The 64,888-nt window shown below is 40.1% G+C and overlaps 2 protein-coding genes and 1 non-coding gene across 5 annotated transcripts; 1 reads left to right on the top strand and 2 right to left on the bottom strand.

Annotated features, from left to right (window-relative positions):
• Positions 1–11,445: 11,445 nt before the first annotated feature.
• On the bottom strand, positions 11,446–17,752 carry SSMEM1 (serine rich single-pass membrane protein 1). The gene is made up of 3 exons (XM_043462408.1): positions 17,525–17,752; positions 14,560–14,614; positions 11,446–12,289 (listed from the first exon to the last, which is right to left on the bottom strand). The coding sequence occupies exons 1-3, from the start codon at positions 17,705–17,707 to the stop codon at positions 11,793–11,795; spliced, it is 735 nt and encodes a 244-aa protein (XP_043318343.1). The 5' UTR covers positions 17,708–17,752; the 3' UTR covers positions 11,446–11,792.
• A 2,199-nt stretch (positions 17,753–19,951) lies between these two features.
• Positions 19,952–48,808, top strand: TMEM209 (transmembrane protein 209). Of its 3 annotated transcripts, none has more exons than XM_043463715.1 (15): positions 19,952–20,037; positions 20,995–21,131; positions 21,267–21,325; positions 22,132–22,263; positions 22,917–23,158; positions 24,262–24,463; positions 31,592–31,767; positions 32,579–32,650; positions 34,797–34,893; positions 37,557–37,682; positions 40,037–40,134; positions 41,114–41,228; positions 41,332–41,429; positions 43,223–43,296; positions 46,841–48,808. In XM_043463715.1, the coding sequence occupies exons 2-15, from the start codon at positions 20,995–20,997 to the stop codon at positions 46,893–46,895; spliced, it is 1,683 nt and encodes a 560-aa protein (XP_043319650.1). In that variant the 5' UTR covers positions 19,952–20,037; the 3' UTR covers positions 46,896–48,808. The 3 variants fall into 3 exon arrangements, with proteins under 3 accessions (XP_043319650.1, XP_043319649.1, XP_043319651.1); XM_043463714.1 differs by lacking the exon at positions 19,952–20,037 and adding an exon at positions 20,057–20,201; XM_043463716.1 differs by lacking the exons at positions 19,952–20,037; positions 43,223–43,296 and adding an exon at positions 20,057–20,201.
• A 15,313-nt stretch (positions 48,809–64,121) lies between these two features.
• Positions 64,122–64,228, bottom strand: LOC122438984. Its single transcript, XR_006268728.1, has one exon. It is a non-coding gene; the product is annotated as a U6 spliceosomal RNA (small nuclear RNA).
• Between the last annotated feature and the right edge of the window lie 660 nt (positions 64,229–64,888).

Raw genomic sequence — 64,888 nt, 5'->3', positions numbered from 1 at the left:
AAATGCTCATCAATAAGAAACTCATTCAGTAAATGATAGAGCTATGCAATAGAATGCTTCTCCTGTGGCTTAGTGATAAAGAATCTGCCTGTAATGCAGGAGACACAGGTTTGATCCCTGAGTGGGGAAGATTCCCTGGAGAAGGAAATGGCAACCCACTCCAGTATTCTAGCTTGGAGAATCCCGTGGACAGAGGAGACTGGTGGGGTACAGTCCACAAGGTCACAAAAGAGTCAGACACAACTGAGTGACTAAACAATGGACTGCTATGTGACCATTAAAAAGATATGAGATAGGTCTTTATGAACTTAGATGGAATGATGTCAAAAATATATTTATAAGCAAAAAAAAACAAAAAAGCAAGTTGTTGAATAGTATATATTAAAATTCAACTTTTGTGGAAAAAAAATCATACTTATCCCTGGCTATCCAAATTTATTTATTTCTGAATTCAGACAGCAAGAATTAAAGTTTGGTTAGTAAATTCAGATAGTGAAGGATATTAAGCTTTCTGAATGTATTCAGCCTGTAAGTTTGAGATAGCTCCCAAGAGTTGGGACTAGGAGAAATATATCTCAAAATATTTACCTGAATCCAATCTGTTTCTAAGTTTAGGGAAAGCAAGGGTTCAACTTATTACATGTGTTTATGTTCAAAAATGGCCTGGAAATAACATGTATGGAACTGTTAGCAGTTATCATCTTTAGGGTAGAATTTTCTTTCCATTTTAACAAAATTGCATTATTTGAATTTCATACAATGCACATGAGTACTTCTAATCAGAAAGCACATAATAAAAAATGTCATTTCTAAGAAGTAGATTTTGGGAATCTGGCAACCTAAGCAGGTATATAATACTTCAGTGAATATTCTTAAGTATGTATCTACATTTTTTTTTTGCACATCTGAAAGGATGTTACCAATTATTAATCATGGAACTGCTAGGTCACAGAGTATGATCACTTTTTATATTCCTAGGTTGTCCTCCAAACAAATTATACCAATTTTCTTTCCCACCAACATTGCTTTGAAAGGGCCTGCTTTCCACAGCTTCCCAATATTGGTATCATTACACATTAGACCTATGCAAATCTGAAATAAAAATATTTCACTGCTTTAGTTTTTATTTCTTTAGTTATTTGTGAGGTTGAACAACTTTTTGTGTACTTTTTTTTTGTCATTTGGCATTCCTCATTTATGAACTTTCTATTCATATACTTTGACCATTTTTCTACTAACTTGTTTGACTTTATCTTATTTTTAAAACTCTTTATATATTTGGGATATTAAGATCTGCCCTAATTTTCTTACAAAAATTTTCCCAGTTTGTCTTTTCATTTATTGAGGTTTTTTTTTTTCAATTCTCTCTCTACAAAAGTTTAAATAGTTTTATTCAGTCCAAGTATCCGTCTTCTGCCTTAAGGCTTCTAGACTTTGTATTTTGCTTGGAAAAGTCTTTCCTACTTGAGATTAGGAAACTTTTTATTAGTGTGTTTTCCTAGTACTTTTATAGTTTCCTTGTTTTATCTTTCAATTTTGTTCCATCTGGACTCAATTCTTATATAAGGAATTAGATCACATCACCTTTCAGATATATTCTTCAGGAATATATTTTCCAGCACTTTATACGTGTTCTTTAATTTTGATCTTTTTTTCCCACAAATAAGCAAAGTCAACAGGCTTGAGTCCAGGACCCCTGGACTGGACTAACTGATGCTAAAGTGTACTCCTTCAAGTGTGTCTAGTGATTTCCAGCTTTGTCTCATGAACTAAATTTATAAGATATACTCTTCTTATCACTAACATCAACACATTCATTTTTTTCATGTATAAATGTCAAGGAGTAACTATTCAAATAGGTGTACAAATTACCAGTGCACCAAGATATTGAAACCATTGAACCTAAACAATGCATTTGAAATGTTCATTCATGAGCTCAAGTACAAAAATCCAAGTTCTGGGGTTTAGGAGTATCAATGCATATTGTCCAAAAATTCCAGTTTTTGAACATCAAAGCTATGAGACGAAAGATTGGGGGTTCATGACAGCAAGATGGGCTATACATACATACATAGGGGTCTCAACTATTGGAACCCAACTTTCCTGGGAGATTCACAGGAAATGTTAGAGGAGTGAGCTTTGAGATTGGTCTTAAAATTGAGGAGCAGTTCAACATTTGAAGAGTCCAATATTTGAAGACTTGGTGACTGGTGTTTCAGGCAGAGTAATCAAGTGTGGGAAGGTGGCTAGGCTTGGAAGGATCTTCTTAAAAGTCCTGATACCGTCTTTCTCCATCCCTCCCAACTTTCTGTCTTCAAAAGGAGGGAAGGATCCGATGCCAGACTTACTGATTATTTGACCTCATTCACAATAAAGTCATTACTCCAACCTTACATATACATTTTACACCTTATCTTTAATTGTATAACAAAAGGCTTTTTCCTCTTTAAAGGAACTTCAGACAAAAGCAAAACAGGTCAGAAGATTTTACAGATTGTCAAATGACCTAATTTAGTCTTTTGTTGGAGTGGTGGTCTGGGGTACCGGGTAGCCTTGACTTTTCACCCCTAGGAGCCCTGTCCTCACTTGCAGAGGTGATTTTTCTCCTTTTTGTCAAGGCCTGGACTCTGCCCTTACCCAGGTCCCCTCTTCCACATCTTCCCAGCTACACTCCCAGCCTCTTCCCCTTCCTCAGTCCAAGCTCCCTACCTCCTGCCTAGTCCCAACACACTCAAATCATTACAATACTTTAAAAAGTATTTTTTTCAATATTTAAAGACTTAACCCTACTTCCTCTACTCCCTGAGTCCCAAGACTCTGCATATTTAAAATTAATGAAAAAATTTTAATACCAGAATTCCCAGCTTAGCAGCCTTTAGTATATATCCCTGAACCTCCTGTTTAACATGGATTCTCTGAAAAGCGTGCCCTGTGATGTATTCGGTAGGTAGTGGCATACTAGAGCCTTCTCAAACCGGCTCACCAGAGCCAAGGTGCTCATCTCTTCCCAACTCCACATTCAGTGATGTCTCTTCGGTAATTTGAAATAAGCAACAGTGGGAGTATTTATATCACAGAAATCAGCAAGTGCTACAAAATCGGGGCTTTTAACAAAGACACTTGTTAAACATTTACCAGCATACCACCGTTTTAAGGATTCTTTTAGTTTCTAGCAAAAGAAATTCACTCGAGTTAACATAAGCAAAAAGGGGAACTTATAAGATTCAGCTAGTGAAGTGTCATGATACCCATAAGTGGGCAAACAGACAAACCCTGGGAATTAACTGGAACCAGAGACTTGAAAACCATCAGAACTTTCCATTGCATCTCTCTGCCCTTCTCTGTGTCATTCTTTGTTCCTGTTGCCACCTGCTTTCCCTGGTATCCAATCTACATAAAGGGAAATGTGAAAACTTGCTCTAAATCCTAAAGAGACCGATCTCTTTCCTAGTCCCAATTCCAAATTCTCAGGAAGGAATTTCAATTGGAAGAAAGTTCTACTGAAATCAATGCCTGGATAAGATGAAGGGGTGGAAACAGGCAGGATCACACTGTAACAACATGCATGAGAATCAGGGGGGAAAAAAAACTGATGGAAAAGAAAAGGGATGAAATGGTCAACTCAAAAAACCCACTACATTTATAAAGACCTTTTTCTAGTAACAGCTCTCACCAGCACCACCACAGGCTCCATCAAAGGAATACATGTCTTATTTAGCATTTATTTAATGTCTGAGCACTTTATAATAGGCAAAAGGAGTTGTTCTAAAAGTTATAGAGGAAAAAGATGACTAAGACTCCATAACAGCTGCAAGAAAAGCCAACTTAAAATGTTTAAGGGAAAATTTCTTGCCCAACAAGAAGTCCAAAAGTAGGATGGTTCCAGAATGTAACTCAGCAGCTCAGGATCTAGGTTTTCCATAGTCTCACTCCAACATGTTTAGACTAATGTCCTTATGAACACAGGTAGATGTCACAGTTGAAGTCATCAATATCATCTGCTAAACAGAAAGGGACCATCTTGCCTTTTCTTTTTTAAGACCAAAGAAGCTTTTCCCAGAATGCCCCCACTAGCAACGTCCCTTTCCAGAATTAGATCACATGCCACTCGCTGACAAGGGGAATGGCACCACCTTGATTGACTTAGACCAGCTGGGACTTAAGTCCTATGAGGGAAGAGGAATAAAGGGACAAAATGGGAAGCTGCTAACAGAAGGAGAAGAACAGGAGAACAATCAGTGGAGGCTACCACAGACTCTTGCTGCATCTGAAGGGGTGCAATCAAAGAAAAGAGACAAAAGACTCTGGCCCTAAGTCGCATTTCTCTAAGCCCTTTTGTCTCATTCAACTCTCTGACCTGCCACGTCGGTCTTACTAACCCTGGCTGCAGCCCCTTCCACGGGGACCTGGTTTTTATCTCCCTGCTTCCCCCTTTTGATTTACACTAATTAGTAGCAGAGTTGGCTCCCTGCCTGATATTCTCACTGCTAAATCAAGATTTTGAACACACAAAAACTTCATGGTGACAGAGGGCCCTAATAAACAAAGACAATTACAGACAACAGGCCCCTGTAATCAGGCAGACAGAGGATCTGCCTGTGCAAGAGGCCAAGCTCAGAAGATAAAAGATAAGAAAACCGGATTGTTTGGGATTATAACATTTTTAAGTATTTCATGCATTTCCTTTTGTACACTAAGTGGAAATCTGCAGGGAGGAATAAGTTATACAAAAAAAGACAAGCATAATTTTTTTGTAATATGTGTTTTCTCTGCCAACTTCTCTTGAACCCCCTCTAATAACTGCCGGAATGCACACAAAAAGGTTTAGTTTTTTATTTCCATCTGTAGCTTTGTTAAATTTAGATATAAATTGCAACTCTTCTTTACACTATAAAGTGCCAACACTTCAGTTGGTATGTATTAGATACTTAAAAAAAAAAAAAAATACAGAGAGAGAGAAGGGGCCTTTTCTCCCTTTTGTCTCCTTTACTACCCCTGCATGTTTGTGCCTGATTTGTATTTCCTCTTACCCTCCAATGCACCTCTGTGACCACATGTTCCTGACAGATAGAGAATATCCAGGTGGCCTGGTACTTGGAAACTTGTCAGATGTTATTCAAAGCAATAAAGAACACATCATACAAGTCTTTGGTATATTGTTACAGGGAAAACCCTGTTTAGAATTCACTAATTGGGAATTTGTGATAATTTGAGGAAGGGCTGGCTGAAGTTAACCTTTGTACTATCTATGGAAAAAAAAAAGAGTTCACTGCAATTCTGAATAGTATAAACAAGATTGGAAAGGGAATAATTATCTACTTAAAAGAACCAGTTGTTTTGAAAAGCTTTAGAAGTATCCTTTTACATACAAACAGGGTAATTATGATTTAAACAAAGGCTGGCCTGTTTCTAAGGCTTCTTTGAAATGTCAATTACAAATTACTCGTGTTTATTCACCAAGGCAAAACCCACCCCAGTGTACCAAGCAACAGTTGGTTAGCTTGCTTTCACTTACTCTATTTGAAAATAATAAATCTCAAGTTCTTTCAAAGTTGTATAATTTAATTCAAGCTTTTCACTAATCTAGACAGTTGGTCCATCCTACAGGGTAAGTGAAGATTTACTAATTACTAGCATACAACAACCACGAATGCGTAGAGTGACACCTGCCTTCACTAACTTCGTGGAATAGCTGGCAGATACAGAAAATTGACAAAGAAAACTATTCCAAAAAAAAAGAAAACTATTCCAGAGCAGTGGCTTTTATTTTCTATCCTACCAGAGTAAGAAGCACATTTTACGGTGATTGCAACTTGGTACACACACTGAAACAAAAACAATACTTATCTTTATTTTGTGTGACACTTATTTTCTATTTATTTTTTAATAAATGTTAGTTACTACCCACTAAATTAATGTCATAATCTATTCAGGTCGCTGTTTTGGAAACACTAACCTAGAATCTGGTGGCGCTAGTGGAAAAGAACCCACATGCCAATGCAGGAGACATAAAAGACGCAGGTTCGATCCCTGGGTGGGGAAGATCCCCTGGAGATGCAAATGGCAACCGTCTCCAGTATTCTTGCTGGGGAAATCCCATGGACAGAGGAGCCTGGCGGGCTACGGTTCATAGAGTCGTAAAGAGTCAGATACGACCAAAGCGACTTAGGACGCTCGCATGCACCCTAGAATCTGTTGGGAGATAGTATTCTTTTGTGAGAGAACAGGGTAAGCGGTGATGTCACCAGAAAAGCCCATTAAAAATTCCTAGGAAATAAAAATAGAATCTTGGTAATAAAGTCTAACCTTTTTTTTTTTTTTTAATTTTTTTTCCTGTCTTTCCTTTCCTTTGTGCTTTACCTAGTTCCACTTGCTCATGGAGTGCTGCCTCGCATCCATCACTTCAGCCGAGAGTATGCAAAATGGCTGCTCGGACACCTCAGCTCAGCTGGCCCTGTGCGGAAGCTCTGTGCCCGACACTGCAATTCAAGATGGCGGCAGAGTGGGCCGTGTGCAGACACACTGCAGCCGGCACTACAACCCGGAGCAGCGCAGAGCAGCTGTACCCACCCTGCAAGATCTCTGCCCCATCACTGCTGACAAGATCCGCCTGTGCAGCCCTGCCCAGGGCCTCTCGGGAAGGGTTTGGACTCTAGAGGCACTAGTTGCCACCTCTCCATTCTTTGATGGCAGAGCACAGCGTTCCTTTACTTCTGAACCCAGCTCAGCCTCATTCTGTTGGTTCCAATGACACAAGGCAGGAGGAGGACCCTTTTGGGGACCTGAGATAGGAGGGTCAGTAATAATAGAAGGAACTGTAGCTATCTGATTTTCTCCCCTCATTCTTCTCACAAATCCTTGCCCATCAACCTCACTGCTCTTGTCACTACTGCCTCCTGTTTCTCAACATTCACTAAAAAAGCTCATTCCTTCCTTCATCTACACTTCCAGCTAAGTTTCCATTTCCCTTCTTTTTTCAAAAGCCTACGCCTGACCTACTGATAGTCATCCAGGCTCACCCACTGCAGGTGAGACAAGATGATGCTGTCAGGCCTCTCCACTCAACCGTGTGAGCCCTTCCCTGCTTCGCTTAATTGCTCCCGTCTCAGCTCAGTTTCTGCCTCTTGGCTCCGTTTTCCATGAACAGTCCTTGTTTAGTCTCTGGACTCAGTCTGGTATTTGGTGTCTGGTCTCTCAAGTTCTTATCTAATTGCTCTCCATTAAGAACATGGTGTGTTATCACCACCGTAAAAACAAAATCTTTGGGATCAGACAAAATCCAAGACACTCACACTCATATGATCTTGGGTGTATCCTTTGATTTCCCTGAGTCTTGGTTATATCATCCATAAAACTGGATGCAGGCTTCTGAAGGGTAAACTAATCCTTATAAAATGTTTACTTAATGCCTGGCATATAGCAAACACTCTCTAAATGTCGTCTATGATCAGTATTATTACTGTTGCTGTTATTTGTTTAACCTACTGGCTTGTCTCCCCTCCCACCAAAACCACAAGTACCTAGTGTAGCCATACATTCCAGTTCCCCTATTCTCCAACCTCTCTCCAAACACCTGTGTGTATACCATCATTTTTCACTATATCTATCCCAGTTAGAATCTTCAATGAATCCCATAGTTTCCTCCTTTACGGTTCCTGACAAGAGTTGTGATGCTTGATGTAGGTGGACATCCCTACAAAGGTCAGTTCTGATCATTTAGTTGCAATGATGGACCACAGATAGGAAGTAAGCCCAAGAATTCCATGCTTCCCCACAAGTAAGCCACCCAAACAGGTTACAACCTTCTACCATAAAAACCAGATGTGGCCAAATTTATCCCATTCAGCAAGGAAAGACTGAAGAAGGGACTATTGTGGAGCCCAAGGGACACCCTGACAGCTCACACAGGCTCTGCATACAATCAACACCAAGCCAAAACTAGTATTTGCAGCCTTAGTTTCATGAACTATCTCCCACTTCACATGTTCTGTACCTCACTCATTGATACATTTCCAGTGAGCCTGGCCATGCTTTTGCTCATCCTTCCATGTCCTTGCTGTTGCCTTATTCCTTTGATTCAGTGTATTTCTCTCCTTGGCTTTGGTTGTCCTTCCAGCTATTTTTGGTCTTTGCTTTGGGTTTAATGAAATTACAAACTACCCTAACTAACTCCTTCATATTTATACCCCCTGATTTAACTTGTCCATGAGTCCTTCTTCCAATATACAGCTATCACTCACCCCCAACTTTGACCTGTGTTAGCCCCATAGATGAGACCATAAAAAGTAGCAATCTTTGATATAAATGACTTTTTGGATAATAGTTCATCAGTTATATTTTTGGATCTACAAGCAAAATATCTGGGACATGGTCACTTGCTCTATCATCTGGAAAATTGTCATCATCCTCCTTTTCCTGATGAGATTATATCAGCTTGGATATGGGGCTTCCCTGGTGGCTCAGTGAAAGTGAAGTGAAAGTCTCTCAGTCGTGTCTGACTCCTTGAGACCCCATGGACTACACAGTCCATGGAATTCTCCAGACCAGAATACTGGAGTGGGTAGCCTTTCACTTCTCCAGGAGATCTTCCCAACCCAGGGATCGAACCCAGGTCTCGCATTGCAGGTGGATTCTTTACAAGCTGAGCCACAGGGAAGCCCAAGAATACTGGAGTGGGTAGCCTATCCCTTCTCTAGGGGATCTTCCCAACCCAGGAATCAAACCAGAGTCTCCTGCATTGCAAGTGGATTCTTTACCAACTGAGCTATCAGGGAAACTCAGACAGATTGGTAAAGAATCCACCTGCAATGCAGAAGATCTGGGTTCGATCCTTGGATTGGGAAGATACCCTGGAGAAGGGAATGACAACCCACTCCAGTATTCTTGCCTGGAGAAACCCATGGACAGAGGAGCCTGGCAGGCTACAGTCCATGGGTAGCTAAGAGTCAGACACAGCTGAGTGACTAACACTTTTTTTTTTTTTTTTAATTACTTATGGCTGTGTAGGAGGTGGTAATTGACTTACCTTGGAATCAGGATCTTCCAGCTTCAGGGAATAGTGGCTAAGACCACCGTAATTAAGAGCCCAAACTCCAAAGTCAGATGACTCAGATTTAAATTCCACTCCTGCAACTTACTACTATATTTTGAGTCTTTTCTTTTTTCTTTTTTTTTGGTACTTGGGGTTTGATTATTTGGGTGCTATTTAAATAAACAAAGTAACAAGCATCTTGATCATATCAAGTTAGAAATATCAGAATGATTCACTAAATTTTAGATGTTGGTTCCTCTGCTTTCTCTGCCTCTGCTTTCCTCAGTTTCTCCCTTTTGCATTCATGAATTCCTTTGCATATTGATTCAACTAAATTATTTATCTATCATGTTGTTTGGCACTGTGCAGGGTCAGAGAGATACAAAGATAAGACATGGACTATACCTTTAAAGTTGGATAATATATATATATATATGTAGTTATCTTCCCAACCCAGGGACATATATATAAATGACAGAGGGACTTGCAAATAAATACAGGCATTAAAATGCTAAGAGTGATGAACTTCCCTGGTGGTTCAGTGCTTAAGAATCCACCTACCAATGCAGGGGACACAGATTCGACCCCTGGTCCAGAAAGATACCGCATACCACAAGGCAACTAAGCCTGTAAGCCACAACTACTAAAGCCTGCATGCCTTAGAGACTGTGCTATGCAATAATAGAAGCCAACACGGGAAACCCAGGCACCACAACTAGAAAGTAGCCCCCACTCGCTGCAACTAGAGAAAAGCCCACACAGCAACAAAGAATCAGCACAGCCAAAAATAAATTTAAAAAATTTAAAAAACCTCATTACCTATGAGCCCCCAATTTCCCTTAAAAAAAAAAAATGTTACAGGTGCTAAGATAGAGAATGTTTCAAGGTACATTGGAGCATAATGGAGGGCACAAGTTACACCTGAGGGGACAAAGTAGAGGACGATATCAAGAAGTAAAGGAAGTCTTTGTGGAAAAGGTTGATGCCCAGGTCAAATCTTGAAGCTGTCCTGCTTTTCACTTGCAGCCTCAGACCAATTCAAACCCTGAGGAAATCTGATTAAGACAGTCTCTACAAAAAAGCTCAGAAATGTCACCCCATGTCCTGGATTCCAGGGGCCTAGTTCCAATGGGTGGGGCTCCCACATTGCCTCCCTGGTCTCCTTGTTGGCCTCAGTTAAGGAACTTGAAGTCATCAGGAGTAACCTCCAAGTCCACAGTCATAGCTCTGTTGTATCTCTCCCAATACCCCATAAAAGGCTCAGTTCTTAGTATTAAGTTGCAGTCTTTATCAATGTGGTATCCAAATCTTTCCCGAACACTTAAGCCCTTTTTAAGGAAGCAGAGCCCTTGTGGCTTGTCTTTGCCAGACTCTTCTCTGGGATCTGGGTCTTGTTTTGTATCCCACTTGGAGTTCTGCCATCCTCCCTGATGGCCAACTATCTACTCGATCTGTTTGAATTCCCGGCCCCACACTGGGACCCCCACCTAACTGGAAAACTTAGCCCCAGGTATATCTCGATTGAGACTAACTTTCAGTAAAGACTCTTTATTTGACAAATTCTAGTTAGTCTCCTCTGAGCCCTCTTCTTACCCTGATCTTACCCTTGGTGCCCATCCTGCCTTTGGCTGCCCAGACCAGTTTTTGCAAGAATTCTGCTAAGTAAGTTTAGTGTTTCCCACCCTTGATGTCTGATCACCCTTGACATCTGATCAAGTTCCTCATCCTCCACTTTCGATGTATAAGTGGAGGTCCTTGGTCCAAAGTCCTTGGTCTGCCCTTTGCAAGAATCATGCTAGGTCAATTTAGTACAAATTCTCCTACCTTTGGTGGCTCCTTGTAGGAATTTTCTATCCCATCCACTGATACCATTCCCTTGGCTACAAATCCCTACTTGAATTTGCTGTATTTGGAGTTGAGCTTGATTTCTCTCCCCAGTTGCAATAGATTGGACACCTATTACAAGTAGTCGTGATTAAAGTCTTTCTTACCATTTTAACACTGTCAGAATAATTTTTGTAACACTTGTCATGACTTTCGGACAATAACCATAGATAGCCCATGGCCCAGCTGTCCTTCTGGTCTACTGCAGGAATCAGGCCTCATTCCAGCTCCTTCTCACCAGCCCCAGGCTGACACATGTGTAACAATACAGCTCATGTGGGGAATTCCCTGGTGGTCCTGTGGTTAGGACTCCACAGTCAGGATGCCATGCTCTCATTGCTGAGGGCCCAGATTCAATCCCCAGTCGGGGAACTAAGATCTACAAGCTATGCAGCAAAAAAAATATACAACTCAGGTAGACTCACCTGTAAATATGGATCTGGGGAATGGGGGCCAATTCTATTCCAACCAACATTCCCTAATTCATTCAGTCAACTGGATAATCAAAACATATGAATAAATTTAAGTGGTTTCTAAACATAAATATATTTTCAAAGACCTTCCTTATTTGTATTACAGACATTAACAAAATACATACACTCAAGGCATAAAATATCTGTCTGGTGCTCTTTTGCATAAAAAAAAAAATCATAGTGGATGCAGATCTCTGATGCTTCAGTGGTGCCATAAACAAATTCACTGGCCTGTTTTTGGACAAAGAATTATCTGAAATTTTACCTCTTGGGTTCCAAGAATGTTTTTGTTGTTAGTAGAGAGACTCTATTGTAAAAGCCTCCTCATCTAGACCTCTGGTGATTTTTCATGTTTTATTCATCTCTTTCATTTGGCTTCAAGTGAGGTAAGGACTTGATGAAATTCAAAATTTACTGAATTTTGTCTTAATATCAGGTCCAGAATTTTCATCTTGAATATCTTCCTTCATTGAGCTTGTTACTGAAGCATTTTGAAGGAAATGGCGAGTTAGCCATTCATTGGTTCTCATGGCTTTGCAGTGGAGGCAGGGCCTTTCCCTGATTTGGTAACCTCCCATATTCCTTTGCCTCTGAGCTATTTTTCTCTTCTTAATACTGGCTGGTGATGGGTGGTGTTCACTTTCACTCTCCTTCCATGAGGAGGCTCCGGAGTTAGATTCTTCACTGTCACACTCAGTAGTATCACTGTCATGTTGGGTCAGATTCACTTGATTGAATCCAGAATAGCGCCTCGCTCGTCTTTGTTCAAGACAGGCATTGACCAAAGCCACTTCTGAGTCAGTTACAGGGGTAAGTTGGCTCTGCTTTGGTTTTTTCATCATTTGCAAAGAATCCCAGGCACCCTCTTTGTCTCGCCGCTTATTGGAAATATCTTTGCTTTCTAACAACAATGAGAGAAATCAACAAGTTAGGCACATTTTTGGTTACCATAACCTCATCTTACCTAAAAAGGAAGCCTACGGTGTGGCTCACTCTTTGCTGCCATTTGCCAAGCCACCACTTTTCCCCACTCATTTGCAAGTGTTGGCAGCTGACTTCATTTTCCAGTGCCATACCAAAAGGATCAAAACCAAAAGGATCAAATAGATGCTTGACATACTACTTTTGAAGTTTCATGGACCCTTGAAATAATATCAACAGAAAGGTCTCCAAACTTTTCTGAGGAGGACCCTTTTAACCTTTTCCTTGATTTTTAAAAAAAAATATTTATTTTTATTTACTTATTTGGCTGCACAGGGTCTTAGTTGTGGCATGTGGGATCTAGTTCCCCAACCAGGGATCAAACCCAGGACCCCAGCAATGAAAGACCAGAGTCCTAGACACTGGACCACCAGGCAAGTCCCTGCCTTGATGTTTTAAAGATTTAAGTGTATGTATGAATGTGATTTGGGTAGCAGAAAATGAAAAAGGATTTTCTCTGTATACACTGGTGTAGTGGAGTTGGCTTATATCAGCCAGCTCACAAGAAATGATAAACTTTCCGGAACTTTGCAAGACGGCTGTTAAATGTAGCCATTAGCAAAAATTAAATTATACATGCTTACCACTAAATCAATTTGCTACAAATAAATGTAATAAATACTCAAAACTCATCACTTCCTTAATTATTTTACTACATTTCATTATGAGGTTTGCTCTTAAAGCTACTATTTATGTCTGTTCTTTCTGGATATTAAAAATACTATGTAATGATGTACTGTTATACATCTCTTCCTAATTCCCATGTTCAGTGACATTATGTTGGTAACCTGAAAGTAGTTTTGATGGGATAAAAATCAACAAGCACTAAGAATCAGGTCTTCATTTACGGTTCTGTAGATTGTCTGGACAGACTTCCCAGGTGGCAGTGGCGGTAAAGAACCCGCCTACCAATGCAGGCGATATAAGAGACCTAGGTTCCATCCCTGGATTGGGAAGATCCCTTGGAGGAGGAAATGGCAACCCACTCTGGTATTCTTGCCTAGAGAATTCAATAGATAGAGGAGCCTAGTGGGCTACAGTCCATGGGGTCATAAAGAGTCAGATATGACTGAAGCAACTTAGCACACAGCCCAAAGTAGTGGAGAACAAGTTACTGATGCAGATAACATTTAAAGGTATCATGCCTATAGCCGCTATAATGTGAATAGCACCCAAAAATGAGGAAATATTCTTCCAGAGTATTCTAAAACTATTATCCAGCTCAGCAAAGAAGTCATTCACATCATTAACAACCAAGTTAAGTTCCAACATACCTCTTTCTGTTTCTTTTGTCCTATTCCTTAACTTAAAGGAAAGTAACAGTCATATTGGAACTAAACCCATTTATCTATTGTAACTATAGGTTGGCTAAGGCTGAAAGTGACCAAAATCAAAGAAGTACTTTGTGAGAATCAGTGGTCTATATGGAATTTACCATAAAGAATATTATATATTTTATTATTGTAAATTATCTGATATACATACTTTATACTAGTAAAATTTTAAATGATATATACTACACACATTTTTGGAGAGCCGGTTGTTAAAGACTCATCAGCACACCACTGCTTGTACGTGCTTAGTCACTCCAGTCATGTCCAACTCTCTGCGACCCCATGGACCATGGCCTGCCAGGCTCTTCTGTCCATGGGCTTCTCCAGGCAAGAATTCTGGAGTGGGTTGCCATTTCCTTCTCCAGTGAGAAAATATGAAGTGAGTGAAGTGAAGTCACTCGGTCATGTCCAACTCTTCACAACCCCATGGACTGTAGCCTACCAGGCTCCTCTGTCCATGGGATTTTCCAGGAGTACTGGAATGGGCTGCCATTTCCTTCACCACCACTGCATATAAGTTATTCAAAAAGATGTCATGTATAGCTCATAGTCTTGCAGAAACACTAGCAATAATTATGTGTGAAAGGCAAGCTGTGTGATGGGAGAATGCTGAGAAATGAAAAGACAGCTTGAGCTCTACCTACCAGTAATGTAGAGCCTCTAGCAGCTCTGCTGAAGTAGCTAAGCTGTCCTTCTGCACCAAAGCAAAGTGCTCATCCATGGGCCACCAGAGGTATGGGGAGGCTCTATAATGCTCTTGACTGTTTATCTCTGTTGTCTGCTTTCCACACCCAACACATATATATATATATTTTTTTTGGTCATAGTCCAATATCAAATAAGTACTGGCTCTTACCTTTGCTTGGTGAAGTACTTGTCCCATTGTCTTCATCCTTTTTCTTCTCAGACATCTATTTAAGAAATACAGATTAGAAATACAGATTAGTAATAGTGATCTCAGTTGGTTGTTCTTCACTCATATTTACTTTGATAGTGTCTATTTTAAGCAGTCAGTGCGGTCCAATAAATACTTACTGAGTTCCTATTATAGTGATCCCACTTCTGCAGACCATTAAGAAGACCATGCTTTGACAAAAGGATCTACCAAAATGTTTTGAACAGCAAAATGGAAAAAAAGATTGAGAGAAAATAAGACTGACGACAACCTATAAGTTATAAAGTTTTCCTGAACTCACTGACATTATAGAGAAATACTGTTTAAATGTCATTTAAAAATGACTCAGACCGTAAAGAATCTGCCTGCAATGTGGGAGACTTGGGTTCAGTATCTGGATTGGGAAGATCCCCTGGAGAAGGGAATGGCTACCCACTCCAGTATTCTTGCCTAGAGAATTCCATGGACAGAGGAGCCTGGAAGGCTACAGTCTATGGGGTTGTAAACAGTCAGACACAACTGAGCAACTAACACAAAACATAATCTTAAAAAGATGATAGTACTAGGATTAGTTTTAAATTACTTTTAAAAGGACATCTTATCAGGCCACATTATGATAATTCTTTAAGATCTTTATATGAATTCATATACTTACTATCTCCTAAATCCTTCAGACACATTCCTCCAAAATGCGACCATAATATATTACTTGTGAACTTGGCAATCAGAAGAAATTGATTTCTTTGAATAATTCCAATTTCAAATATTCTGCCCCAATACTCCATAAATATATTTGTCCCATTTTTCAGATCAATATTCCACTTTTTGATTCTAAAAATTGTTTTGCAAAAAAATACACATACAAAGCAACTCTTTCAGAATATATCAAGTAGTTTAGAAATACTCATAACACTTGACACATAATAATTTTGGGAATCTATCACTGAGAAATAAACTAGAAAAGAAAGTTTTGTGTACAGACATATTCTCCCAATGTAATTAGGATAATATAAATACAAAATTCAAAAGTAGACAATAATCATGATATATCATATATAGTTATAAAAATTATTATAATAAGGCTATGTCATAACATGAGGAAATAAATGTTATAATATTAATTTAAAAATCAAGATGCAAATTTGTATATGCAGTATCATCACAACTTAGCTAAAAATATGAAAAGAAGAAATACTAAGGAATGTTAGCACAAGAGTTAGCAATGTTTCACAAGAGTTAGCAACAGTGGCTTTGAGGGTTGTAACTAATTTTTTTCCATCTAATCCTTCAAACTGTTTACAATTAGGGGGAAAATGAATTTATGTAGAAAGCCAAACTACCTTTGGATTGAAAAGTACCATACTTGGGTATTTATAACCGCAGTCTGAATGATCTTTGAGATCATTCTTTTCTTAATACTCCATCTTCACAAGGCTTAGCAAGTTTCTCTAATGAGGTACCTCTTTGTTTTTTGGGTTACTGAAATAATTTTCTGAGAATTTTGAATGGAATCCTCTTTAAGGATACCTTTTGAAGAATGTTTTTGGGTGGCCTTATTTTAAATGTAAAATGTTTAGAGATGATTATGAAGATATTAGAAGTTTATGAACTTTAAAAAGTTAGGTTTATATTCTTTTCATGGAAAGCTTCCATATTTGATTTGACGTCAAATCAAAATACAATCACAAAATCAAAAGAAAGATTTTACATTAAGCTAAGTGGAATCATATGAACTATGGTTACCAAAAGTATTTTATTAAGTGTCTCTGGGTGTGATTCAGTTGAGTGAAAACAGAAGAGCCTGCCCCAAAGGGGAGGGTAGGACGGTGAGGAGCTCTGGGCTATGGCTCTGCCTTTCTGCCACTGGGATTTTACCAAGCCACTTAACCCCTTCTAAGCTCCACTTCCACATATGCAAAAAGAGGAGCTTGGACTGGGACTGGTACTGTTTGGAAAAATACCAACTAACTGTCTGAATAAACACTAAACATATAAACTAAATATAGCATATATAGTCTATGAAAGCAAAAAATGTGTCTTAAAAATGGCAAATCCAGAGGAGATCAGTGTGCTTTATGTTGGAGGATAATTATCACCACATTTCCATCACTCTTTTACCATTACTTCAAGGTTTGTAAATAAAGGTTCATAATTGAGCAGAGAAAATTAAGTTCAAAGTGAAGGAAAAATTTCATCCTTTTTGACTAGCTCGCATGTGGTTCTCAGATTTCAAATCTGGGACCCTTTAGAAGAAGCAGTTGAATGGATTATAGCTGCCATAAGGGTATAAAGTGAAAGACAAAACCTCTCAGATAATTAAGGTTTTAATCAGCACTTCAGTTCAGTTCAGTTCAATCACTCAGTCGTATCCGACTCTTTGCGACCCCATGGACTTTAATCAGCACTGAATAGATATAATTCAACATTTCAACTATGCTATGAAACAAACAAATGATATGGCAGGAAACCTGGGTCTGTTCTGTCATAACCACTCATGACATTGGACAAGTCACTTAATCTCTTTGGGCTTTATCAATGGGAAAAAAAAAACAAAGGAAAGATACTGATATCTTCCTTGCCTAAAAAGAAGAGGCTAAACCATATGCTCTTTTGAGATCCTTGAAGCTCATTGCTCTATGACTCCGGAAAGCTGGTACAAGTATGGGAGCAGAGAAATAGCTTAGACCTCTCAAATGGTCTTCATGATGAAATTGTCAAGAATCATTTTCAATTTTTTATTAATTTTCTAAAGTAGCTTTTCTTGCCAGTCTAGACAAGTTCAATGTACTTAGCTAGGGAGTCTAGGACCTGTATAAGTTATCAGTATTCTAAATATTCTTTTTTTTTTTATTCTAAATATTCTTTTGGCAAAATATCTACCTTAAGCATATAGACTTTAGATATAAAATGAAAAATTATATCCTACCCAGACAGAAGCCCGAGAGAAGAACATCAGGGCCAGTATAATGATGAAATACCAAAGTAGGAAGTTCCCTATTGCCCCACAAGAGTCATCCTTCCGGCATTCATAATCTTGATTTGGAATGGTAAAACTTATAGGAATGGCAGGAGGATCCACCTCCCAAAATAAAGAAAAAAGATCTCCCATGATGACTTCTTGCTTTGAAAATAAAACATGCTCATAGGGATGAAGATGACTGGGAAGTACTTGAGGTGTATGACAACTTCCTTGGCAACCTATTATGACATATACACTTCATTAATTGTGACAGGAACTGACAAACGTTTCTTGGATTGCTAAATTTTTGGAAGATCTGTGTAAGTCACATCTATGAAAGTTTAAGGTAATTCCCCATACCTCAATATGGTGCATTCTGCCTTAATCTTTTTGTGTGTGTGTCTTGAAACTTGTATACATGGTATTTTCTCTACGTAAATCTAAGTCTCTAAGGTATCCATTCATTTTTCAGTCTCTTTGATATATATCATACCATTGTAATTTAACATAGATAGTTCTAATGTGTTGTAGACTGAACTGTGGTCCCCAAAAAGCCTATGTTGAAACTTCAAGCCCCGATTTGACTATAATTGTAGATAGAGCCTAAAAAGAGGTAATTAAGGTTAAATGAAGTCATAAGGATGGGGGCCCTAGTCCAATATCACTGGTGTTCTTATGAGAAAAGGAAGAGACATCAAGAATGTGCAAGCACAGGAGGAAAAAAAGACAAGACTATGTGAGAACACAGAAGAGGGCCATCTGCAAGCCAAAGGACACAGGTTCAGGAGAAATCAATCCTGCTAGCACCTTGATCTTAGATTTCCAACCCCTACAACTGTGAAAAAAATAAATTCCTGTTGTTTAAACTATGCAGTCTGTGGTGTTTTCCTATGGCAACTCTGGAAAACTAATACATAATGCCAACAATGTATCTAAATTAGGTAGTAGTAGTGTTCCTTTCTAAGTCTTGAATAAATGCACAGTAATTCACAGATTACATTGAGGGAAAACATAGATGTATCTGTTGTGAGTTACATAAAACATGTACAATTTCTTTCAGCATGTGTTGGGGAGGAAACTGGTATTCTAATTTTGTGTGTGTGTTAGTTGCTCAGTCATGTTCGACTCTTCGCAATCCCATGGAGCCCACCAGGCTCCTCTGTCCCTGGGATTCTCTGGGCAAGAATACTGGAGTGGGTTGCCATTTCCTTCTCCATTCTAATTTTGTACATTTGAACAATTTTCAAGTTAGTTCATCCCTAAATCTAAAACTAGAGCAAACCATGGTTGCTGCTAAGGCAATCTAAAAATTATAAAAATTCCACTTTAAAAAAATCGCTTAGATCTTTAAGAGCATAGCATACCTACAGATTTTCATTAACATGCAATACCACAAGGAAACTTCATTTTCTAATGTTGGACCTTAGAAGCATATTAGGAAAATTTCTGGCCATTGGGACGTGCTGTGACAATCCACTAGCTTATCAGGACACAGTGTGATGTTTCTATTAGAGGCACCCTTCTCTGCATCCCCACAAGTAAGTCTCCAGACCTTGTGCATCCTGGACCTTGACTGTTTCAGGCCCGCGTCATCTCCTCCAGGAAGCTCGCGGGGATCTCGGGCTGGGCCCGCCACGCTTCCTCGGGGCTCACTGCACTCCACCTCACCTACCTTTCTAGTGCACCTTCCCGCCTCCCCATCCCACCTCAATCCCCTCTCTGAGCTACTCCAGGCAGAAACCAGAGAAAGTTTTACTTTCACATCATCCCGCGAGCGGTTCAGCGGCACATTGTAGGTATCTATATTTGTTAAATAAAAGCAACATGAACTCCCTGATGAACCTTTTCCTCAGGATTAGAAGTTCTTCCCAAAGAATATGCAGGAAAAGTAAAGACTGTTTCTTTTTAAAACCTCAAAACCACTAACAACTTTAACAAAACACAATTTGGTTTTTCTTGTTACTGCTGCAACCTCATTACACGGATATTTAAAAATTTACATGGGGCCAGGACACTTAATTTTTTTTAACACAGAGGTGTGAAAAATGCTTTCTCATTGCTGACGGTGTCTGGACACATTACCAAGCACTCTGTATCCTACAATTACCCACACTGCTTAATAAAATCTGCTCAAAAATATGAGTCCATAAACGCCCTAAGGAAGCTAAAATGATATTAATATATAGAAAATCAGCTTGTTATAGTTATTACTTTTTACTGTGGGTTCAGAACCTGGTCTGAATTTTTGCTGCTCAGCTTTCTCCCCGCACCAGAGTGGGAGCCACAGATCCGGAGGCTGTTTCCTTGGTAACGCTCCTAGCCTCCTTCCCCCGCCCCGCCTCCTCTTCCCGCGAGAAGAGACAGTCCCGTCCTTCCGGTAACTGTAGACGCACGAGCTGGTCGATTTCGCTGTGGAGCTTGGTTTCGCGCATGTGCAGTGGAGAGTGGCGCGAACCCGCCGCTTCCGGCCGAAGAACACGGTGCGTTTTCGGGGTCATCTTTGTGCTTCCTGGACAAGGAGTCCGCGCGGGCCTTAGGAGTTTAGCGCCTGCGGACCTGGCGAGGGTTCAGCCAAAGGGGAATGTGGCCAGACCACCCACTGCCCGTAGTGGAAGGGAGGAAGGAAACCATAGGAGTTGCTAAAGTTTGTACTGGGACAGCCAGGGAGGGAAGCTTTCTGCACTGAGGAATATTGACTCCGGGTCAGGGTGGCGGGAAGGGCACTGGTCTGTACTTAATGGGATACGACTCCATAGAGCAGGAACAGGCCTTAACACTTGAATGCAAGAGATTGGGCCTAGCGAAACAGAGGAAGTATAGATCCCAGTGTGGACCAAAACTGCTCACTGTCCCCACTCACCCTTACTCCCTTCACACCGCGAATACTCGCCCTTCTAAAACTTAAATCCTTATACTTTTATTAGCAACACAAAACGGAGATGGCGTGGTTGCAGAGTTGGTAAAGATCGTAGGCAGTTAATGATTTCTGCACAAACATGTAGCAGGAGAATAATGACATATTTTATTTGGAATATTTTCTCACCAAACTTGGTATATTGGCTTTCTTATAGCCCTGGCCTGGTCCTTGTTACATATTCCAAAAACACAATATAACGTAATTGTACAACACTAACCCTTGAATTGCAAAGTAAGACAGTTTTCTTTATTGGAAATGTTAAAGTACTCTCTGAAGGGACCACCCAGTTCTCTGTTGATTACACTGTGGTGCCAGTGAAGCTGTCATTTAGGGTTCCTTTTTCATATACTAATATTAAAGGGTAAAAACAATTTGGAAAAACATTTGAAAGATGAGGAAAAGTATGTGCAGTTTTAAGTTACCCACTGAGCGACTGAACAACAATAATAGACAAGTTTGATTTCTTAAATGGAGCAGTAGTTCCTTTTGATTAATTCCTATGCTTTTTGATTTTGAACAGATGCAAGGGGAGCCAAACCCAAGTGCTTCTCTTATTGACAGAACCATCAAGATGAGAAGAGAAACAGAAGCTAGGAAGGTGGTTTTAGCCTGGGGACTCCTAAATGTGTCTATGGCTGGAATGATATATACTGAAATGTAAGTTAATTAGCCCAAAAAAATGCGAAAAAATTAAAAATTTAAGAGGCCAACAGTTGGTTCCACAGGTTTTGTGTTTTGATTTTCGGTGTGTGTGTGTCTTAATATTAAAAAACCTTTCTGATTTTTTTTCAGGACTGGAAAATTGATTAGTTCTTATTATAATGTGACATATTGGCCCCTCTGGTATATAGGTAAGTAATTTTCACTGTGATTTAGAGTTACTCCCAATGAAAAACTGCACTCAAGTTAAATTCAACTTAGTATTCATCCCTTCATTCAACACATATTTGAATGCCTGCTATGTTCCCAAAACTGGGAATACACCAGGAAATCTGTACCCTCATGGAAGGAATACTCTAGTAGAAGAGACAATCAAATTAATAAACAGTACAATTCCAGATAATCATGAGTTCTGTGAAGAAAAATAAACTTTGGAGCTGGTAATATTTGTTATTCTCCCAGAATTACCTTTCCTTACTTCTCTACCTTTTCACCTTTCAAGACCAACCAGATTTTTCTCCCATTGATACCTTCCTCAGTTTCCTCATTTCTTCCTCTCTCTGCTCTTCAGTAATCTTTGTGCCCATTAAAATAAATTCCAAAGTCTAATACACACATTAAAGTCTGATAGGGAAGTGATGGGGCAAGTGGAAGAGCAAGAGTTTTGAAATCTGTATACCTGAGTTAGAATCATGGCTTCAGCAACTAGCTGTGTGCTATTGCAAAAGTCACCTGACTTCTTTACAACTGTTGGCAGAGCTTTAAAATGAAGGTGAAAGTGTTTATTCTAAAAGGTTGTAAGGATTAATGATAATATTTTGAAACTCACTGGTAAATGCCCTACACATAATAGACATTCATTAAATGTCAACTGTTATGAGGAATAAGAATACAGTTTTTAATTTTGTTGATGTTAATTTGCTGAAGTATGCATGGTTTTGTTTCCCCCATTTAAATGTTCCACTCCACTTTTAAAAAATAAATTGTTCTCTTCCAGAGCTTGCCCTTGCATCTCTCTTCAGTCTAAATGCCTTATTTGATTTTTGGAGGTATTTCAAATACACTGTGGCACCAACAAGTCTGGTTGTTAGCCCTGGACAGCAAACACTTTTAGGGTTGAAAACAGCTGGTAAGTGTTTTATACCTTTTGCAAAGGTGAGGGGAAAGTTTGCCAGTAAATCTCTCAATTTAATTTTCTCATAAACTCAGCTAGAAGGGACTTCTACGCCACCTGGTTCAACTGTATTAAACAGTTTTACAATAAATTGTCTTAAGATCAGTGATTATCATTCCTATTTATATAAATTAAATAACATTCATAGCCTCATGGAAGTTTGTTCCATTGTTTAATTACAGTTACAATTAAATGACTAATTTTTGCTGCATTAAAGCCAGTTTCTTATTTTGAAGTCGATGGAAAATGGCACACAACCACAACCACTTGTGTCCTTTGATAATACTTTATGTAAATTAACAACCAAGTCACACTTGCTGTTTCCCTGACCAAAAAAGATTCAGTTCATTTGTTTTCATAGAAATTTTATTTACCATATGTGTGCTCAGTTGCTCAGTCGTGATGGATTCTTTGCAACTCTTTGAAACTCACTGGTCAAACTTTTGATCTATGGACTGTGGCCCTGGGGGCTCCTCTGTCCGTGGAGTGGGTTGCCTTTTCCTCCCCCAGGGGATCTTCCCTACCCAGGGGTCGAACTCTTTGTCTGTTGTGTCTCCTGCATTGGCAGGCAGTATACTTACATTCAATTATTTGTTTGTTCCTTCTAGTTGTACAGACTACTCCTCCACGTGATCTGGCAGCAGCCCAAATCCCCCCCTCTCCACCTTCTCCTTCAATTCAGGGTCAGAGTGTGTTAAGTTATAGCCCATCTCGCTCACCCAGTACCAGCCCCAAGTTCACCACCAGCTGTATCACTGGATACAGCCCTCAGCTGCAAGGTCTGTCATCAGGTGGCAGTGGATCTTACAGCCCCGGAGTGACCTACTCCCCCATCAGTGGTTATAACAAGGTAGGACTCTTATCTCCTACTATTTTACTTACTGTTTCTCTTACTACTACTACTACTATTCTGATGACTATTTTAGCAGTGGGAGGTTTGAATTGAAAATCACCTGGTGAGTCAAAACTCCTTTTTTTTTAATCAATGAAGAAACCCAGAACCAGTGGGTAACTGACTTGCCCAAATTTGCCTATTTAAGAGCCAAAAATAGGGCTTCCCTGGTGGCTCAGTGGTGAAGAATCCGCCAGCCAGTACAGGAGACATGGGTCTGATCCCTAGTCTGGGAAGATTGCCATACAGCTAAACCTGTGCCCTGCAGTTACTGAGCCTGCCCTCCAGACGTGGGAGCCACAACTGCTGTGCCCACGTGCAGAAACTGCTTAAGCCCCTGCGCCCAGAGCCCATGCTCTGCAGTAAGAGAAACAACCGCAATGAGAAACCCACACAGTAGAGGGAAGCCCCCACTCTCCACAGCTAGAGAAAAACCTGCACGCACAGCAGTGAAGACCCAGCACAGCCAAAAATTTAAAAAAAGAGCCAAGAATAGAATCCAGATTTCCGGACACCAGTTAGAAGTTCTTTATATCACATCTTAAAAGAATCCTCAAAAAAAAAAAAGATTTAGCTTTTGCAAAAGACAATGTACTGAGGGTCACCATCTAGGATTTTTCTGCAGACTCTTTATTTATTTATTTTGTTTAATTTTATTTTGGGGCATACAGCATGGCATGTGGGATGTTGGTTCCCTAATGTCTCTTGTTAAATGAGGAGTGTCTGGAAATGAAAACAAGACCTGTGTGCAAGTCTTTGTATGGACTTAAATTTTCAGCTTTTTGGGGTAAATGCGAGGCGAGGGAGCAGGATGTTTGCTATTGTGTGGTTTAGTTTTGTATGAAAGTGCCCAACTGTCTTCCAAAGTGACTACTGTTTTGCATTCTTACCAGCGATGAATCCAAGTTCCTGTTACTCTACATCCTTGCCAGCGTTTGATGATGTCAGTGCTCTGGATTTTGACCATTCTAGTTGGTGTGTTACTTTTTGAAAGTTCAAAAACCAAGACAAAGAAATAGCAATTAAAGAGAAATAAAATCAAGTTCTTTTATTTTGTGCAGCTGGCAAGCTATAGTCCCTCTCCGCCTTCTCCGTATCCTACCACTGTTGGTCCAGTGGAGAGCAGTGGATTGAGATCTCGCTACCGTTCCTCACCCACCGTCTACAACTCCCCTACTGACAAAGAAGATTACATGACGGACCTGCGAACCTTGGATACTTTTCTTAGAAGTGAAGAAGAAAAACAGCATAGAGTTAAGCTGGGTATGTATATATTTTATTTTGAGCTAATATACATATTTGGGGTGTCGTGTTATCTTTCATCTATTATTTTTCTTTGATCCCATGCATAATCGTTTTAAGTCTTTTTACTAATACACCTTGTGTAGCTTAGCAGAGGAATTTGTTTTTGTACTTTGTGCTGTTAGCATCAAGTTCACCTAAATTTAAGATGTAAAATAGAGCTGAGCTAACAGAAATCTTAAACCTTTGATTTACGGTTAAAAGCTTTTTCATACAGCGTAATTTATAATTTGTTTAGAAGTTGAGGTTATAAATTGTTTTTGAAGCGGTGTGTGGAAGGGCGTGGTGAAGTGAGGGTTGTCTCCTGGGGTAGTTCTTGCGAAGGTCGATGTGGGAGGGAGAATGGAGGGAGCGTGGATTTGCACCAGACGTGCTGCTCTTCTTCAGAACATTTTTTAACTTGTCTCTCGTTTACCTTGGGAAACCATGTTAGCAAATCTTAATCTCTTTGGGGTGGATTTGATTATTACAAAGTCAATTATTTGAAACCAAATTAGGTTATCAAGCCGAGAGATGATTTTTCCCCCTCAAGAACTTTCACAGAAAGTGCCTTTGGTGCTAAAGCACAGCCACAATGAGGAAGCCGGTTATTGGACCATGGCTCTTTGTGTCACTCGAACTCTCTCTATTGATTTTTAATTTAATTTTGCCTGAAAGTGCCACAGATGTCAAAGAAACAAATCAATATTACCTTGTTATTTGTCGATACATGCTTTTTCTTCTTTTTAAATTTGGAATTATTTCAAGGAAACTGAAAATTATAGAGTAAAATACAAAGAACCCTGTGTACCCTCTACATTGCCTTTGTCACAGCCAGATATTTTCTGGCTTCCATTTTTATTTCTTCTTTGACCTATACAAGTTATTTAGAAATACTGTTTGGAAGTATTATTGGTGATTGGTGTTGCTTTGAATTTCCAAATATGGGAAATGAAAGGCTTCATTATCTATTTTTTTCCCTCCCCTAAGTTAATTGTACGGTGACTAGAGATTTTGATCTGTACCCTATTACTTTTTTTTTATAGTTTTTGAAACTTGTACTTAGGCCTGCTATTTATGACCACTTTTTGTGAGTGGATCTTAGTGTGTTGAAAAGAATGCATAGTCTATAAATATTGGGCTTCATGTTTGTTCATTGAGTCAAGCTTCATAATGATATTCTTAAATTCTTTATTAGCTTTTTTCTGCTTAATTTGTTACTAAGAAAGTGTGCTAAATGCACCCACTGATTGTGTCCCAATGAATATCTCCCTGTAACTGTCAAATTTGCTAAATATTTATGAGATTATGTTATGTGCATATAAATTCAGAATATACTTCTAGTCAGTTTTATCTTTATCTCTTAGGCTTTTTACCTTTGAGTCTGTTGTGTCTGACATTAACAGCTATACTAATTTTCTTTTGGGTATTATTTGCCTGTGTATCTATGTCCATCTGTATACTTTTAAGCCTTCTGTGCCCATAGGTTTTAGGTTATTAAGTATTTTGTATGAATTAATCTGTATTAATATTTTGTGGAAAACTACTTTGAAACTATAAATATCCTTTTCCTTATCAAATATTCACTGAATAGCTTTAACACCCTTTCAAGATTCTTTTCAAAGTTAATTATTACTGGCTGTCATGGTATTTCTCTAATTTTTTCATTCCTTTATTTATCCCTTTTATGTTTTTTATAAACTTTTTGTGTGCGTGTGGTTAAATTTACGTAACAGTTACCATTTTAAACATTTTAAGTGTATCATTTAGTATTATGTACATTCAGTTTGTTGTGCAACCACTTCTTAAATATATGTATTTGTTAGTATTCTGTAAGGTAGAGCTTCTTTCCCTCCAGTTAGGTTATTTATTTTGATGCTTAGATTGTCTCAGATTTGGCTAGTGTGATTGTCTAGCTTCTGTGTTCTTCTGGTATCATTCTTTGAACACTCCTCCCCCCTCCCCCAACCCTACCCCCAGCCCACCTCCCATAAGCTATTCCAGGCTCTTCTTTCTCTAGTAACTAGCTCTGGAGTTAGTCTGTTTTTCCAGGGGTCATGTTTGCTTTTAGTGGAGAAAGATATTTCGTAATTAATGTCTGTGCACTGGATATGTCATGGTTAATCTTAAGTCCACTGAGCAGACAGCTAGGAAACAGATATGGAAACACACACATACACACACTTGTATATTTCTCCATCCATCCATGAAAGTGAAAGTGAAGTCTCTCAGTTGTGTCCAATTCCTTGTGACCCTACAGACTGTAGCCACCAGGCTCCTCCGTCCATGGGATTTTCCAGGCAAGAATATTGGAGTGGGTTGACATTTCCTTCTCCAGGAGATCTTCCCCACCCAGGGATCGAACCCAGCTCTCCCACATTGCAAGCAGACTCTTTATTGTCTGAGCCGTCAGGGAATCCATCTATATGTATTAAAAACCATGAGTTCTGTGGTACCTCCAATTCCAGTCCCACTATACAGGGTTTGTCTTAGCCTCCTCTGTTTACATATTTATAACTCATTATTGGAGAATAATGAGAAAATGGGCACTCACATATACTCTCTGTTTGTTGTTCAGTCACTAAGTCATGTCCGACTCTTTGTGACCCCATGGACTGTGACCCCATGGACAGAGGAGCACACCAGTCTCCTCTGTCTTCCACTGTCTCTTAGAGCTTGCTCAAATTCATGTCCATTGAGTCAGTGATGCTGTCTAATCATCTCATCCTCTGTCGTAACCTTCTCCTTTTGCCTTCTGTCTTTCCCAGCATCAGTCTTTTCCATTGAGATAATTCTTTGCATCAGTTGGCCAAGGTATTAAAGCCTCAGCTTCAGCATCAGTCCTTCCACTGAGTATTCAGGGTTGATTTCCTTCAGGATTGACTGGTTTGACTTCCTTGCAGTCTAGGGGCCTCTCCGGAGTCCTGTCCAAGACCACAGTCCAAAAGCATCTATTCTTCGGCGCTCAGCCTGCTTTATCATCGAACTCTCACATCCATACCTGGAAAAACCACAGCTTTGACTTATACACACCTTTGTTGTCAAAGTGATATCTCTGCCTTTTAATACACTGTCTAGGTTTGTCATAGCTTTCCTTGCAAGGAGCATCTTTTAATTTCATGGCTGCAGCCACTGTCTGCAGTGATTTTAGAGCCCGAGAAAGTAAAGTCTGTCACTGCTTCCACTTTCTCCCCTTCTGTTTGCCATGAAGTGATGGAACCAGATGCCATGATCTTCGTTTTTTGAATGTTGAGTTTTCAGCCAACATTTTCACTCTCGTCTTTCACCCTCATCAAGAGATTCTTTAGTTCCTCTTTGTTTTCTGCCATTAGAGTGGTGTCATCTGCATTTATGAGGTTGTTGATATTTCTCCTGGCAATCTTGATTGCAGCTTCTGCTTCATCCAGCCCATCATTTCACATGATGTACTCTGCATAGAAGTTAAATAAGCAGGGTGACAATATACAGCCTTGCCATATTCCTTTTGCAATTTGGAACCAATCCGTTGTTCCATATCGGGTTCTAACTGTTGCTTCTTGACCTGTACACAGGTTTCTCAGAAGGTAGTTCACATGCATCTCCTAAGAACAGGGACATTTTCCTTTCTGACTACCATATGATTTTCATATTTAAGTTACTACTATTCTTCATATTTACATTTCCTCCAGTGGATCCAATAATGACCTTGGTAGCTCTTTTCTTTTATTGGTGGAAGATCCAGTCAGGGACCATATATTTCGTTTAATTGTCATGCTTCCTTAGTCTTTTTTCATCTGGACCATTTATGAGTGTTTGTTCTCTTTTTTGTCTTTTATGACATTTATATTTTGAAGATACAAGGCCGGTTTGGTAGATTTGTATTTGTGTGATCGTTTTCTCATTGTTAGATTAATTTTAAATATTTTTTGGCAAGAATAAAACTTAGCTGGTGGTTCCTTTCAGTGCATCACATCAGAGGATAGATGATATCAATTGTCCCGCTATTGACAAAGTTAAATTGGATCTCCTGGTCATAGTGATGACACAGTTTGTTCATAGTACCTTTTCCCTTCTGTAATTTATAAACAATCTATAGTATGATGCTTTTGAGACTTATGACTATCCTGTTCCCTTAAGCAGTCTTTCACTCCAGCAGTTTTAGCATCCATTGATGATCCAGTGAGTTACTACAGTAGTAGTTGCAAAATGGAGACTTTCTAGTACTTCCATTTCTTCAGTGTACGTTTAGTAGTTTGGCATTCTGCTATAAAGAAGAGCATTCTGTTCTCCTCACCCCACAGTTTGTTTTATCCAGTTTGGACCGATGGTTCTATCTTTTTAATTTAAACTTTAAACTGCTGTTTAACTCTGAGTTTTTTAATCTTTTTTTTTTTTTTTTTCTGGTTTCAACATTTTATTTGCTTCTCTTTGGTATATGCCTGATTTATTTTAGAGTATCTTGCTTTGTTCTTATGTTTTCCATTCTTTTTCTTAGTCACTTTAAGCATACTTTAAAATTCCTGTCCAATAGCTCCATTATCTAAAGTTTAGATATGTATTCTTGGAGATTACATACTAACATTTTTTTCTTGTTGACGCATTTGCTTGGAGACATGTTTCTTTGTGTTATACGCATTTTTCATTTTTGGTAAGCTCATCTTCGGTAGAGTTTCATCTGTGCTTTTTCTGTCCTTGGCAGGCTGGGTGGAAGCCTTTTGTTTCCTCCTAGCAGTTTCATATTTGCCTCTATCGGTGATTGAGGAATATCATTGATCCTGAATTAATTTAAGTAATTTCTGGGCTTGAAAGTTCTTGGACCTTACAGGGAGTGTAAATGGGCACTGTAAACACACATGAAGGCGGATCTGTAATTTTTAAATCTCTGGGGATTTCTTTTTAAAAACAACCTAAGAGAGACAGGCTTCCTTGTTACCTCCTGGTGTCAGTGAACAGATATTCTCTTCCTTATCCACTGAGAATGCGGCCCCTTGAGGTCCTCGGCTGTGTGCGAGGTGCAGGGCATAGAGGTAGGAAGGAGGTCTCAGTCTAGCCCAATACCTCTCCTGGACCTGTATGCACATTTCCAGTTCCCAGGCACTGAAATCCACTCTGATAGGTGTCCCAAAGCCTACAAAATTCTCCAGAGCAACCGCAGCATCACTTCACACACAGGCCACTGGCCACTCTGGTTTTCAATTCCCTCTTCATTTTTAGCGGCTATTCCGTTACATATTTGCAAGCTCCATTATTCATTTAAATTATATATTTTATTATTCTTATGTCTTCGGGGTTGTCCAGCTATGGATTTTGTGCTATTTTGGTGGTGATGGTCATTACAGAGAGGCCCTATTTGTGTCACTTCTTGCTATATATTTTCCTTGTACTTTAGCTCATGTACAACAGATATAAAAATGTATTTCTGTCATCTGCATAGAACTTTTGTCATCTAAAGCCAGTCTTCTTCAAAATTTTCTTTAAGTTCAGGTTTGCCCTCAGAAAGCATGATTATCATTTTTAAAGTTAACAGTCAAAAATAATTAGTCAAAATAGGGTAAGCTGTTTGCTCTTATCATGACCCCATGTCTCTTCCTTTTTAATTCCCTATTTATTTAGCCGTTGTACTTGTTTAAAACTTTTCTTGACATTAATTCATTCCTTTAAGTCATTGTTGCCAGAAGTTCTGCTTGGAAATATCTCACCAAGTGTGATATTTCTTTATTATGCATAGTTACTATTTTTATGCCAGTGTGGAGCATACTTTCACCAGTGCTACCAGCACAAGACTGGCTCACCTCCAAGGTTTCGATGCTGTGACTTGAAATACTGCCACATGGCCCTTTCATGATTTCTCATCCTCTATGCCTCTAAACCTCAAAAGAAAACCAGTTTTATTATTTTACAATCATGCCTTTCAAAAATACTGCTAAGATTAAAAAAAGTAGTCTCTATTTGTGATTTTTCTGTGAGGGTATGAAGTATCAATTGATATTTTGACATCAGTTAGACTTCGAAAAAAATAAATTCTTCCTAAGTATCAGTGGACGTGAGTTTGACCGAGCTCCGGGAGATGGTAAGGGACAGGAAACCCGGGGTGCTGCAGTCCATGGGGTCACAAAGAGTCCGACACGACTGAGTCAGACACTGAGTCAGACACGACTGAGTGACTGAACAACAACAACAAAGTATCATATAGTTGTCCTTGAAAATTTGCTTTTTATTAAGGAATTGTGCTAGATGCTGGGCTTCCCAGGTGGCGCAGTGGTAAAGAACCTGCCTGCTAATGCAGAAGACATGGGTTCAATCCCTGGGTTGGGAAGATTCCCCTGGAGTAGGAAATGGCAACCCACTCTAGTACTCTTGCCTGGAAAATTCCATGGACAGAGGAGCCTGGTGGGCTATAGTCCATGGGCTTGTAAAGAGTCAGACACAATTGAGCACACATGTGCTAGATACTAGGGAGAAAATTACTCCCTGCCCTCAAGGAGCTCAAATTTTGTTTGGGAAAGGAGACAAACCTTAAAGTGTGGTAAGTACTGTGGTAACGTCCCCTGTAGTATTAAGTCCCTAAATGTGACTGTTTACGTTTCCTAAAAGTAAAATGATAAACTTAAAAGTGTAATCAGCAGATGGTCTCTTTTGATACAACACAAGCATTACTACAGACTATAAATAGACCACAGTGTAATGCTGGGAAGAGTGAGTTTAGCTGCTAGCCAAAAGACTAGTATATTAATAGGAGGCTGTAGTTAGCCCATTCAGAAAGAGCTTCTAAAAATTCAAGCAAGAACTTAGCCTATTTATTTCCTGATGAAATTTGTCTTTTGTTTCTCTCTGAATCATTGGAAAGTCTTAGAGAATGAAACAAGCTTAATTTTACAACAAAAATAAGCAGACACTTTCAACCACTTAGAAATCTTATGGCTGTTAAAGTGATACTGTTCAGAAAAAGTTCTTTTTAATGTTTAGCACCAGCACTCCATTTCTCTAAAGAAAAGATAATGTTTGGAGGAGAGAAGGCTTTGTCTTGGGTTGCCATTGCATAGGTTCCTAGCTACCCAGAGCTCATATACCAGCCCCTGATATCAAAATTACTACAACACACTGTGATACTCCTTACATTCATCATTGTAGGAAGCCCAGATTCTACTTCGCCTTCCACCAGTCCTACTTTCTGGAACTACAGTCGTTCTATGGGGGATTATGCACAAACTTTGAAGAAGTTTCAGTATCAGCTTGCCTGTAGATCTCAGGCGCCATGTGCTAACAAAGATGAAGCCGATCTCAGCTCTAAACAAGCTGCAGAGGAGGTAAATGGAAAATGAAAATGACTTGATGTTTGTAATTTACAGGTTGTTCGAAAGTCTTCTTTTCTACTTCTGGAAATTGTTTTCTGTGACATCCACTTTTACTGGCTAGAAATGTAAATTTGGCACATATTATACACTAGAAAGGGGCCTTCCTGGTGGCTCAGATGGTAAAGAGTCTGCCTGCAGTGTGGGAGACCTGGGTTCAATCCCTGGATCACAGGATCCTCTGGAGAAGGAAATGGCAAACCACTACAGTCCATGGGGACTCAAAGAGTCGGACACAACTGAGCGACTTCACTGTTACTTTCTCAAACACTAGAAAGACCCCTAGGTAACTTGTGTACTGAAAATTGAATTATATTCTACATTTTACTCTTTATGACACAGAGTTAACATTAGTGTCCTACCTAAAACATTTTCTGGCACTCATTCATAAAAAGATATCTCAGGTATTTATTTGTACTTAACATATACAAGATTCTTGCTCTTAAAATACATTTGGATTAGAACATTTGACTAGAATATACATTTGATATAGAACATTTTGTAGTTTCATCAATTTAGTAGCAAACAAGGGTTTGAATTTTCTTCTTAAAAGGAAAGAATGTTCTTTAAACATACAGATGTAAGGAATTTTAAATGTATGTGCATGAGTAGCAACTACTACATGTTAATCAGGTCATGAAGTTTTTTGATCATGAAGTTTTTTGCAAAGTATTCTAAATATTTCTGAGGGTGGGGAAAGGAATGACTGATAACCTGGCAAGACTTTTTCTCAGTGAGTGTTCATTCTAAACATTTTTTTTAATAGGTTTGGGCAAGAGTAACTATGAATAGACAACTTCTTGATCATATGGATTCATGGACAGCTAAGTTCAGAAATGTGAGTTTTGGTATTACTCTGTGGACGATATTAGTGCCTCTTCATATACAAAGTCAGTTATTAGAATATCAATTGGAGATGTTAATTATTAGACTATCAGAATTAAATATTACTAAAAGTGCACTATGGGTGACACACATAAGGATAAACATGGCGTTTACCATATGGTATCTGCATTCTTGGGACTTTTTCCCCTTCAGTACTTAGCAAATCACTGTATCTTGAGAGGGTAAAGGAAGAGTGTATTTAGTTGTTAAGATCTTCCCTTTCCCAACGTCTCAATTTTGCTTTTCAGAGAGCTTTCCTATCAGAGCCTGTTGTGTGTCTAGACATGTGAGGGAAGCAAAAATGAGGTCATTATTCTCTGAAAACTTCAGTGTTAAAGAACATAACATATACTTGAAGCTACTTCAGAGTGTATCCTTTTCTTCAATTTTTCATGAGAAGAGCCTTCTAATCTTTGGTCTGGAGGTTGGCAAAAGCCAGCTCTCCCACATACAGAGTGAGTGAGTTCCCTGATTTCAACCCTTCCTCATTCTATTGCTCTCTGTAGTACCCACATGTCCCCGGTCTAGGGGGTAAATTGGCCCCTCCTTCACTGCAGGAAGCTCCACTTAGACTCTGTAGAAGCTTCTTCCACTGTTTCATCCTCCACCATTTACTCACTGACTCCCCATCTTCTGGAAATATTATATATTGAAGTCATTTGTACTCGTTTTTTGTTCTTTGGCTGTAATTTACATAGGGTATCAAGAGCGGGAATGGTAAAAATAGTAGGCTACTTTATTGAACCAGAAGCCTGGTTGGCTTTTTTGATTAAAAATTCCAGAGCCAGCCCTAGAACTACTCAGTAAGGCCTTCTAGGAGTGAGGCCTCGATCTCTATCCTGCACCTCAGACAATTTTGTTGCAGCCTAATTGTGGCTGGCAAGTAGGATACGTTTAGTAAATGTTGGAAGAATGAACAAGCAAAATGATGTCTAGAACTGTAGTTCCTTTTATTTCCATTACAAGCTTATCTAAAAATGCTATTATATTTAAAATACAAAGTCTTGGTCAGGAGTATTATCTTGGAAGAAATGCAAACACAATCCTTTATCTGAATTCCTTAGGCTACAATGTTCTGAAATTTAGGGGTTTTTTTGTAGTTTCTTTTGAAAAGCAGTGTATACATATACCTTATATTTTATAGTAAACTAGCAGGGTCTTTTTAGTACTCAGTGATCAACCACTTTATTGTTTCTGCAGCAAAACATATGAGCAATCATGCTGAGTAAGATAAAGTCTAAAAATAGTTCCACAGGAATTCAATTCAGGTCTTGCCAATATATCAAATTTTCTTGCTAACTAAATTATAAAAACACATCATTTTCAGAGGTTTTTTAATTCAAAAATTTTATTAAGAATTGTATAACTTGTATTTGATCTGAAACTTTTTTTCATCCTTCTGCTTTATGGTTAAACAGAAATGTGGAAGCAGAAAGGGTAGTTGAAGTTGGTGTTGAACACACACCCAAAACCCATAACACACAAACCAGCTTGGGTGTGTATTCTTTGGACAGTCTTTTCACATACCAGGATGAGTTTGAGATCAGCCGTGCAAAATGGCGTTTGAAATTCCTAGTCCTAAACTGAATAGTATAATATTCACAAACTAGTTTTAAGTGTAATAATATCAGTTTTCCACATGGTTAAGGAATTGAGGGAGCCTGCTGAGAGGTAATCAGTTATGCTAGTTTTAAAAACTATTATACTAATCACAAACCAGTAAAAAATGCTACATGCATAAATATGTAACTAATTACCCTAAAAGTATAAACTAAAGATGATCCTTTTAGCTAAGTATTAATATAAAATCATAGAAGAATTTAAGAAAAACTTCACAGGTAACTGTAAATTTTATATCTTCTTCAAAAAACAGGCAAACAGGCATATCTAATTTAAGAATATAACTTCATTAACTTACATTCTGTTGGCATATTTACTTAACTCTGTAGACTTCGAGTGCTGTTACTTCCATTCTGTTTCACTATGTACTCTATTAATATTCAAGTACAAGACAGTAAAAAAAAACTTTCATGAAAATAATCTTTTGAGAAATGCTTTAATATTATGTGTGTAAAATCATTCATCTCATTTCTCCCTAGTGGATCAATGAGACAATATTAGTGCCGCTTGTACAAGAGATTGAGTCTGTCAGCACGCAGATGAGGCGAATGGGTTGTCCAGAGCTGCAAATAGGAGGTATGTGAGAACAGAGCCCAGCATTTGAGTTCCTTCAGTGAATCTGCCAAGTGGAAAATTTCTTCTTGTAATGGGTTATTTAACAGCATCCTTTGTTACCTTTCTTTTTTTTTTTTAAACATTTTCCTGATGGCCAATAATACTGAACATCTATCCATGTGCTGGGCCATTTGTATATTTTCTTAGGAAAAACACCTTTTCACATCTTTTACCCATTTTTTTTCCCCTTTACCCATTTTTAAATTGAGTTGTCTTTATTATTGAGTTGTAGGTGTTCTTTGTATATTCAAGATACAAGTCGCTTATTAGATATTAATTACAAAATTGTACAAAGAATAAAAAATGTATAACAATGCTAATTTAAAATCCCCCATTTTCAGTTTATCTGCTAAAAATAAAACTGTTAAGGTTTAGTGTAATATAATTTGCCTAAAGTATATATACTGTAACTTACTTAGTGCTAAGTCGTTAAGTTTCAAAAATATAAGGAGTATTTTAGTCAACCAGATCTTTCTAGAGAACGGATTTCTCTTTGAAGTATGTAAAAGCTTTGAATTGCATATTAACACTTTCCACTTACTTTGGGTATCTTTTCATCAGTCTTTATTCTCTGGGTTAAGTATAGAATTGTACATTGCTAAAGTACTGGCATCATCGACTCAGCGGACTTGAGTTTTAGCAAACTCTGGGAGATAGTGAAGGACAGGAAAGCTTGATGACATGGTGCAGTCAAGGGGTCACAGAGTCAGACACAACTGAGCGACTGAACAACAAAACACCTATTTACTGAGTACCCAGATTTTTTTGTTTAGTTACTTATTTGGCTGTGCTGGGTCTTACTTAGTTGCAGCATGTGTGATCTAGTTCCCTGACCGGGGATCAAACCTGGGCCCCCTGCATTGCGGAAGTCCCCACATGTTTTATATATAATGTACACAACATTCACATTAACCTTGAAAGCTAGCTTTTAGTGCCTATTTTATGGAACAGGCTGCTGAGACTCAGAGAGGTAAAGTAACTAGCCCAGTGTCACAGAGCATTGATTTGAGACCAAAGCTCTCTGACTCCAAAGTTAGAAGGGTTACTTTCTAGGTCTTTGTAGTATTATTTGAACTTACAGTTATCTTTTTTGGGATTTTTTTTATAAGCTATAAAAGTAAGTATCTTTCACATTTTACCAGTGTGATATGCTTTTTGGAAAAGAACAGCATTGTTTTATCACTGCAAAAACAACATGTGTATGTTCACTGTAGAAAATTTGGAAAGTGGGCTTTCCGGGTGGTAAAGAATCCACCTGCCAGTGTAGGTTCAATCCCTGGTTTGGGAACATCCCCTGGAGAAGGAAATGGCAACCCACTCCGGTATTCTTGCCTGGGAAATCCCATGGACAGAGGAGTCTGGTGGGCTACAGTCCATGGGGTCACAAAAGAGTTGGACACGACTTAGCAACTAAACAACAACATAGAAATACACAAAGAATATTACCTGTGATTGTACTTCAGGAGATAACCACAATCAGTCAGTTGTTTTCTTGTTTTGTTTTTTACTTTAATCATGAAAACTGTTCAGTTTTAGTTTTCGTAGAAAGATCTTTCAAGAGGGAGGGGACATATGTATACCTATGGCTGATTTCATGTTTTTATTTGGCAGAAAGCAACAAAATTCTGTAAAGCAATTGTCCGTAAATTAAAAAAAAAAAAAAAACATGGAAAATCAGTGAGTTTTAGTCACAGTCGTGTATTCTTTTTTGGAGAAAGATACTATGATACTGTATGTATCAGTTGTATGTTATATCATAATTTAAGAACATTACAATGTGAAAAGTATGTATTTGGGAGTTGAGCAAATAATACATATGTGTATATATTTTTAATTGAATTGAAGTCATACCTCCTTTTTTCCCTCCACTTTTTCTTTTTGTTAAGTATTTATTCTCCAGTACTATTTTTTTTTCCAGTACTGTTTTTATGGCTAGTTTATATTTCTTTTTTTTTAATGTAATATATTGTATTTAACTGATCTTTTGTCATTTAAAGATTTTTCCCCTTAATGTTACTAATAGTGCTGTGAGTAAATGTCCTTTTACCTAAATATTTGTGTACATTTATAATTACTTCTTTAGGATAATTTCTGAGAGGTGAAGTTGTAAGTTCAATAGGTATAAATATATTAAGCCTTTGTACATAATCCTTCAAAAAGCTTAAACCAATTTATATTCTAGCAATAATGTCACCTATAAGAAAGCCTCTTTTCTCAACATTGTATAGTAAGGTTGGACATTTTGAAACTTTCTGTTGGTTTATTAATTTCTTTGGATAGTAGTCTTTCATGAAATGAGAGAAATCACTGTCATAAAGTGTTCACTTGTCAGTGGCATAATAGACATCTTTTAACTCAATCTGATTTTGAAAGCTATTGTGTATCTTTTTATTAATATATATACCCTGCAAGAATCTCCTGTGTATTAGTTGTTTATATAGCTGCCACCTTGCCAGAAATGGTCAAGTAAATTGTAGGTAAAGTAGATGATGCAGGTTGTTAAGATAAACTGTCATTGCTTTTATTTATTCCTTCAACGTCTATTCAGGGAAGAGCATTTGAAGTTTTTTTGAAGGTCCACATGAAGAATAACCTGTGTGTCCTGTGTGTTTTAATTTTAACAGAGGCTAGTATTACTAGCTTGAAACAGGCTGCTTTAGTCAAAGCTCCACTCATTCCAACTCTGAATACAATCGTGCAATATCTAGACCTCACTCCAAATCAGGAATACTTGTTTGAAAGGATCAAAGGTAATTATTGATTTGAAGAGGGAAAAAAATGAGAACTGTTTCACTACTTTGAAATTTTATAAATAAAGGTAACATGGGAAAGAAATTTTTTTTCATTATTAAGTATCACTAAGTATGATCTTACTTTATAAATACACATTATGGCTTCATTAAGACTAATACTTGGACAACTTTGGGGTTTTATATTTCATATGCTTAAAAATGGTCAAAATAATGTAGTTATCCTTGAATACAGTAATAATTTTGTCCTATATAGGGAAACTTAAATATGAACTAAATGGGCTTACATGAATATTTCATTCATTTTCTATTCTTAAACCACCAAGAATGGATGCCACAATGACATTCTTTTATTTGCTGATCTTATTTCTTTCAGTTTTTGTAAGTCATGTGTAATATGTTGCTTCTTTATATTTCTGTTATAGTCTGATTGTTTGAGGAAAATAATCCTGGTTATTTTCCTGGGTTGGGAAGATCCCCTGGAGAAGAGAATGGCAACCCACTCCAGTATTCTCCAGTAAAATCCCGTAGACAGAGGAGCCTGGCAGGCTGCAGTCTGTGAAGTCTCAAAGAGTCAGACATGACTGAGTACATGTGCGTGTATATACACGTACACAATCTTCTCAAGAGACTAACTTGAGAATCAGGATATTTAGCCTCCCTTATACCCCCACATACTCTGTTTATGCCTCCCTACATTTATTTGGATACTCTGTAAAATGGTCTCATCACTAAAACAAGTTTTAGAGATATTATTTCACTTTTTAGATTTATCATAAATCTTAATTTGCAAGCGTTATGTTGCCCCTTCTGTATTCTAGGTTTAGACTAGGGTTCAGGAATAAACATTTATCATGACTTTTTTTTTTTAGTATTATTGCTTTATAATGTTGTGTTAGTTTCCCCCATACATGTATACATAATATCCTCCCCTCCCTCGGGAGCCTCTCTCCCACCACTGCCCCCAAGTCCCAGCCCTCTGGGTCATCCCAGAGCACCGAGCTGAGCTCCCCACGCTGTGCCTCAGCTTCCCACCAGCTAGCTGTCTTACACATGGTAGTGTATGTCAGTGCTGCTCTCTCAATTCATCCCACCCTCTCCTTCGCCCCAGAAATGTTTTGTATAAGGAGAATTAAAACATATTTAAAACTAGACACAGGAGTCTGCTCAGCCTTCTTATACCTAGCACCCAGTTCTAGCAGCCATCAGTCCCTGTGCAGCCCTTACCCTTTCCATATTCCCATCTATATCCTCCCTTCCTGCATTATTTGAGGCCAGTTCTATATGTCATCATCAGATTATATGCAAGGATCTTGATATGTATCTGTAGAAGAAGATAAGGCCTTTTAAAAAGAGAACCACAGTGATCACACCTCATATTTTTATCTTATGAAGTATATAGCTTATATACATAGCCAGGCGGCGCAGTGATGAAGAATCCGCCTGCCAGTGTAGGGAGACCCAGGTTTGATCCCTGGTTTGGGAAGATCCCCTGGAGGAGGAAATGGCAACCCACTGTAGTGTTGCCTGGAAAATCCCATAGATGAAAAAGTCTGACAGGCTACAGTCCATGGGGTTGCAAAGAGTTGGGCACAACTGAGTGACTAACTCTTCACTTTGCCTCATACTAACAGGATATTTATACATCAAAAAAAAGATGTATGTGTGCACATATATACAGAGTGTGTGTGTGTATGTATATATGTCAAGTATACAAAAATGTTTAAAAAACACAGTGAACATTTATATGGGACTTCTAGGTTGAACAATTACCATCCTTTTACCATATTTGATTCTCTCTATATATACATACACATGCATTTTACATATACACACACATATTTTTTTGCTCTAACATTGTGGACATCATTACTTCTCAGCACATGAGTTCCTAAAAGTAAGAACATTCTACATAACCATAATACAATTATCAGACCTTAAGAATGAATATTTCTGTATCTGATAATCCAGTTTATATTCAGATTTCCCATTTGTCCAGAGACTGTTATATACCCCTTTTTTTCCTAACTGGAATAGTTTATGTTCACACATTACATTGTGTTGCTTTCTCTTTTTTTGGTCTCTTTGTCTAAAACAGTTCTGCCAACTTTTTTTCCCCCGTGTGACATTGCCTTTTTAAGAATCCAGAACAGTAATCATGTCTTACATTGGATTTATCTTATTCTTTCTTCATGGTGCTATTTAAATTAATTTTTTACATTGTGTATTTCTTTGTTTTAATGTTTTGATTGGGTTTTTAAGAAGACATGCTTTCCTTGTTGTAACCCCTTAGCCTGTTTCTCCTTCTTTCTTATACATTCTTAGCCTTTTTAATTTCACCTCTGTTGCTACAGAACTTTCTCAGGGAGGCTGTATGAGCTCATTTCGATGGAATAGAGGTGGAGACTTTAAAGGTCGAAAGTGGGATACAGACCTGCCCACTGATTCTGCTGTAAGTCCTCAGTTTTATTTTGTTTTCTCAGTTTGACATTTTTGTTATGGGTTTATTTTTCCATTATAAAATAAGCATTAAAAGAACTTACAAGGAATTCCCTGGTGGTCCAGTGGTTAGGACTCACTGCTTTCACTGCTGTAAGCCCAGGTTCAATCCCTGGTCAGGGAACTAAGATCTGCAAGCTGCATGCCGTGGCTGAAAAAGGGAAAAAAAAAAAATTGAAAAAAATGTTTTTAAATAAAAAAACTTTAGAAATTAAGTAGAAATAAAAAATTAAAATTGTACTGGCATCTTAACCCAACCACTGTTAATATTTTGGTGTATTTTCTTGTTTTTTCCTTACTTAGATTGTGCTATTTTTAATGTTTTTATGATAGATGTAATCGTAAAATTTGTGTCCTGCTTTTTTTCACTTTTCAGTGTGTTTAAGTATTTGCATTATTACTCACTGTCATTTAACTGACCTAAAAGTTTTGGAAATATGTAGTGGCAGGGGGGATTTTTGTTTTTCTATCTTAAATACTGTCGGGAGTAACATAATGTATGTTTCTTTTTAATTTGGGGTTATGACTTTAAGAAAGATTCCTAGAATTAGATTTATGAGATCAAAGACTATAAAGTTTTCAGCATTTAAATGTTTCTCAAAATTATGTTTGTTTTTTTTAAATGACTCTTGCATGTGAAAATGAAGTTTTAAATGCTGATACTCAAGAGTTGAATATATGTGTATTTTATCTTGATTTTGCTGTTAATTAACTATATGAGGGTGAATAATCCACTTAACACAAAAGTAGGAATGTCTTTTATCTTTTCATTTTATAGATTTCATCTTACAAATATAACCACTTGAAAGCATTTTTGCTAATTCTTTCTCTGGGGAAAAATTTAAAATTTGCAATCATTATAAACAGATGTTTGAAAAGTACTACACATAGGTTTTCATGCTGACTTTGAAAAATTATTTCTTTGTCTTCAGATCATCATGCATGTATTTTGCACCTACCTTGATTCCAGATTACCTCCACATCCTAAATATCCTGATGGAAAAACATTTACTTCTCAGCACTTTGTTCAGACACCAAATAAACCAGGTATAAACAACCTCTCCTAAAAGAATGAGTTGAGCTTTTCACATGAAATAATATAGTGGGGGCTTTTCGTTCGTTTTTTAATGTAGCCTATTTTCCTTTACAGATGTGACAAATGAGAATGTTTTCTGCATTTATCAGAGTGCTATCAACCCTCCCCATTATGAGCTAATCTACCAGCGTCATGTCTACAATCTTCCAAAGGTACTTCTAAATATAGCAGTTGTTATTACTAATGTCATGGATGACTTGCTTTGATATTTCTTTTAAAATTAGATTCTCTTTATGAAATAGGTAAACTTCTTAAGTTAGGGGGAAAGTGCTATTTTTATATCCCATTTTTTTTTTAAATTCTGAAAGTAATATATACTTAATTTGGAAAAGTATGAAGAAAAGGAAGAAAAATTCATTCCATTACTTAGAGGAAGCCGTTACTATTTGGTGGGGTTTTTTTTGTTCTTTTTTTTTTTTAATTTCATTTTGGTCTTTCTTTGCACTTTTTTATGGGTTGAAATCATATTTGTATAGTGTTATATCCTTTAAAAAATTAACATTATAACATAATTTTCCATGACTTTAAAAGTCTTCATAAAAACACTTTTTAATGACTATTTTAAAACTTCATAATAAAGATATAATTTATGCAACCAGTCACTCCCCACAGTTGGATATTTTGGATGTTTCTAATCCTTCATTGTCATAAATACCTTTATGCATATGACTGTCTGTATTTTGGGTAATTTTTTAGCTCAAAGTCCAAAAGTGGAATTCTAGGTAATAGAATATTTTCAAGGCTGTTAAAATATATTATCAAATTCTTATATGAAAAATTTTATTGTACCAGTTTACACTCCAGGCATTTTACTCTTAACTATAAACATCAGTTCTGTTGATGACCTTTGTGGTTATTTTGTTACCAGCATCTTTACTAAAGAAATTTTATGTAGACTAAATCATAAATTGTATCCTTCATTCTGTCAGATACCCAGGAGAGGATATTTCATTTTTTTTTTAAGTTTAATGTTTCAGCTTTGTAAGTGTAAATAATTTAGGCCATTTAAAGAAACACTGTCTTTAAAAATCATATATCCTAAAGATATTTTAGTCAAAATACTTAAATCAGAGTGGACAGGTATAAGGTAATCAATAAACTGAAAATCTAAATCAGGAGCTATTAATAGTTTGATTTTAGTGCTAGCAAAATGCTGCCTTGTCCCTTGTAGATAAAATAAATTTACATTTAATATATTACTTATACTGTTATATATCATAATGTATTTTATTTTATTTATTTTTTTAATATTTATTTATTTGGGTGAGTTGGGTCTTTGTTGCAGCATGTGGGATCTAGTCCCCTGACCAGGGATGAAACCTGGGTCTCCTGCACTTGGAGTGCAGAGTCTTAGCCACTGGACCACCAGGGAAGTCCCCATAATGTATTTTAAAGTGTGATTAAAGGTTTTTTAATCTCAACACTTTTGTTTAAGCTGTTAATTTTGGGGATAGTGTTTTGTGTGTAGGATATAGGGGTACTGACTTCAGAGTATCTCGCATCCAGTCCTTAAATGCTGCTCCCCTTGTGTGAACTTCCCAGTATGTTTATTTCTGCTTATCTTTCAGGTCTCAACTTAAAAATATCTCTTCTCAGGGAGGCATTGCTTCACTGCTCTGGTTTTTATGTATTTGTTCCCATGGCACCCTGCACCTCCTCCTCTCTCAGAACATTCATCACATGTTAGTTCTGAGTTTCCTGTCTGCCTTTCCTTCTGCTAGACTTTAAGCTCCTTGATTACATGGATCCTCTCTGATTTATTCACCACAGAAGTCCCACTTATAGCACAAAAGTAGGCACTTCATTTAATGAATGAATGAAAGCCTGAATTACATGGAATTCTGAATTAGTAGAATATAAATTGATAGGATCCGCACTTACCTCTCAGACTGAATTTTTATTTTGGTTTGGTTTAAATCTTGCTGGGTCTTTTCCTTTGTTCCAGGGCCGAAATAATATGTTTCATACATTGTTGATGTTCCTCTACATTATAAAAACCAAAGAGTCAGGAATGCTTGGGTAGGTATTTGACAAGTACTTATTTTATACAGTTTTTCTTATGTTCGGATTCTGCAGAAGGCAGCATCATATACTGAAAAGATTTGTGGACTAAACAATACAAGACATGGCTTCTAGTATTGGCTCAGCACTTACACTAACCAGTTCTGCCATCTTGAGCAAGTCCATTAATTCTTGGAACCTCCATTTCCCTATGAATAAAAAGGCAATTCAACCACATTATTGGCTTTTACAGTGGTGTCCCCCAGAGGGACAATTCGGATATATCCAGCTCTCGCCACTTTAAAATTAAAAAAACAAACAAACCAGCTGGAGTCCTGTTTGTTCAGGCTATCCCATTTCAGACACAGAGCCTTCTGCAAAATATTTACACTTCCAAAGAGACTGACTCAGCACCCGTTCCATAATACTGTTAATTGGAATGGAAAAAAGGTCAGTTGAAACTATTTACTTTGTGTCTTCTAAATATTGAGTAATGAAGCTCACATACTGTTACAGTAAACTCAAAATTGCTGTCTTGTCATTTTGGTGATTTGAAATTTCAGTGCTTTAAAACAGTATGTGTAGTAAATGGACCCCAGCTAATGCTGGGTAAATCTGGTAATGCATGGGCTAGAAGTCTGAGAATCTGGGTTCTCAGTGCATCTCTGCCTGCACTAAGTAACCTGAGCCTAAAAAAATGAAAAGGGAAGAGCTGAATAGAAAGCATCAGTCTGTTCAGCTCTGATCTGCATGTTTCTGTTCAGTTCTATTTACGTGTCCTATTTAATGCAGGTTCTAGAACGGCACTGTCCGACACAGCAGCCACCAGCCACATGTGTGTGGCATTGAGTGTTTGAAACATGACTAGTCTAGGTTGAGATGGGCTGTCAATGTAAAAGATCCCCTGGAGGAGGAGATGGCAACCCACTCCAGTATTCTTACCTGGGAAATTTCATGGACAGAGGAGCCTGGAGGGCAACAGTCCACAGGGTTGCAAAGAGTCAGACATGACTGAGCATGTAGACATGCACTACAGTGTGAAATACGTAGACTAGAATTTAAAGACCTAGTATCAAATAATAAAGTAAAATATCTCGTTAATAATTTTGTATATTGATTGCATGTTGAAATAATATGTTGGATATACTGAGTTAAATGAAATATATTATTAAAATTATTTTCACTTGTTTCTTTTTACTGTTTAGTTTTTAAGGTTATATATTATATTCTGTTGGACAGCACTGCACTGGAGAAAGACAAACTCCTGTCTTTAATTAAACATATTAGATGCAAAGATTTTGGGGACATAAACTGAGATTTATAAACAGCTTTCTAAGAAATTTATCAGCTTCCTGTAGCATGTATTTTTTTAATGTAAGAAAGATTAAATTAGAAACTCGTTTTTGTCAGGCATCTCTGCTACCATGGTTCTTTTTTATTTTTTAATTACAAAAATAACGCATGCTCAATGTAGAAACATTTAAATAATACAGCAGTGTATAAACTAGAAAGTGAAAACTCCCCTCTGATCAGCTTGCTCTCAGTGCCACTCCTTCAAGGTATCCACTGGGTTATCAGTTTGAGGTGTATGTTTTTCCAGTTACTTTATGGGGAAAGTTGATTTTGTTTTTATTTTTCATTTTGTTTAAAAAATATATTGTACCCAAACATATTACCTTGTGAGCTGCCTTTTAATCTTATGGTATAGCTTGGATATTTTTCTGTGTTAATAAATAGACTTTTTTTCCTAAATTTTCTAGCAGCATTTGGTTATAGATATACATATATTAGAAAGATGGAATGTGCTGTGGTTTTGTAAATTTTCATTTAAAAATGTTTCTGGAAGGCTATTTTTTGAAGTGGGGAATTAATTTAGCAGTATTTTAAATAGTGAATTTTTTATTTTAATTGAAAATTTATCTTTTCCTCTAAAAATCTAAATCAATAATTGATACAAGCTTATGTTGAGTGCCATATGTAGTTTGTCAAATACATACAAATGTAAAATCTTTAAAAGTACTTAGTGGGGCAGTGATTTACTCAGAGGCCCAAAAGAATTGATACAGTTCTTAAAGTGCTTATCTTCTCTGACTGAGCCCCTTATATGTGGAAACATAAGTGAAACATTTTAGACTAAAACTAATCTGTTTTATTTATTTGGAATTTTTTTTAATCCAGGGGAAAAAAACTGAAACTACTAGCTTTTAAAATATGATTGATCTTTTTAATACATTGTAGGACAACCAAATGTTAAAAACTGCCCTCCTGCATCATAAAGGAAATAAACAAGTGGCTCAAATATAGTCCACTTGGAATCATGCCCATAATACAGCAGATTGATACAAATACATTATCAATTCAGTGCCACATATTTGTGCAGTTACTGGAATGAGATGAATGTTTTACTCCCAAGAAGGAAAAAAATCTAGACAGAATTGACTGCACAGTAAAGTGTCCTGATTAGCAAAAGACACCATAAATGAAGTTTGAAACTAAGTGACAAACTGAGACAAGGCATAATAATTGTAATGCTTAGAGCAAAGCTAAGTTAATATCCATCATATATAAAGAGCACGTAAATTAGAAAAGAAAAATACAGAAAATGGTCAGACATGAACAAAAGACTTTTTCATAGAAGAGTGTTGTGCAGATGGTTGATAAACATGAAAAGAGGCTTAGTCTCATTTACAAGCAAGCCAAAATTAAAATTTGTTTTTTCCCTATCATACTGAAATTTCTCATTTGCCATGTTGTTGAGGATATGGAGAAATGAGAAAACACAGTTGATGAAATTTTGAAGGGCATTTTTGGTACATTTAAAAAAATTTTTTATCAAAATTAATACATACTCATAATTTTAAAAGTTACAGTGTGCTAAAATTTCATGACAGAAATAAGGCATTCCCAGTATTCCCCAAGCCCACCTCCCAAAAGCAACTGCTTAAAACTCTTCTAGCTCCAGATAGTAGAGCTGTGTAGTGCTCCTTTGACTGTCATCCTGTTAGATGAGACATTGTTCTCTTGCGGCCCTCTTCTCCTTCCCTCTTACTTTGAATATTATTTTTGTATTATGCTCTGGAGTAGATTTTTCTTTATATTATGTGCAGTAAGGCTTAATTTAAGCTATATTAGTAATACCCATATTTACTGAAGTATCCCAAATAATTAGAAAACTCCTAATTGAAATCAAATATGTAAAGTTCTCTAAGAGGCCTAGCACCTCTAAATCTCCATTTTAAAAAATTTAATTGACACTTTTACTTACTTGCTAAAATTGTCCTGTTAACTCCATCTGTTGTAATAGTTCTTGAGTTCCACTGAAAAATTAATTTTCAACACTCCATAAACTGTTCTAAATTTGGGTTTTAAGCACAGGTAAGAAAGTAATTACTGTTACTAGAATTCACCTGATAAACCATGTATAACATAACTGATTGCAGAAAAGCACTGAATGTCAATTAAACTTGTATTCCTTGTAAAGACTCCTGTTATTTGGGGGGGAAAAAAGACCTTAAATGCTTGGCAATCAATTTCACTAATTTTTTTTTTCTTCTTTTTTTAGGAGAGTTAATCTTGGCCTATCTGGTGTGAATATTTTGTGGATTTTTGGAGAGTAGTGGATAATTTAATTCCAAATATTTGGACTTTTATTTGACTGAATCAGAAGTTGAATCTAAGCATCTGAGTCCCTGCTCCTTCTGATATAAGATACTATGTGCATGTTACAGACTCTTTAGATGTACACAAAAAATAGCTAGTGTGAAACATATTCTACACCAAGAAAATTACCTTCAATTTGTTATCATTTCAGAAAAAACCACAACCCTTCAGATTTTTGTTGAGCAAAAACAGTGCAGTTACCCCTTAATTAATTCGAGTCCTTCTTCCTTGTAACCATCAAATAAGAATCATTCACCTGATTGTTCCCCACAAAATTGTTTTTTCAGTTGAGTTACTTAGTATAAATAATTAAAAAGAAACAAGCAAATTGCTCATTTTTCAAAAATGTCTGTATTTCCCCAGTGTTTGGCAAATCAGCCCAAGGCCCAGATTTAAAGAAATGAGATAAACTTCTAAATAATGTTAATTCATGTGTATTTTTAAAATACTACTGAAAGAGATTTGATGGTATTAATGTTTAAAAAGTCAGCTGTCTATGAAGTTCACAGTTTTTGAACATGGTTTGAAAAATGCCACATGGTCTCGGTGATGCCCTCGCCCTTTCCACTCCAGTCTTGCCTTACCTCTCTCCTTCCGTGCCCCAGCCAGACTGGCCCTCTCAGTGGCCCCCACACACTCCCACTGCTTGAGACATTCCTGCCCCACTCTTGGTCTTTCTGACCCTCCTCAGTACCCTTATAAGTTCTGCCTAAATGTTACTTTCCCAAGGGATTATCCCTCCCCATCCCCTTTCCATTCCCACCACCACCACCACCCAAGTCCCCCAGGCCCTCTGTTCTCTCTCCCGGTACCTTTCAACTTAGCTTCTTATCACCAAGAAGTGGTTTGAAATCACACTTGCACGTGCATCTTTTTATGTCTCTTTACACCTGAGCTGTTCAATTCCAGCAGCCACATAAGGCTGTTAAGCACTTGAAACACACCTTGTCTGAATTGTAATGTGCTGTGAGTGTAAAATTACATCAAAGACTTGATATGAATAAAAGACCATAAACTAAATAGAAAAATAAAAAGTCAACTTGGGTTAAATTTAGCTGATAGAATTAAACTATTTAGGTCTTAGTCAAGAGGCTGAAGACATCAAGAAAACAATTGCCTTGGTTTTAATAACTCAGTTTCACTGTTCCCTAATATTGAGTTCCGTTCTTTAAGATCATATGCTATCTTATCTGTTTAAATTTCTTAGATGTGTTCAAAATATCTGGAGAGTAGGAAATTACCAAGTTTGTAAGTTTTCCTTGACTCTCCATCTATTTTTTTAAATGTATAAGTAGTATATCTAAGGCTAGCTAGCATCTGTATATGTTTTCTGGGTTGACATATTATTAGAGACTGCTTTACCTGGAAAACCAGTATCTTCTCAAAAACTCCCATGCCGGTGTTATATATGCTGCTGCTTTTGTATAATTTGTAAATCTTTTTCCTGCTTTTAAAAAGTCAGAAGGAAAAAAGTCAGTCCAAAAAGAGGAGGTTTCTGTCTTATAACTGCTTTTGATATGTGCTAAGTTTGTTTGTTAGGATAAAATACCAATTAAACATGTTAAATATAAGAACATGTTACAGTCTAAGCCTACCATTTCAAAACTTCGTGTATCTACTTCACAATTATAAAAAATAAAAGATAATGTGTCATTTCTTATATTAAAGTTTATGTGTCAAAAATGCAATATATAGTAAGTATTTCACATAAAGTCTAATGGTACACGTTAAAAAAGGAAAGATTTTGTTTGCCTACTAAGGGTGGTATGGGTTACTATACTCTGGGTAGCTTTCATATTTTAATTTGTCTTCACAAATGTCTCGGCCAACATATACTTATTATAGCTTTTATTAAAAATACTTTAATGAATTAGTTTGAATTCATACTTCAAGAAGATACTGCATTGCAAATGTTAATTTTTTTGGTACTTCTGAGTAAATAATATTTTCTCTAATGTTATTTATAGTATATTTCTCACAAATTTTTCTTCACTTGACTCATCCTTATGGGGTCAAATACACTTAATCTTCTAGATTATGTTCACTGTATCATTCTTTCTTCTTTATGAATATCAGCCTTTTCTTCAGCCAGATTTGTTTTAGAAGCATGTTTAGGTGTTTATAATTTAGTTCCTACTGTGACATAATACTGTGTTGCTTGGCTTTCTCAAACAGATACACACTTAAAGCTGATATTTCAATGGTGAAGACAAGCAGCATATATATAGTTGGCACTTCTAAACTCAGCTTTGTAATATATATATAAATCCTTTGAATGAGGGCATTCCTTAAAGGTCAGGCTTTGGTTCTCTGTCTCACTGTTTATGCTTTTCCTTAAAGGTCTCATTCATTCTATGACTTACTCTGCACTTGATTCCCAAGTTCATCACCAACCATAACTGTCTCTCCTGAGCTCTAGTGTTAAATTTCCTGTGACCTGTCAGACATTTCCACTTGGATATCCTGCACATTCTTCATGTGTGGCACTGAATTCATATGTACTGAAACAGCTCCCTCTTCTCATATCCCTTTCTCTGTTCATTGTCCTACTAGTCGCCCACACTCAAAAACTCTGCTTTCATCTTGATTCCTTGAGCTCCCTGGGTCCCCAGTCCAATCAGGCAGCAATCTCATCCATTCTTTCTTAACAATGTCTCTTGCAGCTGTCCCTTTCCATCTCTGCTGCCACTATGCTCATTTATATCCTTATCAACTCACATAGGACTACTACAACAGCCTAATTAATCTCACAGCTTCCTAATTGTTGCCATGCTTCCAGATTTTCCAATTCATCCTGCATGTCCTCCTCAAATTCATTTTCCTAAAACACCTGTTTGATCAGTTTTGTTCTGGTAAATTCCTTGGCCTGACATTTAAAGCCCTCCACAGTGTGGCCCCAGGCTAGCCTTATCCACCTGGATCCTTGGCTTTAGCCAATGTAGGCTGCTCCTTGCTGAGCTCTCTGCACATGTACCTCCTGCTCTTCTGATCTCTGGGGATGTCCCCTCCCCCTCTGCCCTTCCCTTGAGACTTTGCTTTAATTAAACCTACTTTTTGGGGGAGTTGATCCTGACCGCTGCAGCTGGCATTAATTTCTCCTCCAAAGTGATTAGGTCTTTCCCCCTTTTTTGGCACTCAGCAGCTATATGAGTGAATCCAGAAGTGACTTTTAGTCTTGGTGGGTTCTCGTAGCTTGTCTCATCCAGTGTTCCACTGGTCTGAGCCGTGCTGCTGTTCAGGCCGAGTTTGACGATGGCTAAAGCAATACTTCAGCCACCTCATGCAAAGAGTTGACTCACTGGAAAAGACCCTGATGCTGGGAAGGAAGGGGGCAGGAGGAGAAGGACGACAGAGGATGAGATGGCTGGATGGCATCACCGACTCGATGGAAATGAGTTCGAGTAAAGTCCGGGAGTTGGTGATGGACAGGGAGGCCTGGCGTGCTGCAATTCATGGGGTCGCAAAGAGTCGACACAACTGAGCGACTGAACTGAACTGAAAGCTACCTTTTGGGAAAGGCTTGAGTTCTTTTCAAAGGATATCTTTTGAGCAGCAAGGAGCACTGGCTTTCCTTTTGCAGCCAGACTGTAGCTTGCTAGGCTCTACTGTCCATGGAATTCTCCAGGCAAGAATACTGGAGTGGGTTGTCATTTTCTTTTCCAAGGGATCTTCCTGGATCAAACCCAGGGTCTCCTGAATTACAGGTGGACTCTTGCCATTTCATCCACCAAGGAAGCCTGTAACACTAAGAAGGAGGAAACATTTCTCAGGCCTGAAGAGCTGTAGAGGGGACACTGCCTAAAAAGTGTAGGCGTTAGGAAAACACACAGCCAATTCCGTGTACTCTTGGGGAATCTTCCTTAATGATCTGGTGTGAGGCCGTTGCACTTAACAGCAGCACACTGGCCCAGATGCTACAGGGTCCACTGTGAGGAGCTGGGAGAGGTCAGCGGCCCAGCCATCTGCCCAGGTGTCTTCAGCCACAGCACTCCCCAGGTTATAGATAGGGCCAAGCAGCAGAGGGCTGGGATCTCCAGCAACAAGCCTTTTGGGAAGGATCTGGGAGGGGGCGGGGGGAACAGGTGGTTGTCTGGCCGCTTGGAGTGAGCGCAGTTTGCACAATCAGCACCTGTGCTTCTTAGGCCCCAGTGACATTGCCGCGTCTCACTGTGTATGCCAGTGGCTTTCTGCTGAGACTGCAGGATTGTTAGGCATTAGCTCTGAGCCACGTCTCTAATTTGATCCCTGAATGGTCATCAGTAATTCCATTTCCACACCGAATGAACTGCACTGGCCCGGGGAATAGGTTATGGATTCTATGGAGGGTGGCACCTCAGTCAGCCTTAGGAAGAAGAGTCCAATACGGCAGGATAGGTATAGAGAACAACCTCATGTGTGCCCAGAATCCTGTTTACCCAGGACAGCAGTGACCCCAGAGATATTCCACAGCAAAGTCAACATGCAAACAATCTCAGGCACTGCTAAGGATGAAAGGTAAAGTTATAACTAAATCCTTTCATGCCCCCAAAGCAAATTGAATATTCCACAGTCCATCTGGCTAGAAGAGCCACTGGCTTGAACCAGCTGAGACTTGGGAGGACTGAACTCTGTCACTGTTGGGGCAGGGCAGTTAACCTTTTACACTGATTTCTGGGCATAAGAAAGATATTCATACCGAGTGATCACTGAGAAGCTGAATGAAAATAATCAGTGTACTTTAGGGTAAGGGAAAAAACGGACTTTAAAAGTCTTTCAGGGGATTTCCCTGGTGGTCCAGTGGCTGAGACTCTGTGCTCCCAATGCAGGGAGTCCGAGTTCAATGCCTGGTCAGGGCACTAGATCCCACATACTGCAATGAAGATCGAAGATCCTGCATTCCTCAACTAAGACCTGACATGGCCAAATAAGTACTTTTTTTTTTAATGAAAAAGTCTTCAGAATAACATTAATATAAAACTAGGAAATGGCTGTTTTGGCATTGTAAAGCAACCCTATCATTCCTGGACTGTGCTGAGATGTATATAGATCTTCATACCTTGACACACTCACACCCAACCCTACTGTCCTACCCCAGCTGTATCTGCCTCCTGCTCCCTATTTGCTTCCCCGACCCCAGACCTGGCCATTCCCCAATCAGAGACAGTAATGCCCTTGTATCTTGAAGACTGGGCTTTCTGGTCTACCAAGAAAAAACACTGTCTCCCTCCTTTACCATTTCTAAACTAGAAGGAAAAAATAACAACCCTGAATCAGACTCTGCTTTCATGAACTGCATCCCACAGGAAGAAAGTCAGAAGGTGGTGATCTGCTCTGTTGGGGGCAAAATTTGTTTTTTCAGAAGCCAAAGCCAGGCATGATTCTTCCTCAAATACATGGTGTGTAGACTGGAACCAGGAGCTCTGTGATAGTTTTGGCCAGGAATACAGGCATTAACTGGCTGAGCTGCAACTCCAAAGAAAGACCCCTTTTGTTCCTAATGGGGAGGGTATCATCCACTGGACACCCTGAGGGGCAGAGGAGTAGTCCCGTTAACTTGTCAAAGTGAGACTTGGCAGAAGGGAGTCTGTACTAAAGCCATCAGTCCCCAAACCTGGTGGTTTGAAAAGGTGTTTTACAGCTTCCATCTCAAGTTAGTTAACCAACATTAAAAATAAATTCAGTACAATGCTCTGCTTCCAGTTAAGTGCTCTGCATGAATTCTTTAAAGTTTTTTTATGCCATCTTGAGAATTCCTGGAGTTCACTGCCTTAAAGTGGTGGTTAGACTCCACTTAGACCAAGTGCCTTGGCTAGAACCTGGAGGCAAAGTCCACATCCTAACATACAGTGTCTCTTCAATAAAACACTAGGTGTTTTTCTGTGTAGCCAGAGAAATGATTTTTCATTTAAACTACTGTATCTAAGTTGCTACTTTTTCCTAACTCATTGTTGTTCAGTCACTCAGTCGTGTCTGACTCTCTGCGACCCCAGGGACTCCAGCACACCTGGCTTCCCAGTCTATCACCATCTCCCGGAGTTCGCTCAAACTCACGTCCACTGAGTCAGTGATGCCATCCAACCATCTCATTCCCTTCTCCTGCCTTCAATCTTTCCCAGCATCAGGGTCTTTTCTAATGAGCATCAGGTGGCCAAAGTACTGGAGCTTTGGCTTCATCATCAGTCCTTCCAGTGAATATTCAGGGTTGATTTCCTTTAGGATTGATTGGTTTGATCTCTGTGCTGTCCAAGGGACTCTCAAGAGTTTTCTCCAGCACCACAGTTCAAAAGCATCAATTCTTTGGTGCTTATATTCGCCAAAGAGCTCATTTCCAGCTCTCATATCCATACATGACTACTGGAAAAATCATAACTTTGACTATACAGACATTTGTAGGCAAAGTAATGTCTCTGCTTTTTCATACACTGTCTAGGTCTGTCACTGCTTTTCTTCCAAGGAGCAAACATCTTTTAATTTCATGACTGCAATCACCGTCCACAGTGATTTTGGAGCCCAAGAAAATAGTCTGTCAGTTTCCATTGTTTCCCCATCTATTTGCCATGAAGTGATGGGATCGGATGACATGATCTTAGTTTTTTGAATGTTGAGTTTTAATCCAGTTTTTTTCACTCTCCTCTATTTCCCACCTCACAACTCTTATTTTCCCACACATCCTACCTCTCCACTCAACCAACCCCAGGCTGACTTGCCCTCTTGACCCTGACCTGGCACCTGTAATAGTGGGGCTATGCTAGAACAAGTACCCAAGGAAAACTGCAAGTCTCTTGATTGGACAGAACTCCTATGAATGATAAGCTTCTGTTAGACTGTGACTTCCTTATCGTTCTTGAGGGCAGGTGCATGTCAGGTGTTCAGTAAATATTTGTTGAATTAATAATTGGGTTAAGTAGACAGAATTCACTTGAAAAGCAATCATTTATTTTTTTGACTGGAATTTTTTATAAGTGTGCTTTCTATGCTAAAGACCATCATTGGGAAAGCAGGCAGAAGGCCCACACGTGGCCTCTACATGTGACCTGGGCTTCCTCATAACATAGTGGCTGAATTCCAAGGGCAAGTATCCTGAGAAAAAAGGGAGCAGGTAGAGGCAGAGCATATTACTTTTTACAACCTGGGCTTGAAAGTTCTGTGTTTCTTCCACTGCGTTCTGTTGATCAACATAGGTACAACTGAACAGTTTCAAAGGGAGAGGACATACAGAGAGCTCTCTGGCTGGAGAGTGGAAATGTGGCAGAGAAGAGAGGAAGCAAGAAGCTGGCAACTGGCAGTGGATCTAAACTTGTAGAAGGAAAGGCAGAGGGCCTGCTCTACATTTTCATGCATTCCTTTGTGCTGGGCTCTATGAAAATTGATTCAGTAGTAAAGAGGAGGCATGGCGGTGGGAGAAATACCATCTAGATATGTATCTGCTGGTAGTTTCTCACTAGAAAGCAAAATTGGTGGCATCGTGCAGGCCCTTACAGCTGGAGCCGTATTAGGAGCAGCTGTAAGGGCTGGGAACACTCCGATCCATTATCAGAGTGGATACCATTAGCCCATTCCCTGACACACCGCATAGTTTCCTCTAAGCTTGTGTGTAATTGGACTAGAGCATGTGTTCTCTGAGCCACTTCTCTAGAATCTGCTTTCTCTAATGAGGAAACAAAGATAGCTTCAGTCTACTACACAGTCAGACTCTGTGGACAGGACAATGCATACCCTAGTTATGTATACTTCTAACAAATGTACAAATGGATAAACATTTACCAAGTGCCTGCTAAGAACTAAGAATAAAAATGCAGTGATGTATCCCCTCAAGGAGCTTACAGATGAGAAACAGAGATGAGATTTGCAGACTTTGAGGTCAATGCCCACAAAGAGGCCACATACCAGGGCTCATGAGGTTGTGGTGAACCTGCAAATTACTACAAATCTTTCAGAACACAACATGGGACTAACTGTGTGTTTCAGCCACTTCTGCTGCATAACAAATTGTCCCCAAACAATAATCATTGGTATCTCTCTCTGTGGATCAGGAATTCAGATAGGGTACAATGGGGATGGCTTCTCTCTTCTCCACAGTGTGTGGGGCTGGATGACTGAATCATCTGAAGGCTGTTCACTCCCACGTTCAGTGGTTGATTCTGGGTATTGACTGGGGACATCATTGGGAGTGCGGGCACAAGGCCCACATGTGGACTCTACATGTGGCTTGGGCTTCCTTATAACATAGTGGCTGAATTCCAAGAGCAAGTGTCTTAAGAAAGAGGGGGAGATAGAGACAAAGCCTATTACCTTTTATAACCTGGGCTTGAAAGTTCCATGTTTCTTCCACTGTATTCTGTTGATGAGATGGTTGGATGGCATCACCAATGTGATAAACATGAGTTTGAGTAGGCTCCAGGAGCTGGTGATGGACAGGGAAGCCTGGCATGCTGCAGTCCATGGGGTCGCAAAGAGTCTGACACGACTGAACAACTGAATTGAATTGATTCTGTTAATCAACACAGGTATAAAAAAATGAACAGTTCAAAGGGTGAGAACATAGATTCCACCTCTCAATGGAGCAATATCCCACATCATAGCATGTGGGATGGGACATATATCGGTGTGACCATTTTTGAAAAATACAGTCTGCCACAATGTGCAAGGGCTTCCCAGATAGCTCAAACGGTAAAGAATCTGCCTGCAATGCAGGAGACCTGGGTCAGGAAGATCCCCTGGAGAAGGGAATGGCAACCCACTCTAGTATTCTTGCCTGGAAAATCCCAAGGATAGAGGAGCCTGGCGGGCTATAGTCCATGGGGTCGCAAAGAGTTGGACATGACTGAGCAACTAATACTTTCACTTCACAATGTGCGAAGCCCCCCAAAATGTTAATTTTATATTAAAATATTTTATATAAGATGTTAATGCTCTTTTAGCACTCTTTGGCTGGGAAAATATTCAACAGAAAAAAAGTTATGTCTAAGGATGTTCACTGTGTGCATTTGTTTATCCATCCATCCAACAAATGCTGATTGAAGCAGTTAGCTAGGTGCTAGGAATAGAAGCCTTAAGATTTCTTTTTACTTTGAAATAGCTTTCTAGTCTATTAATAGCTCGACTATAACAAAACCCATCAAATGTCAGTGATAGATGGTCTTATAAATTATAGTACGTCGACTCCGTAAGACACTTGGAGGTGGTAGTTTAGTCACTAAATTGTGTCCAACTTTTGTAACCGCATGGACTGTAGCCCACCAGGCTCCTCTGAAGCTGGAGCAGTTACAGGCATGGAGACCTGTGAGGAGGCTGCTGCAGTAATCCAGGGCCTGGATGCCAGGGGTGGCAGAAAAGACTGGAGAGCATTTGTAGAAGAAAAATGGTCACAACTTGGTAACCTGGTGCACACAATGCCAACATTTCAGTTTAGGTTGTTATGATATGAAGATAGTAGCACTAACAGAAACAGAGGAAGAGGAACTGGTTTGGAGCAGAAGAGAAATTTTAAACATGTTGAGTTTGAGATGCTATTGGGACATCGAGAAGGAGATGACAACCGATAGTTGGAAATACAAGTCTGAATCTCAAGAGACTTCCACTTTTGCCAGAACAATTTGACTATATCCCTTTCCCCCAAATGTTCTTACCCCAGCTATCTGTAACAGCTCCTCCCTGTCTTCACTAAGCCCTCTCCTCAAAAATCACCTCCTCAGACCCTTTCATGTTACCTTTGAAATGACATCCCTGGCACTTACCATCCTCATACCCCACCTGCTCAGTTCTTCATTGCATATACCTGAGATTTTACTTATTATCTGCTCCCTCCATTCGCACCCCCTTAGAGATGGAATGCCAGTCTCATCTTCCTGTTTGAGGAACTATACACTAAAGGGCATCTATGTATCAATTAGGCTTCCCAGGTGGCACAGTGGTAACAGTAAAGAATCTGCCTGCCAATGAAGGAGATGCAAGTTGGATCCCTGGGTCAGGAAGATCCCCTGGAGTAGGAAATGGCAACCCACTCCGTCTTGTCTGGGAAACCCCATGGACAGAGGAGTCTGGCGGGCTACAGTCCATGGAGTTGAAAAGATTTAGACATGACTGAGCAACTGAGCACACACATTTATCAATTCGCTCCTAAATAAATTTCTACTGTGAAATGATAACAACTAATAGCATGTGTTTTTTCTTCAGATCCTAGTCTAAAAGTTTCAAACTTATCTGTGATGTTACAGAAGAACACATACCAATGGGGTGGTGGCACACACATCCCACTGAACAGCACTTAATCACATGGACAGGACTTCCTTGGTGGCCCAGTGGTTGGGACTCTGTGTTTCCAATACAAGGGGCACAGGTTTAATCTCTCGTTGGGAAACTAAGATCCCATATGCTGCATGGCATGGCCAAAAAAAAAAAAAGTCACACAAACATAACTAACTGCAAAAGAAACTGGGGAAAGTTTTTGGTTTTTTTTTTTTGTTCTGCATGACCAGCTAATAATCCTAGCACTTCAGAAGAAGCAGATAATGGGTATCAGGCAACAGCAGTAGTCTTTCCCTGCAGGAGATGTCTGAATCAATCTCCAGAGCCCTGGCTGCACCTAACTCCAAGAACAGTAACTGTGGATACAGAACTCCTGGTCCCCTTGAACAATTTAACTCTCATCAAGTGCTTCCTTAATTGCCTCACCCTCTCTGCCTTCCCCAGGGAACTGAAAATGAGGAAATGTCCAACATTTCTGTATTCCAGATGCCACAATACTATAAAACAAAAAACACTTCAGACTTGTCCATAGTTCTCCTTGACCAACATTCTAAGTATTTGTAGCCAGCATTAGCATCACAATTGCAGGATCCATTGTAAAATAAAAATGTGGGGCCCTTGTACAAAACTTATCAAGACTTTTAAGACAGCCACAACAGAGCATTAAACCCAACACAGGGCCGTTCAAAGTGTGGGGTTCTGTATGACTACCCAGGTCACAGGCCTGTGAAGTCATTTAGTCTTTAAAAAAAGAAAGGAGTTGTTATATATCATGAAACCCACAGGCAAGTAATGTTGGCTTTTCAGCCTGCTTCAACTTTTAGGGGAGCTTTTTTTTTTTTCTTTGTCATGGCTCTGAAAACATAGAAATGGCCTTGGGAATCAAACAGTTGGACTGTTTGATTTTACAGAAGCCCAGAGAGGATCTTGGGGCTTCCCTTATAGCTCAGTTGGTAAAGAATCTGCCTGCCACGCAGGAGACCTGGGTTCAATCCCTGGGTTGGGAAGATCCCCTGGAGAAGGGAAAGGCTACCCACTCCAGTGATCTGGCCTGGAGAATTCAATAGACTGTCCATAGAGTTGCAAAGAGTCTGACTTTTCACTACTTTCACTTTCAGAGAGGATCTGTGAGTGTCTGGGATGTGGTTGGGTGCTGGTACCAGAGCCACTCTAGCAGTCTGACCCCTACACTGTGCCCCGTGGGCGCCCTGACTGCACTGCAGGAAGGGTCATTTTTCCCATCAGGCAGGCTCTGCGGTGTCAGGTCAGAGGCACCCTGGACAGTCTTGGGACTTCCCATTGCTTTCTTGGGCTAGACTCCTCTTCCAGGCTCTGGTCAAAGCAGAGAAAAAACAACCAGAAAGTCACCTTGTTCTTGATTCCCTTTAGGGGAGGTACTGCTGGTCATGGAAAGGCTGAGTGGCTGGCCTGAGAAGGAAGAGCTTGGCGACTGCGTTCCCACGCTCCCTCCTCAGATACCTCCTGGTGGTGGTTCTGTGCCCCTCTAAGTGGGCAGAGAGGTTACAGGAGGGCTGCCTGACACAGCAGAGGGTTCACCCTGACAGACACTGGCCGGGGTGAGGTATGGGCACACAGACAGTCATCCTGGTGGAGGCTGGAGCAGGAGACAGCAAGCTGGGGAGGGCAGCGTGGGGGCTGCGCAGAGCAGAAGCAGGGGCAAGGACAGATGAATGCGTCACGGAGAGCAGGCGCGCGAGTTGTCAGATGGGCACGCTTTTCTCCAGGGGAAGGAAGGCTGTGCGAGACGCGAGAGAGGAGAGCGGAGTGATTAGCAAAGCAGGGACTGAGTCACGCATCCAGTCTCCAGAGCAGCGTGTGCAGGCTGGGGGCTCTCCCGGGTGCAGACGTGGTGGCAGGCAGCCCAGCAGGCTCCCGCAGAGGTGCCAGGCTTCCTGCGGGCCTAGCGAGGTGGGGCCTGGAGCCTGGGGTCTGAGCTGGCTCCGGGCTGGGATCCAGAGTCCACAGGCATCTCTGCCTCTGGGCCTCCTCACTGGCCTCAGACACCCTCCTAGTGAGCAGGCCTGATGTCCCTCCCCCGCGCCCCCTTCCCCCCCACACTCTGAGGACTTAGGGTTTCTGAAGAGCTCGAGGGAGGCAGAAGTCCCCCCAGGCTCCCTCCCAGCGCCACTCTGGCCCGAAGGACAGAACCTGCACCCCGTGGGTGAAGGAGAGAGTGTCCAGGTCTAACGAACCCTGAGGTGCTGGCAGTCACGGTCACACCACCACAGGCAGTCCCTGCCTCCCCATGACTCCTAGGCCTGTGTCCACTAGGTTTCTGGCACCCTGGGGAGTTGTGGTAAAGAAACCCTACAATTGCTCTTCCCCGGAGGCTGGAGAGCTGTGAGTGGCTCCCCATGCCACCAGGTCCCTCATCGCATGGGTTCCCTGGTCCCCACAGCCCCGGAAGATGAACGTCCTGTGGCCCTGTTTCTAGAATTCTCTTTTCAGAGCCGATGGCCCCTCCCCGCTGGGCTCTGCTTCTCTGGGGTTCATCAAAGTTGGGGAGAGCAAAGGGCCGAGGCCGGGGGTGACAGGGAGCCCACGGGGAGGGGCTGTTCAGAAACGCAGGGCCGAGCGTACCTCTGAAGCCGCAGGACGCCCAGCTCTGCCCGGGGGCCCTGGAGCGCTTCTGTCCCCGAACTCTGCCCTCCAGGGGGAGGGAGGAAGGTCTGCAGGGGCCTCTCCCCACTCCTGGGCCCTGGAGTTATTCTAGCATCAGCTCCACCCTGATCCAGGAGGTCACCCGGCTGCCACGCGCCAGATGTTAGCCTGCCCACAGCCGTGCCAATGTCTCCTCGAGGACCAGGGAGTTCTTCACACCCTGGCCTGGTCACTGATGCTCGCCCCTCTGCTGCCAGAAGCTTCTCTGCCCTTGCTGAGGAGAGTTGGGGGTGGGGCGGGCGCCAGGAGGAGGAGGCCACACGTCTCTGGCCCCCGCAGGTGAGGGCCGGCCAGGCCTGCCGGCCTCTGTCTGGGGCTTGGCCCCGCACGCGGCCCTGCGTGTCCCCTCCCTCCTCCTGCGTCCCTCGCGGAGGCATGGACCGTTCTGAGGCTGGGGCTTCTGAAACTGCTTTCACCTTCCGCTCACGTTCCCCGCCTCCATTTTCTCTGTCTGCAAAATGAGATCAATACATCTCGGCTCTGAGGTAAGAGGCCCTCCCAAGGCATTGCTTGGGAGGGAACAACAGGCCCGCCGCTCCAGGCAGTGACGCGCTTTCTTTCCAAAGACAGAGCGAGCGGCCTCGTGCTGCTGCCTCCTGCGTCACCGCGTGGGCGGCCAACTCCCCAACGTCGCCTAGAGGCCAGGACAGGGGTGAATGGCTGGGGGGGGGGGCGGGGCGGGCTGTCTGTCTCCCTGGTATATTTGGTGTGTGTGTGTGCATGTGTGTCGGTCCTTGCTATATTTGAGGTGTGTGTGTGCGCCCCCGGTGTATTTGGGGTGTGTGTCCCTGGTATATTTGGGGTGGTGTGTCCCTGGTATATTTGGGGTGTGTGTGTGCATGTGCGTGCCCTAGTATATGTGGTGTGTGTGTGCTGTGTATTTTGTGTGGTATATGTGGAGAGGTGTGTGTGGTGTGGTATGTGGCTTGGATTAGAGGCTGGGACAGGGGTGAATGGTCCTAGTATATCTAGGGCCCTAGTATATCTGGGATTTGCAGGGGGGTATGTATTTCATGTGGTGTGTGTGGAGAGGTGTGTGTGGTGTGGTATATAGCTTTTCTGTGGTGTGGCATGTGTGTCTAATGTGGGACTGTGTACACAGCTGGTACTAAACTGTTTATGAAATAAAAAGAGGGCAGAGAGACTCTTAAGAGGCCGTGGGGGTCCTCTTCCCTGAGGCTGTCCCCTCAGCCCCTTGGTCTGCACCCCCACACCCTCTTCATTAGATGAATGTTGGAGAGGAGGCAACTCCTGACAGACCTAGAGCAGATGTGGGTGCAGCTGGGGCAGGGCAGCAGGTGGCTGTCCTTAGCCAGCATGTCCTGGGTTGAGAGCCGGGTTCAGTGCACCCACTGCTGGTGGGCTGCCTGGAGCTCTTCTGCAGGGAGTAGGACCTGAAGCTGCACCCCACCATTAGACCCCAGGCAGCAGGATTTGGGGGAGCGTGCAGCACAGCCTCAGTGCCTCTCTCCAGGATTATATGCCAGGCAACCCTCCGGGGGAGCAGGAGGAATTCGAGGTTTTCAGGGTAAAATGTCTTAACAGGCTCTTAGCCTCCCTCTCCCCAGTCTGTTGTTGTTCAGTCACTTAGTTGTGTCTGATTCTGTGACCCCATGGACTACAGCACGTCAGGTTTCCCTGTCCTTCACCATCTCCCCAAGCTTGCTCAAACTCTTGTCCATTGAGTCAGTGATTGATGCCATCCAACCATCTCATCCTCTGTTGTCCCCTCTCCTCCTGCCTTCAATCCTTCCCAGCATCAGGGTCTTTTCCAATGAGTCAGCTCTTTGCACCAGGTGGTCAAAGTATTGGAACTTCAGTTTCAGCTGGAGATTAACTCATGTTATAGCAAAAGCATTTAGGTTTTGCATTCAGAGCTCCAACTCCCCTGCTTACCAGCTAAGTGGCCTTGGGCAGGTTTCTTAACCGAGTCAGATTTTAACTGAAGCCTGTGAAGCCCAAAGTCATACAGAACTACTATGAGCGCTTTGTGGAAAATAGAGACTGACAACACTCCCTGCAGGGAGGAGCTGTGAAAGTCATTCACGGCTCACCAAGCCCTATGGACAACGAACTCCAGGGCACCTAGCCAACAGCGTCTCCATCCTCTGTTCTGTCCGAGTCCTCTCCCAATCCTGATCTCATGAAAAGGAAACCAGAAAGGCTCTATTACTTGGCTTCTATCTGACATCTTGAAATTTAAGGACTTTAATCAGTAGAACTTTAAGGAGTTAAATAGTTACAGTAACAAGAAAGCTGCCAGCTGGCCCTTCCAATGACCTTGCCAGAGTGTGAGGGAAATGGATGGCACCATCTGGGTTTGACTTCCCTCCTGGGGAAAAGTGAGTGACTGCAACACTTTAGGATCAAAGTTTACCCAAAGATAAGCTGTGGTCCCAAACAGCTTATATCTAAAGTATCATCTGCTTCCTGCATCCCACTGCCCCCACCCCACCCCAGCCCTCCTCTATGCCCTGTTCCAGGTCCACAATTCCAACATGGTGTCTTTGGGAAGGGCTGACAGCACCACAAGAGGGCTCCCAGGGAAGAAATGTGGAAAAGTCTTAAAAAGCAGGGAGTCGATAACACTGGTTGAAAAGACAAGAAAAGGGGTGAATTCTTCCCTCAAGTCCAAGTCCAGGATTTCCCAGGCCTCTTCTGGAGGCCATCCTGCTGTCATTGGGGGAACTTACAGCTAAATCTGTGAAGGAAAGATAGAGCAGTCTTCCCAGCGGTGACCATCGAGGCAGGATCGGGAAGGAGTGTTGGTGGTTCATGCTGACTTTCCCTTTTTTTGAGGAACCACTGACAGGAAGCCTGAATTTTGAGACTGGAAGGCCGCCCAAAAACTCCCATGCCCCCACCCCTGGCCCCAGCAATGGCTGACGAACCTGATGCCCCACCTTATCCCTGGGAATAAGAGACTAAGGGAGCAGGAAGAAGGCAGGATTGAAACTCAGGCTGAGGCTTAGGCTGCTCTTGGAAGTGCTACTGTGAGGAAGGGGCTGGGCTCTTCTCTCCCCAAAGGGATGTATATGATGCGGCAGTTTGGGGGACATCTCCCCACTGAAGGACATACTGCAGCCTTGCGCTGCTTGGCCAGCTTCGCCCTCTCACCTCGCTGCCCCTCAGACTCCTTTCTTCAGCCCTGGAAGCTTTGCCCCCTTTGACTGGTAGGACACCACAAACTGGAGGTTGTCAGCGTCTCGGCCACTCGTGCCCTTTCTGAAGGAACTGACTGTCAGTCATCCTCCCAGGGAGCAGCTTGAGCTACAGAGGTTGGGGTGGCCTGACCGCGGTGGGAAGAAGTGGTGGTGAGGAAGAGCTTGCCTCCTGAAACACGAGAAGCAAACCCCGGAGAGAGAGCCTCATGAGGTCAGCCAGGGCTTGAGGTGGGAATGGGGCTAGGGGGACGGCAGCTGGGTGGATGGTGCAGCTCCCGAGGCTGGGACCAGAGCTCCTCCCAGGCTGTAAAGTATGGCATCGACCACCCAGGAAGAATCTAATCAGATGCCTGCTGACACTGGCACTTTACAGGTCACTTTTTTTTTTTTCTTCTTGGGCTAGGGTCTCACAACCTTTGGAGGGCAGTTTTTCTCATTTCAGAGAGGAGGAAAGCAAGGTCCAGAAGATCACATTCCAAATAGAATCGTGAGACTCAAAGTCACGTTTGGTTTAAAGCTCATGTAACTAATCCCCCAGGGCCTGGCCAGCTGGGTCCAGGTGCACCCAGGGCGTCAGAACCCACTCAGCTGCTGGCTTGTCCCTCCACAGGCGGAAATCACATGACCCAAGGCTCAGCGCCACCCATGCCAGTAAAAAGACACTGAGTCTTCTTTTTTAATCCTTTAAGATAAAGTATAGAGAATACTCTTATGCTTACTACTCGAATTTGTCTTATACCTACTACTCAGCCCTGAGTTGGTGTTGAAAAAAAATTTTTTTAAGAAAAAACATAATGATAAACTGTAGTATATCCAGATAGAGGAGTATTATTCAGCACTTAAATGAGCCATCAAACTATGAAAAGACATGGAGGAAACCTAGTGAAAGAAGCCAATCTGAAAAGGCTACATACTGAAAAGGCTACATTACCCCAACTATGACATTCTGGAAAAAGCAAAACCATGTAGACAGTGAAAATATCAGTGGTTGCCAGGGGATGAGGGGAGGGGAGGTGAATTGGTAATACACAAAAGATTTTTAGGGCAGTGACATTATTCAGTATGATACTGTGATGGTAGATACATGTAACATGTATCACTCTCTTTTTTTTAAATATGAAATGCTTCACAAATTTGCATGTCATCCTTGAGCAGGGGCCATGCTAATATTCTCAGCATCATTCCAATTTTAGTATATGTGCTGCTGAAGCAAGCACTGTAATATGTATCTTTAATTTTAAAAAGTATTAATAAAATACGTAGAATGTGCAAGAGTAAACCCTAAGGAAAACTGGATTATGCCTGCTTATGATGTGTCATCCTTTGCAACAAACATACCCCTCTGGTGGTTGACGTTAATAGTGGAAGAAGCTGTGGCTGTGTAGCGGCAGGGAGTACATGGAAAATCTCTGTACCTTTCTCTGTTTTGCTGTAAACCTTAAACTGCTCCAAAAAAAAGATAATCTTGTAAAAAACAAAAAGTACAGAAACATTAAGAACAATAACACCTAAGTCTCTACACAAAGCCTCTACAGTGCCCCCATGGAAGTAGTTCTGTAGGTCAGTCATAACAAGATACCTCAAACCTGCTGACTTCAACAGAAATTGTCCCATAGCTCTGGAGGCTACCCGTTCTGGATCAAGATTTGACGGGATTCATACCTCTCTCCTAGCTGTGGTGTTCCTTAGATTGCAGATGTATCACCTGTTTCTGCCTTCCCATTCACATGCTGTCCTGTGTGTCTGTGTGTGTGTGTGTGTGTGTGCAAATTTCCCCTTTTTCTAAACACGCCAGTCATGTTGGATTAGGTAGGACCCATCTTAATGATTTTATTTTAATTTATCTCGTAAAGACCCTATCACTGAATAAGGTCACT

Source organism: Cervus canadensis, chromosome 3, assembly GCF_019320065.1.
Source record: "Cervus canadensis isolate Bull #8, Minnesota chromosome 3, ASM1932006v1, whole genome shotgun sequence".
NCBI classification, from domain to species: Eukaryota; Metazoa; Chordata; class Mammalia; order Artiodactyla; family Cervidae; genus Cervus; species Cervus canadensis.
The sequence above is the reverse complement of the archived record's forward strand: the minus strand, read 5'-3'. Positions and strand labels throughout refer to the sequence as shown.

Excerpts from the sequence above, each read along its gene's own strand:
- TMEM209 (XM_043463714.1), top strand. The coding sequence starts at position 20,139 with ATGTGGCCAGACCACCCACTGCCCGTAGTGGAAGGGAGGAAGGAAACC. Across the intron at positions 32,651-34,796 it reads GGACAGCTAAGTTCAGAAAT|TGGATCAATGAGACAATATT; the intron begins GTGAGTTTTGGT and ends ATTTCTCCCTAG. Across the intron at positions 41,229-41,331 it reads TCAGACACCAAATAAACCAG|ATGTGACAAATGAGAATGTT; the intron begins GTATAAACAACC and ends TTTCCTTTACAG.
- SSMEM1 (XM_043462408.1), bottom strand. The coding sequence starts at position 17,707 with ATGGGAGATCTTTTTTCTTTATTTTGGGAGGTGGATCCTCCTGCCATT. Across the intron at positions 14,615-17,524 it reads TCTCTCGGGCTTCTGTCTGG|ATGTCTGAGAAGAAAAAGGA; the intron begins GTAGGATATAAT and ends TTTCTTAAATAG. Across the intron at positions 12,290-14,559 it reads AAGTACTTCACCAAGCAAAG|AAAGCAAAGATATTTCCAAT; the intron begins GTAAGAGCCAGT and ends CATTGTTGTTAG.